Genomic DNA, 69,783 nt, shown 5'->3' with positions numbered 1-69,783 from the left:
ATAGTGTGGCAGTGGTTCCTGGATGTCCGACATGCTTTACCGTGGCGTGCTATACAGGACCGTGGGAATACCACAATATGCCACAGTAATTGTTTCTGAGTCATGTTGTCAATAGTACACCATGGTTTACTCGTGATCCAGCAGAGCTTCAGGCATGTTGGACCCCCAGGAAAACCACATGCAACACTATGGCACAACCACAATAAAACCATGATAAAAGTGCAATAGACATATGGTAAATGACCCAGATAAGCATACATAAGAGCAGGCTCTCGGTGTGTGCTTGCTTTCAATACGAGAACTGAAGTAATGCATTGCAGCTCTGGGGCCGGATGGTCTTAGTGCGCAGAACTGTTCACAGAGACCGAGACAGACATCCCCAGAAATGTCTGAGGTCCGAGACACGCTCGACTGCTGTGGAAGACGCTTTACTCACTAGCAATTAGCACGAGGATGGCATCTCTCCAGCTGGAACGAAGACATTAACAGTGGGCATCAGGCGAGACGGATGTGGATAAAGACATGGGACACTCATATATTTATCATACATGTTTAAATATGTATAGTGTGTTATAAATATATTACACACAAATGACAAACATATCTTGTAAATAGACTGTATCTATTATGTGCAGAAGACCTGAAAGGTTGGCTAACTGCAATTTACACTGTTGGGGGGCAGTATTTTTTTTTGTTTTAATTGTATTTTCATGTTTTATTTTTTATTTTATTTTAGAAAACACACAGAGCTGAGGCAGCTGTTACGTACAGCAGTAAAAGCCCAGTAAAGTGTAGTATGTCCTGGAGAAAATCATGGTGAGATTATGGTAAAGCCCAGAGCAGCATGGGAAAATATGACACACATGTTGGGGCACCGTGGCTTAGCGGAGGAACTGCCTGGTATGAGCAGAATAAAGCCGTGGTTAACTTGAATTACAGCCCTGGAACAAACTAGTAAACCGTCTTGGTCTCGGCCACCTCATCCTGGTCCTTCGAGAGACAGACTTTACAAGCTTTCAGTGGCCAGACTGGGCAGAGAGACTGAATGGACCTATTCTTCTCACCATTTCGTTGTGTTTTTACGCTTTGTTGTTTCTATTGGAAAAGCATTTAGGAATTCATTGGCGTCTATTCTGCTGTTGGCGAAAGCACTCTGGGAGGCTTCGAGGTGAAGGAAGCAGTTGTACAAAGTAGTCGAACACCACTGTATTATTTTCGTGCCAGATACTGCTAGAATCAAGAATAACTGAATACGTCCTTGTTATTAAATTATCTTAGGGTAGCAGCAAACCTGGCCTTCTTCCAGTCGGTGTCAAACTCTGCTATACAAAATCCTTGTAGTTTAAACTGTTTGCCTAGAGTGAAAATGAAACCTAACTGAAGTAGTTCCTCTTACTGTTTTATCAAAAGATTTATTTTTATTTTTGTTTTCTGCTGGTTGTTTTGCGCCTCTCAGGCTGCAATACTGAGAAACAGAGTGATATAAAAGGCACACATTGTTTGTCTTGAAATCACCGAAAATTCCTGTTAAAGAAGGGAATTTCTCTGCCCTTTGTATCTCAGCATCAATAGTACTTAAACAGTGTTGGCAGGGATACACCAATATCATTTCGATCTGTAAAGGGAACGACAAAACTCCTCAGAAACGACAGAATTCAGACTTTATAATTACAATGTTATTACTTAAGACTGTAATTATAACGCAGTTGCATGTTTCTTACACAATTTGTAATCAAAGGTAGATATAAATGTCCCTGACAATAGTCTTTCTCGACACACTGGTATTGAGTGACAGCATTTCCTTATCCTACTGACTTTCTTCTCTCACTGATTTTTAAATGACAGTAGTTTATGCGTCCTATTCCAGCTATACCTTTTCTTTGTATTTAAAGGGTGTCGAGTATTTAAAAGCTGCTTTACTACATTGGCTAACCTCCGGAGAGTGAGTGGAGATCAGGGCTGTAGCCTGGAAGGGGATTCTCAGCGTGAGCTCATCCGTCCTGCGTCTCTGCGCTGCCCGGGCGGTGATGTCACTGCGAGGCTTCTTGGTCCTGTTCCCAGACCCATCCCGCTCGCTGTCCGAAAGACCAGACGAGGATAAAGGCCCTTTTTATGCGAGAGACTGGGCGCTGGGGACTCGCAGGCCGGGCTGGGCAGAGGGCGCTCGACGGGGGTTTGCAGCTGGACCCTGGCACCACAGACCCTGGCACTCACTGCCCTTGTTTGTTGATAAACCGAAGCCTTTCACTTTCCCAGCGCTGGCAGTCGGGCACATTTCACAAGAGTTCAATTCATCAGCTTGGCTCACCGGCCACCCCATCCCCGCACTGCCATACGTTCTCGTCCTCGGAGGCCGGGTGTGGCGCAGCCCCCCACGGGGAAGACCCCCAGGGAGCTCCACTTGCTCTCTCTCCTCCCGCCACCCTGGTCTCAGATTGAAATTGACAGAGCCACGACTTCAGGGAGCTGTGTGTGTGCGTGTGTGTGCGTGTGTGTGTATGAGTGTGAGTGTGTGTGTGTGTGTGTGTGTGCATGTGTGTGCGTGCGTGTGTGTGCGTGTGTGTGCGTGTGTGTGCGTGTGTGTGTGTATGTGTGTGTGCGTGTGTGTGCGTGTGTGTGTGTATGTGTGTGTGCGTGTGCGTGTACGTGTGAAAAATAGAGCTCCACAAAGGCGGCACAACTCACAACCTTTATTTGTACAGCGCGGCCGGCTGCTTCTCTAAATGTTTAGCTGTCTGAGATTTTCCTCCCTTTTTTCCTATCTCTTTCTCTCTCTCTCGGGGACTCACTCTGTTATTGTTTGCGAAGTGTGGTCTGTGGGACGTTAACACCGAACAGATGTGGGTGAACTGCTCTTGCCCAGCAGCCGAAATCCGACTTGGAAGCTCAGCGATGGACACGGGGGGCGAAGAGCGATGCTCGCTTGACGTTCTTCCCTGAAAAGAAACAGAGCGCCCAGGGGCCAGAGAGCTTTGGGGGGGGGGGGTGAGAATAGCGTTGGATAGCAATGAGCAGCAGATGTTTCCATCCAAACAGAGGAGTCCCCTGCTCCCCACCCAGCCGAACCCCCACCCAGAACTCGGAGTCAAATCGGCTACGAACAACCGCGAGAAACTGCTGACGCGGAAGATTTGTGTACATTTTAACTAACTTCCACGTGCCGTCGTCCCCGCAGAGCAGCAGGTCTGGCTGTGGTTCTTGCTGAAACGTTTGAGCCGCTGGGTGGAGGCTGCCAGGGGTGTCCTGGTAAGACAAGGGCGCGTGGGACTGCCTCTGATTCGACACCGTTTTGTCGTGTTGCAGTTGGACTGCAATTAAGGGGACAATCCTATTAATTGTGCACACTATTCAGACACACCGGGGGCGTTCATAATCCTGATTAATAACATTTCGGGAAAGTTGAGCTCACAGGTGTGCTCGAACCGCAGGGTTCAGGCCCAGCTGGTCTTCGTTTGCCGAATGATGCCAGAAGAAAGGCTTGGCAACATCAGTGTAATGATCAGCTGTGAGGCAGTGTGAACTGGACGCGTCCTGGGGATGTATTTATATATATATAAAGGGAGAAAATCTCTAATACAGAACTCACCACAGATGCTTGGCACTGTTGGCACTGTACAACAACACTAGTAGACTAGTAGCAATTTTACCCCAACAAGAAAGTAAAAAGATTTGAAGATTAATCCTTATCCACTTTTTAGTTTGATCCACAGTCCCTTATTAAAGTTTCCTCTCCCTCTCTCTCCCTCTCTCTCTCTCTCTCTCTCTCTCTCGGGGAGAAAGCGACATTTCAATGAAACCGGAAAAACTGATAGAAATGCGACTCATCTGAACCAAACTCACCGCTAATCAAAACACAAGGCAGGACTCCCACTGAGCTGCAGCAGGAGCAGGATTCCTGGTGGCCACAGTCATCTTCTGTAAACGTGTCATCATAGTGGAGGGCAGACAAGGAGAGACAGGGCCCCTGGGGAGAGAAGGGCCCCTGGGGAGAGACGGGGCCACTGGGGAAAGACAGGGCCATTGGGGAGAGATGGGTCACTGCGGAGAGACAGGGCCCCTGGGGACAGACGGGCCCCTGTGGAAAGAGACGGGCAGTGGCAGAGAAAAGACCCAGGGCAGAGGCGTGCCCCTGCAGTCAGAAATGATATACTCAGTCTATTCCAGAGTATAACCATTTTATTTTCTTCACCAGGGAAAATCTTCCCCTGTAGTTTCCCAGCCCGGCCGCAGTTCCTGTGCAACCCACTGTTTATCTTGGTGGGACTGGAGGGATTCATTAAAGCCAATCGTCCACCAGGTGTCAAATTTTGAATAGCACAAGACAAGATCCCGGCCCAGCCTTCCCGAGAAAGTCCGTCGGGCTGATATTCTCAGCGGGGCGGCATTCAAACCCCAAACTCTCCCTTTAATCGCTTTGATCTGCAGAAAAGGAGAAGTTGGTGGATATTTGATAGAAATAAAACGAAAAAGAAAACTGAACAGGAAACAGCTGGAGTGGGGGGGTGTTGCGGGTGTAAAGAGTCTTCAGTGACTGAACCGGAACAAGGATAGTATTGCAGGAAGAACAGCTTGTACAGAACCCATATGGAAATCAGATTTACCGTATCTCTGCAAACGGACAATCAAGGCATGTTTTTTACACCGGTAGGAATGACATTTACCTCCATTTGTCGAAACAGTGGCTGATTTCAAACGTCACATTAACAAAACAGAGCAGTCCCGGGGGATTCGTCACACTTGACAAGCATACGGCTCCCATGAGAGATGGATAGTGAGCACGACTAATCTGACCATCGTTCGGAGGAGAACAGCTTTTCCCTGCAGTGTGGGTGGCCCTGAAGCTGCGATTGCGTGATGAATTCATTCAAAGTGTCACAAAATCTGTCCATTTGAGGTCAGACACTCAGAGCCAGGTCTCCACACAAAACACAGGACACATGTATGAGTGAATCAATAACACTGTAGAAGTCTCTTAAGCCTGGAACACTAACACAGTATGGTATTATGAGACTAATGAACCGGCCAGTAGCATTTTCTATGTTCATGATTTATACTTCGCTCTTAAAAAAGGCAAAACCAAAATATAATCTGTGAAGTATTAGTAAATATAAAATGACGTGTTAATAGCTTAGTTATGCTACATTTATAACATTACACCCTGTAACCTAAAGTTTTATACACATGAAGAAAAACATTACGGATATATGTCTGTGAAATATGTTTCACAAAACGCAGCAGAGGTTTTTGTAAAATCAATAATAATAGAACAGCTTCAGTTTTACCCAGAGGCCGGTGGGACTTTCCCTGAGAGATGTGCTTTTAAACGAGCCCCAGCAGAGTGGCGGGCTGGACTCAGTCCACAACTTGATGTGTTTTTTTTATAAGTGATAAGGGAACTGGGAATCCAGAGTGTGGTTATAAAAATACAGCCTAAGTGCGAGGAGAGGAGAGATACTTTAGCAGGGTTTGGATTGACAGTAGGCTTGGGATTTTCTATCTTCATATTCTTTCTGGGTAGCTTTGCAAAACTCAATTGAGTTACTTTACGTGTTTGTGAAATCTGACTCTCAAAAGAACACAACAAAAAAACACACAAATCATCCAGACAGGACGTAGGTCGGGACGTGATCTCAGTCGCACAGATAGGGACACGCCGTCAAGCCCACACCGAGGGTCACGTGGGCGGCGATGTGTTCTGGTGCTTCCGCTGGGGGGCTGCCGGGACGTGGGACGCTTCTTGAACATCATGTTCTTCACCAGGGCCCTCTCGATGGGCCACCCACCTCCAAGGGGGTTGTGAACTTCCCTTCGGTGAAGACTCTCTCTGCAGTGGGGGGATCTATCACAAGGTCATGTATCCGCCGACGTCTGGGCCGGGGTGTCACTGTTACTGTTACTTGAGAACAGCTGGCGGGCGGGGGAGGCATTAAAGATCAACTCTGTCTTTCTTTTTGAAATCGGCAGAGCTCTGTAAAAGACACACATCAGAATCAGTGATGGAAGTTCGTCTTTCAACAGTCTAGAGATGTCAGTTACTTTTCTCTCTGCTCTTGCTGTTCTTGTATCTTTGTCCCAGAACACACGAGGGGCACACGGTCACATGTCCCCCCCACAGCACGGCACCGCGAGATCTGAGGCCTCTGGGTCAGGCCAGCAGCCTCTTCTCTTTTTTTGAATGCTCTAATTATTTTCGCTGAGTTACTACAGAGGAAGGGAAAATAACCGAAATCTCTCCAACAACACAAACCCGTGCCCTTGCAACAATACATGCTGAAGGATTGGGGTCATCAGGAGGTTTGTTTCTGGAGATCAAAGCATCAGTTTGGACTGAATCCCATCCCCAACTTGCTGTCTTTTTTCTTTTCTTTTTTAACACACCAGCAAAACTGAGGGTGTCGATCCAAGTGACCTGCTTTCATCTGCTCTCCACTGTGTCATGCGAATTAAGGAGACTGGAAGATACCAGAGATACAAACGCCCCTTTCTTTAGGTACCGCACCATGTTTCTTTAATATTTGCGACTACAGTGACCTCACAAATTAGGCTCTGACAGCACAGTCTCCTGTAAGATGGGCAGTCAATAAATACAGTGATGTTAAAAAAGTATTGGTATTAAAACTGAGCAGTTAATCCCAGTGAAACACAGAACAATGGAGGTGCGTCTCAAATCACACACAGCCAGGTACTGGAGGGAAATATTGCGTTGTTTATTTCTGATCAGTTTTTGTTTTTAAATCCAGGACTCACTGCACAGTTATGTAAACGCAGAACAGCAATAGTATCATAGTGATAATCGAATCGTATTGATACCAATCCGTTATTTTAATTCTTCATTTTGGCCCTGTATGAATATATGTGTGATCGATACAGTATTTCCTTGACATTCAGTAACCCAAGGGAGAAAACGAACAGGAGCACAGGGACAATACTGCACCTGAATCCTACAATGTCTGCTCTTACGGCTTTCCTCTAAGACAAAAAAGCAAAGTACAGCAAACACAGGATGACTCCCTCGCTGTCCTCGCTCCTCCACAGTGGAGAGGCAGTGAAGATAGCTTTACTACACCAGAGCGTTTCACTGCGTCCTCCCTCTCTGTTATTCACACGTCTGTGTTGCCCACAGATCTCGTCTGGCTCAACCACGGAGTCGCCCACGGGAGAGCGTGGGTGGCGTTGTGACATCAGTCGAGTGGAATCCCTCGGCCTGTGATGTCACAAGCACAGCTGACCCCCCGGGGGAGGCTGGTGTGTGTAATCGAGAGAGAGAGAGAGAGAGAGAGAGAAAGAGAGAGAGTGCGGGTGTCTGTAGCGTCGCTGAGCCCCGAGTCTGTCACTGACGTCTGCGCTCGCCTCCTCTCACTCTGTCTTTTTCTTTCCTCCCCCCCCCTCTCTCTCTCTCTCGCTCTCTTTCTTTCTTGTGCATCACTGTCGGTCTTGATGTGTTTCTCTGACCCACACAACAACTTTCAGTCTGAAAGCAAACGGAGAAATAAGTAACGCACAAGTCTTTCCCCTGAGAAAATCCTTCGCCACAAAATACACAAACAACAAATAAGATGCCGCATATCAGCGAATGAAGAACAGAACAATATTGTGTGGATTTTAAAAGTGGAAGATCGAACTATTGTGACAAGAGCAGAAGTCTTTCAAGATGTGTTTACCTTTACAGTTTATCACCGGATTCTTCCAGCACTGACATTAACAGATAGCAGTTTCCTTCGAGCTTGATATGATTGTGGTTAATAACAAATAAATACATTTCAGGGAGGTCTATAGCGATCAGTCAATCTCTAACTGCTCCTGGAATGAATGGACACTTGTATATCTGTTGTATATGCTCTTTTATATCTATAACTTCCCATCTCGATAGACAACTGCTATAGATGCCGATTGGAGATGCAGACACACATATTTCTCGGCTTCGGTCAGCGTCAATCAATTCTCACCATCGCACACAGGAACTCGACGGCGGTGGGGTCAGAGTCACACATACATGACCGACTGCGTTCTTGGCTCCAATTTCAATCAGCAGACGCCGCTTTTTGGACAATTCCTGTTTGAGTGAGACGAGGACGGAGGCGTCATCATTCAAGTTCAGTCTTGTCACCTCCAGGGTGCTCCCCACACACCACGTCACCGACAGCACATAGTGGGAGGGACACTGTCTTATCTCTGATACCCCCGCCTGATATTTATGATCAAATATCAACACCGTAGATAACTCCGAGTGGGGTCAATCACATTTCCGCCCAGTCCTGTATACATACCCCGTCCACATCACCCTGTTGATGCCAGACGGTCCTGCCCTCAGTCAAGCAGGTGAAACCAAACCTCGATACAATTAACCCCTCATAACCAGCACACAATCAGGGTTGTACACCACTGAACGACACACAGTATCAGAAGATTCCAGTCTTGTTTAATGACAGAACCATAATGTGGAAGGATCTACCTTGCATACACAATCTTGTATACCTGTTGTAGAGATTTTATTTTAGACATCTAGTCAACCACACACACACACACACATAGCAGTTTATGAGCTGCTTCCTGTGACTGCACTTCAAATTCAGGCTCTGACCATATTTCCAGCGTGGTTAATGTCGAGTGACACATTGAGCATCACTTTACTCTCACCTACACTGACCGCTGCATGAGAACAAAACCTTTGTCTCAACTCCCAATGTACAGGACAGCTTCATTTGTACATGTGAGGCAGTATGTGTCATCTTTTGTTTATATTGAGCTGGTCGGGATATTCGATTTCTGAATTAGAACATATACTGGTGAGAAGCTGCAGAGCAAGAAAGATCTAGATCTCTCTCTCACACACAAAAACATTTGTAAAGACTCTCGAAAGTGCTGTGGTAGTGCAGCCTTCTCTTAAAGGGCCAGAATAGGGAATTCCTTACAGTTATCCTTTATCAACGCATGCATGCATGTAGGATGTCCCTAGCAGAAGTTTGAAGCTGTCTAACAGGAAATGAAAGTTATGGATGCAAATGAGAAAAAGAAAATTCTCAGTTAAAAAATAAAATAATTCCTGTCAGTCTCTGCCAGTGTAAGACACGATGAACCAAAGCACACAATTACATAATTTAAACTTCAAAGTTAGAAGGAATTTTGCATACAGCCATCAGGGGCTTTCCTTCACTTGGACTTACAGTAACTTCCTGTTTCTGGAGGAGTTTCATGGTATATAGATTGATGGCCACAAATGCCTCAGGTGTGAGCTAAGAAAACTCCTCACGAAAAAAAAATAAAACCCACCACCCCTGCATGAGAAACATGCATTTCAGAGAGATCAGTAACTGGGTCCTGTGAGCCCACACTGACACTTCTGCACACAGAGCCATGTTTGGTAAAACACTTTAAAAAATATGTTTTTATCAGATACTGAATTACACATCGCTGACACACGGTGGGAAATTCAGAAAGCCAGTAACTCACAGTTGTTTGGAAGTCAAGGTATAGAAAAATAGAGAAGTTGAAATGCCAAAAATAAAACAATTCAGATTGTAAGACAGTCTAGACTTCACTTCGAATTTAAAGGCAGTTACCCTTTGATATTTGGATACTTTACAGACAAAAATATCACATTTTAAAGCAAATGTATCAATTATTGTCAATGTCAAGTAATTAGATAACACACAAATACATCATGTATATTTAGGTCTATATATATACAGACGGGTGACAAATTAAAGGAAAAACTTGAATAAATGAGTGGAGGAACATAACGAATGCAGATGCCTCCAAAGAGGTGTACGGCATGATACAATTAAGCAATTAACATCGTATACAAATGCTGAGCAGGCCCAGTTGACCTCGATTTTGGATCAAGATGGCAAGAGGAAAGGATCTAAGTGACTGTGAAAGAGGGGTCATTATTGGGGCTCGAATGGCAGGAGCTTCAGTCACAATGACGCTCAATTTGCTAGTGTTTCAATAGGAACAGTGACTAAAGTGACATCCGCATTTGGATCTATGGGAAAGACAGCAGTAAACAGGGTTGGAAATTGTGGTCAAAGCGCACATTCGATGACCGTGATGCTTGTGCATTACTGCAATGTGTAAGGACAAACAGAAGAGCGACTCTTTCCCAGTATCAGAGACGAATGGGGTGCACAAAGCGCTTCACCTCCACATGTTTTCACTCCGGGCCTCACAGACCACGCAGCACCGAGACACCGGCCACTCCGGCACTTTTCTCAGATCTCGGAGTCGGATCACAACAGCCCAATTCAGTTTGCTTTAAATTAGAAAATGAATGAAAAGAAAAAGTCGTATTTCGGTCCTTTATTCACTGTTTCCCCTCGAAGGCCTCAGATTTCAGTTGACCGACCAGAAGGAAGTGGCCATTTTGTGTTTGGTGTGGTTTAGATTTACATGCTCAGCCCGAAGGTTTTCGCGTCAGACTGCGCAGAAGGAGCCCGGCTGACAGCTTAATTCACACAACCTGAAACAACAAATACAGCAGCCCAGCGGGGTTACAGAGCAGCACAAAAGATGGCGACGTGTCACGAGGGAACGCTGTACCGGAGCTGCGCAATTCCCAGGTGAAACCCCAACAAAAATAAACCATCTCTTGTCCTCCCCACCACCACAAAAAGAGTTATAACTGCTCAGAGACGACTGGCGACGAGTAAACAAACCCACTGCAGGATTGAATGGTGTGAGATGTGAAGGTCAGTAAGGGGGAAATGAACAGCTTCAGTCACAGAAAAAACTTATGAAAGGGATTGATGGAGGTTAAGACCAGCCAGTGCTTTACGACACACAACGATCACAGGAATTCCTGAATCCGACACAGAAGGGATCCAGGAATGGGGAAGACAGCAACCACACAGTGATGTTTCTTTTGACCGGTCTCTCTATACACCAATCAGCCATAACATTATGACCACCTGTCTAATATTGTGTAGGTCCCCCTTTTGCTGTCAAAACAGCTCTGACCCGTCGAGGCATGGACTCCACTAGACCTCTGAAGGTGTGCTGTGGTATCTGGCACCAAGACGTTAGCAGCAGATCCTTTAAGTCCTGTAAGTTGGAGGTGGGGCCTCCATGGATCGGACTTGTTTGTCCAGCACATCCCACAGATGCTCGATTGGATTGAGATCTGGGGAATTTGGAGGCCAAGTCAACACCTTGAACTCGTGATTCATCAGACCAGGCGTCGCTCCACGTGCATCAATGAGTCTTGGCCGCCCATGACCCTGTCGCCGGTTCACCGCTTTTCCTTCCTTGGACACTTTTGATAGATACTGACCACTGCAGACCGGGAACACCCCACAAGAGCTGCAGTTTTGGAGATGCTCTGACCCAGTCGTCTATCCATCACAATTTGGCCCTTGTCAAAGTCGCTCAGATCCTTACGCTGCCCATTTTTCCTGCTTCTAACACATCAACTTTGAGGACAAAATGTTCACTTGCTGCCTAATATATCCCACCCACTGACGGGTGCCATGATAACGAGATTATCAGTGTTATTTACTTCACCTGTCAGTGGGCAGAATGTTATGGCTGATCGGTGTATAGCATCATCAGCAACAGCAGCAGCAGTCTAACTTGATCCACTGTTGGATGATGGTTCCCCAGTATGTTTCCACTTGCTTCAATCCATAGATTCCCTTTTTCACGTCTCGCCTGCAAAGTGTATGATTTCATCTTCCCAGATTTATGTTGTCTTCTAGGTCTTTTTTCATCTCTTGGGATCCATTCAGTAGCTTCCTTGGTCCATCTTTTGGTCTGTTCTTCTTTGAATGTGTCCGCCCTATTGCCATTTTAACAGTTTCACTCATTCAGTGATGGCACATATTTTGGTTTGTTCTTGAATCCATTCATTTATTTTTCTGTCTCTTCTCATTATTCCAAGCAGACATCTTTCCATGCTGTTTTGTCCACCGTTTCTGTATCATTTATGCATTTAGTGACCAGGTTTCACAGCTACAAGTGAGCACTCTTGGTATGCATTGATCAAATACTTTCCTCTTCAGGCAAGTGGGTAGATTTCCTCTCAACAGCATTTCTTCCAAACGCATTGCATCCCATTTTCACTCTTCTTTTGACTTCTTCCATAATATCACCATCTGTGGTGATCTGTTCTCCAAGGCAGACATAACTTGCCTTCTTCAAGTATATAACAGATGTATGGTGATATTTAGTCAAAACTACAAAGACCTATCGAAACTAAAGCAATCCTTCCATGTCCCTATAATCTAAAACTGTTTGGAAGGTTTCTCAAGTGCACTAGGGTCAGAAACCTAGTTGGGATTTTAAGACATGTTTTCAGGGTGATTATGTAATTTAATGACTTATTTCAATTTTTTTTATGATCATTTGACTGTTATCTGTCACTTTTTTGCATATCCTCTTTGAACGTTCCCCTTCTAGATTCTAGGCTGCCGTTTTTGTCGTTTTTGTGTTATTATTTGCCATGCTAATGAATTCTTCCGGTAAGAAAATATAAAATTAATACAATTTTTCAGATGTTTGTATTTATTTTTACTCTTTTTGTGAAATCACCGAGCCAGAACGAGAGGGGAAGCTTCTGGGGAAGTCTGCCTGCATCGTCCGTGCCCGAGTGCACAGCACCACCGCTGTGGGCAACGGCGACACGCAGCCCGGACGCCCAGCTTCCCCCTCAGGGCTTCTCAGCAGTCAGCTGGGAGACACGCAGCCACAGGTTTGAGTCACAGTTTTGGCACGATCAGACAGCTGAGGATGTGGCCGAACATGTTAATGACAGTGTCCGACACGATCATATCCACAGTAACGCTCATCGTGTTGTCAGAGATTCCCGTTCGCCCGTTCTCTTCAGTGCGACTGATGTTCGGTTACAAAGACCAGGATGGTATTATATGTAATAAATATTGTGCTCTGACATAATTCTGCAGCCATTCCTCACTGTCACATGGAGTGTCACTGCAAGGAAAACCACAGAGACTTGCTGGTGGTGAAGAAAGACACCGAAAACAAAACTGGAGTCCTGTCAAATGTGAGTTCACACCTTTCAAAGAGGTTATTAGGAAGGACACGTACTAGAGCTTCAACAGCAGTGCAAAGCGTTTCGCACAGTAATGACTCCGCGGCACTGTTTTCAGAAATGTCAGCTCTTCTCTTCGTCAGTTCATTGGGATCCTAGCCCACATTCACAGGCAATGTTCTCTATCCAGTCCCAAAAATCAATCAGTCAATTAACCAATCAATCAATAATAACACAAAGCAAAGAAAAACAAGTATTAAAACTGAGTTAATCTATCATCTAACAATGATTTGAGATGATCGAATCCAGGATCATACAAGCAGGAGCTGGAAGGTCTTTATACCTACTGATCGAGTCTGAGATATAATTACAAGGCACGCAGAGCCCTGTTACAGTAAAATGCAAATGTGCGACTAAGCTTCTCGGACGACAAACTGACCTCAGCGTTCCAGAAAATCACAATCCCCAGGGAGAGAGTTTACAGCTTCGGTGATGATCCTTGTTTTAAGAGCATTAGAGAAGTGAGTCATGGATGTGATTTACGCTCAGGAGAAATGTGCCCAGTGCTTTGTTTATTTCTCTCATGAAATATCAGGGAGATCGTTTATAAGACATCGGCTGTGCATTTTAAATAAACAGTTTTTAAATGCATACATATTTGCAGCCAAATGTTCTTTGTTATCTGTGATTATGTGTATTTTATTGATTGGGCTGCTGTACAGCATTTAAATGTCTTTGTGGAGATGCAGAGCAGAGCAAAATAAAATCCAAGGGCTGCCATGTGGGCTGACGCACAGACTCACAAAAGTAATACAAGTATGAGCTGAGCGCTTGGATGTATCCATCTGGTTTGGTGACTATTGCACCTTATATAGTGCAGTAACTCAGAGTGCTTCGAACCCAAACACCTCTGCAGTACTTGGCTAATGGTGCACTGAGTATGTTGAATTCTGGTGACCCAGTCCGTAATGACACCGACAAAGTCTGGGCTTTTGGGGCTCAAAGTGTGCTCAATGGTGGTCCTGATGAGAAGATGAACTCTAGAGACATGATGAACTGACATCACACACTTTCATTAAAAAAAAGTATATATATTGTTTGTTATCATGGAATAATATGAAATCTACATTCTTTCTTTCTCTTTTGCATTTGGAAAGTGAATCCTCCATCTTGCCATCTTGCAATGGCCAGTTCCAGCAAAACGAGCAAAACTTCTGAAGTCCTGTTACGGCTCAAGTGATTTAAATCTGCTCGAGGCAGCGCAAATCAAAATTAGACCAACCACAGGGCAGAAATAGACTCCCCTTTCCTCCCGAAAAACAGAAACTGTGATCGAGTGAGAATATCCTCTGTGTGTGTGTGTGTGTGTGTGTGTGTGTGTGTGTGCATGTGTGTGTGTGGTTTGACTGGTTTGTCAAAGAAGCAATCTGAATAACGACAACGACTACAACATGAAACTTGTCTTTGGCACCTGTCAGTATCGACCTGAGCAAACACTCTGTGTCAAAGAAGAAACAAAGAAACACAGGCCTTGCGGTCACCATTCCTGGATAATTCCTCCAGAGGATGCACAGATCTAGATGTTAAATATTGATAATATCCTCGGCCTAGAGAGCCCCAAACCTGTGTGTGTCTCAGGTCACCCAAGATCACCAGTTTCTGTGAAGAATTAAAGGAGCATACAATGGTCTCCTTCTTTAAAATGCTCTGAGAGTTGAACACAATTGTACTACAATAACTGAGCACTGTGGTTGTGTACAAAACAGAGGATTGTGTATAGGCAGCCATACATGACCATGCTGTTCATCGGCCGAGGGGGTTCCTTGGTCACGGAAAGCTCAAAACGAACTCCCTCTTTTATGCTCTGTGTCCCTCCTGGCACGCACTCGTCTGTTGTGATTCAACCCACATATCGTTACTAAAGAAAAGAGGGTGGAAACACACATACACACAAACAGACACACACAGACACCGTGAACTGGCACTCACAACCTGGAAAATATTTCCTCATGAGAAATTCTTCACTGGAAACTGCACTACAGATATAGCTAGTGCGGCACCACAACATGTTGGTTGATGCTGCAGCTCAACAAGCTTTTTCCACCAGAGGAATCCAGTCAACAACGCAGCTCTCCAGTAAAGCAGCCCAGAATGTCCCCAGCCCAGGAATGTCAAGGTAGCGCGTTCGGCGGAGGAATGTGTGACGCCCGGGCCTTCGAGCTCACTTTTCCGCAGTAAACAAGTGTAAACAAGCGTAAACATTGTGACCACCAGACATCACGTACTGTATAATACCAATGTGGACAGTCAGATGCGGAGACGAGCTTCGAACGAGTGTCGTGTTGACATCGGAAGCACGTTTGTTTGCCGAATGACGCCCCAGGCGCTCGTTGGCCGCGCTGTTCTCCGCTGGCAGCTGACGGCGTCGGGATGCACCTGCGCCACTCGGATCACTCTGTGCTCAGCACTTCAAACGCAGGGGCTGCTCTCGGACGAACAGGATGCGGGGGCCGTCGGGACACACTCGAAGCACATTGCCCTCCAAGATTAAACAAACAGGTTCTCACATTGAATGCATTTATTTATGGATTAAGTGTTAATTCAGATTATTTCCCACCTCCAGTGCAGTGTGCTACACTCTCCGCCATTCTGAAGAGCCAATATACATACAATTCATATGTACACAAATACAAGCATGTTGTTCTCCCTGCAGGACATTGAAGACTTCTCCTTCTATCTTGTTTGTAAGAGATTAAGACCGTACCAGGTGTCTGCTCGCCCTGTGAATTTGGAAAATGTCAAGGTTTGTTTTCTCCCACTCCCTCCCTCTCTCTCTCTCTCTTTCTTCCTTGTCTTTCTTTCTCCCCTGATGCTCCACTCCCACTGTTCGCTCACTCCCCTGCGGTCTGCTGCCCATCAAGAAAACACTCCCCGTCTCAATATACTTTCACATATCAATAATTCACGGTACAGAGCATTTGTTTTAAGATATATGACCTGTATGGTAGACGACAGCAGCAAACACGCAATTTTATCAACATTAAAATTAAATGTATTTCCAGTTTAGCTATGTAAAATGTGTTACATTTAAATGGGTGATATACTGGAAGGAAAAGCCTTGATGGACACATTTCCTGGTGTCTGGGGGGGAGGTTTTTCTTTCATCTGGGCCAGGGTAGGTAAGAGCCGCTGTGGCCAAGTTAGGCAAATCACATCTGCACAAATTAACGCCACTGAAGTCTAAAAGTCTTGCACTTGACATTGGTTGGTGTTTTGGGTTAAGCTGGGATCATAAAACCTCAACAAAAACAGCCGAGCCGCAGCTGCGAGTTCTGTTCTTATTAAGTTTGTTTTAAACACATTGCACCTGCACCATGAATCTTTAAGTATACAAAGCTAAGGTTCACAAAAAATATGCATGGGGAAAAAATGACGGTCAAAGATCAGTATCCAGTTAATTTTGAGACATAAGCAAACATAACATAAACAAATACATACATGCACCGTTATTTGGAAAATAATAATTTAACATTTTTAAAAGTTTCTTATATGATGGACTCGATCTGTGGTCTGTATCTCATTTAGACACCAGAACAACACAAAGAGACACACCGCAATTCTAGCAATGGCCACAGTTTGGCTTCAAGACGGTTGTTCAAGGCGAAGGCGTGAATGAAGGGCGCGTGGATGAAGATTGTGGGTTTGGGTCAAACTGAACACACGTATAAATATCTGGGGGCAGCAGGTTACACAGCAACTAAGAGAAGCTGAGATCCTCATGTCAAAAAGGTGTGAAAAGGGAGGTGCTGCGTTCAGGAAATGCTTTCTGAGATAAACTAATAAATACATTAAAAACACATTTTACAAGCTGGGCTTTACCCCTCACCCACACTGATGGTGTTAGTGTGGTTGTCCCCATCCAGATCCAGACCTTTTATTCCTTCCTAAAAAAGCTAGAAGAAGACACCAACTAAAGGCAGACTGGTTTCATTTTCAAGCTCGACAAACAGCAACAGTGCTGCTTGGAAGCTGCAGGAGCGAGAGAGAGAGACAGAGAGAGAGAGAGAGAGAGAGAGAGACAGAGAGAGAGAGACAGAGAGAGAGAGAGAGAGAGAGAGAGAGAGAGAGAGAGAGGGGGGTGGAGAGATCCCTCCACAAACACAGCTCAGAGGATAATCTCACTCGGACACTGACCTCGGACAGCAGAGAGCACGCACACACACCTCCCCCCGGACTCCCACACAAACAGCCTGTAATCAGGGCCGGAGTGAGGCACAGGCCTGGCAGACCCTCAGGAAAGTCCCGGCAGCTGTTTATTGAAAAGCAACACGTCCACTCACACCCACGGTCCTGGGGTGGGCGGCCTGATACGGAGGGAGAGAGAGAGAGAGAGAGAGAGAGAGAGGGAGAGAAAGAGAGAGAGAGAGAGGGAAAGTGAAAGAAACAGAGAGAGAAACAGAAAGAGTGAGAGAGAGAGAGAGAGAGAGAGAAAGAAGGTGAATGAGAGACCAAGAGAGGTTAGAGTGAGACCGAGAGAAAGGCGCGAGAAAGAGAGAGAGCGAGAGAGACGTAGAAGGTGAGAAAGAGAGAGAGAGACACAGAGGCCGAGATGCAGGCAGGGTTTCGTGTTAACAAACGAATCTGCACAGAGATTGTCGTGGTCAATTCGTTCAATCACTGATGCTTTATTTCCCCTTCGGAGCTGGACTTCTCTTCTCATATAACAAAATATATGTCTGGCTGTGCAAAAAGCTCGTAATAGTAATATGTCAGTGACAGGTTAGGAGAGTTAGCAGAGGCGTGTAAAGGTAGAATATCAAAGTTTATGCACATAAAACACATAAAAACTATTATTGATTCTATATTGCCTTTGAAGTCTGTCTGTGTGTAAGGGCGTGTATACATGATACATTTGACCTCTGAGAGAAGTATATTAAGTCGCCCGGATGACGGTTTAGAATTGACTTTACAGCCAATATTTAAAAAGAATAACAACCTGTCCTGAACTGAAATGCACCGCTCAGCCTACAGGGAAACTCAGGCACTCTCAGTATTATTGTATATGAAATATATGGGTCATATGTTTGAGGAAGGTTTCATAATAACTGCAGTATCACTCCTGTTTTCAACGTATTACGCGTATTTATACGTCAGTCACCAAAGAAAAACAACCTCCTTCAGTCTGTCAGCAATTACTGGAAAGCTGCACGAGAAAAAGACAATCTGAGACAGGTTTTACATTTCTCTTTCTCCAACTTCTCCACTTCTCAATTCACTCTGTATTTCTTGAATTACAGTGAACAATGTGAAAAGTACGTTAGAGTGAAGTAATACATTTCTGACATATTTCTAGAATATGTTTTTCACTTGGAAGTTGTGGGGTAGGATGTGTAGATATATTAAATATATACAGTATTTATAATTAGTCACATGACACATTTTCCTCCTATATCCTATAGCTATATAGCCATCATGTCATCAGTTCTGCAGCTATTGCCCCGCATGAGGTTAGATCAATATTAAAGCATTCAGACAGTGAAAAGGGAATCTGTTAATGCATTCATTTACTGACACTGCAACTGTATTTATCTGAACGCAACCGCTGTTTGACATGCACTGTGAGTTTATAATAAGGATGAAGAAAACCGTCTGTGAAAAGGAAGAGAGCTCAGGTGCCGCTCAGCGTCTTCCACCTGCAGGAGTCTGAGACAAGTGTGAAAGAGGAGAGCACTCTCTCGGCTCTGTCTGCATCTGCCGAGTGGTTTGTCACCTCGGTAGCTGTGAATCAGAGACAGAGGATGAGAAGTGGACACGCTATGCTGTATTTGACTGACACATATGCAGTATATTTATTGACCTATGTACTCTTGTTTGTGAGAATAAGTCTCACTCCTGTACCAAGACACAGGCTGCGGGCATGTCCCGTGCCAGTGTTCGACACCTAGCGCTGTCCCTCCGTCCCGGGGGGCTCCACAGCTGACAGCGTGTGTGTAACATGCCGAGAGAGGGGCTATAGGGTATCTGCGTTTCCAAGTTCATTCCCAGGAGACAAAGAGAGCATTGAACAGGCGGGAGTGTCGAGGCTCGGGGCCGTGGAGTGACAGCGGAACGTTCCTGTCTGGAATGTTAGTGGAAGGTGCGACATAGTTCCAAATATTTGTTGTTTTGTCTCCAAGGAAACGCCAGTGGGTTCGATAGTGAAACGCAGCGGGCAGCAGCAGGCGGGGCGCCACTGGACGCTCTGTCTGCAGCCTGGCTTTGTGTTATTGTTTTCTTCTGTTTCATTGTTGACTCTGGACTGTGGAATCGCATTGTTACACAACTGGCTGTGGAGAAATAAAACTGAAAACATGTGTCAGGTTTCCTGCAGGATGAAACGGGAGTGAGGAATTCAAAGCAGTAAATTGTTCAATTCCTTTCAGTTTTTATTCTCAACCTTGTAAGCCTTGTCAAGTTAAATACAGACTCGTCCCCCCGACAGACAAAATTACTCCAGATATTCAGAACAGCATCTTTTAAGTACAGGGACATCTCAGCGAGGATCGGCGCTCCGAGGCTCGGGTTCGACACGTGGAACTGGATTGCAGGTCGGTGCCGCCGGGTCGAGGCCCCTTTTGATCAGCGATGGGCTCTGAGCCCCCAGATCAGACCAGTAATCCACTCTGAGGCGGCCGCCCACCCTGGGAAGAGGACGGCATGCGAGTTATGACACAAAATATGTCAGCCATTCATTTCAACAACCCGGGAGAGTGAGACGGATTATTATATTAGATACTTTTCTTCTTTTTCTTTCTTTCTTTCTTTCTTTCTTTCTCTTAGACCTCAAATAGTTATTTATTGGATTCTGTGGTTGTGTATTACTATAGATACTACTACTAATAATAATATTACTACAGTTACTATTACTGCAACAACTATTACTACTACTACTATTACTACTACAAATACTACAAATACTACTACTACAACTACAACTGCTAAGATTATTAGTAGTAATACGAGCCATGGGAAAATAACTGGATTATATTCTACCTGTTTCAACACCTTTATTAGAGGGGATTTTATTGGCCGTGTCAGTGAGCATCACTATAGCTAGCCTTCTCTTCTTTCCTTCGGTCCTCCTCTCGTGTGTCTCTGCCTCCGACTGAACGACTGAAACTCAACACAAACACACGGCTCCTCTGCAGGCGGGGGGGCGGCCTGTCAGCGTCCAGAGGCAATGATGTGGAACAGGTTCTCATTGCGAGGCGCGTTGTCCTGCACCTGTGCAAACAGGCGCCACATCTGTGCCCAGCGGTGAGGCACACTTAATAGCGATCGATCATTCCTCCCTGGCACACTTGGGTCCTTGTTAGGGGCTGACAGAGGCTGCCGAAAACCCAAACAAGCCCACGGTGGGGGAGGGGGGAATGAAAGGAGGGCCCTCGGTGGAGACCTGTCATGTTGTGTAATGACGGCACCCAGGCTTTTTCCAGGGCCTCCCAGCTGCTGTGGAGGGCTCGAGACTCTCTCCAGCGCCAGCCGCCAGGGAGCCATTGAGGCCTGTGCAAGGCGTCCACTTCACCTGTAGTGTGAAGACATTATCATGCGCCTGTGATCGAGCCCCCACCCCCGTCCTCAGTGCCCTCTCTCTCCCTCTCTCTGCCCCGCACAAAAGCCCCACAGTGTGCCGGAGTGAATCCCCGAGAGGCCGTCTGCAGAGCGGGACTTCCAAACCGTTGCACAGAACAGAGCGCCAGTTTCAAATCAGTCCCACTGCAAAATGCAAAAGTAATATCGTTATTTTCCTAGGGTCTGGTGTCACTGGGGGGTAACTTTACTTCAACACACTCCAGATCTGCAGAGTAAAACCCAGCTGTACATTTCGACAGACCTGTGGTGAATCTCAAAGACACCGTTGTACATTTATTTTTATTTCAACTAAAAGAAGACAAAGCAGAAATGTAAAATTACCGTTCTCTGATATACTGATATGCCCTGGCACCACAAGTGCCATTTCAGCACAGAAGGAGTCTTTATTTACCCTGCACAATATCCCTGACTCCGCACAATGCCACTGTCTCCCCCTCCTCCGCTGGCAGGCGTGTGAGAGCGCCGTCTCATCTGTGTCAACGCAGGTGGTCCTTCACCGCTTTGATTATGTTGGAGGAGAAAGTAGGACTCGTCCCAGCCCTGCCCAGACACGCCGCTGCTCTTTCCCAGGAGCGCGAGCCAGCGAAGGCCAGTCTGAAGCGCTTTCATTTTCGTACAGCTTGCAGGGTGTTCTTCTGCGCCTGTGAAATGTGCAGGGCGATGGCTGGGCACTACATGCTGCTTCATTCGTATCGGTCCTCGGACACTAACCCTCCTTTCCACAAGAAAGTCCTGGTCTGCACAAGCAAAGCATCTCTTTGGGCTCAAATGGGTCTCCCTGCAAGGTGGGTTGAATGCTCTTCAGCTTACAGATGAGAGGAACGACCAGAGGGGTGTTGTAAAGGTGTCACAACAGGTCTTCTTGGGTTTTCTTCTGCCACGGAGAGCTGAAGACCTGTGAAAATGTTGGAGTGCTTAGAGTTCAGTTTGTGACCCCGTACGTGACAACCCACAGCCACACCTTCCAGGTTATCTGTGGAGATCAAAAGACACACATCAGACAGACACGTTCTCCTCTCTGAGGCTCCGCACAAAATCCCCGTGTCCAGACTTTCACAAAGACAGTTTGTCTGAACGTGTAGAGCGGACTTCACCCGTTGAATTTTTTAACATTTTGATCTGCAAACATTTTGAACACGTTGTTTATATATAATTTAGTTTGTTTATTTCCATTATAGAAATTAAAGGAAAAGCACTAAAGATACACTTGGACCCAGCTGCAAATTCCAAACATGTCACTCGATGGGAGATAATCTCTCTTTGCCAGAGGCTTCTTGCGTTGGTCCAATGAGAAGCCAGAGTCTGGAAGCTGAGATTGTGCATTGACAGTTTTGATCTAATCTGTATCATAATTACAGAAAGGGCTTGTCAGCATTATCAGCCAGCTTCTAAGAGGATACAACTTAAAAGAACCAACTCCTGGTCACCTGATGAGAAGTAGCATATTTCAGTTTCTCAATAGTCCACTGAAAATCAAATGTTACACCGAGCCAACATAAAGGAAAGGTCTGTTTGAAAACCTTTACAGTAACGTAATCTATTCTTTATATATTAGATTTCTCAGCAACGTTGAGAGTTTATAAATGTCGGGAAATTGAATAGGACGTCAGAATAAAGGCCAGGTGTCCTTTGAAGACAAGCCAGGATCTGCAGTGCATCGAGTTTCTCTCCTCAGTCGGAACGGCCAAGACCAGCCGTGATACAATGAAATCATAATTTTAAATCACCGTCTCTGATGTCATCAGAATATTAATCATCCTGCAAATTGGAAGATGGATTTGGTTGTCGGCTCATCTTCACCCATTTTTCTGCAGAGCTGCGCATAAAATGTCGTAAATTAAAAAGGTATTGATTGTTAATTCTAAAGTATCTGCCATTACTCCACAGAATGAGTCTTAATTGTTTTGATCAGAGTGCCATGCATATAAGTGGTGCAGATGTGCCATTACTGCTGCTAATGGGAGATGGTATTATCACAGCTTTAACTGGTGAAATCCGTATTTCTGCTGCGTTGATGATTCAGGGCAAATACACATGCTTGTGGCCTGCAGACCCCAGATGAAATCCACTTCTTTCTCTCCCACTTACACGTGAATCAGCTGGTTCTTGTTTTCCAGATCCCTAAGAGTGCATCTGTAGGAGTATTCTTCAGCGCAGAAAGCTGGCATGTCTAATAAAAAACAACACACAAGATGACTGTTTAAGACACAGTGAGAGCACTGTTTGTACAGCCGAGAAGATCTCTGTTTCAATACGGTTGGAAAGTGATGCCTTCTTGACTATGTAAGCCACTGTCCTGTTATCTGTCAATTCGAGAATGCTACCCAAAGGGCGATGGGACCATGCACACGAGATGCATGACCGTCCGCTGCTGGGAGTGTGTTTTCATCCATCAGAAAAGCACAGGGCACATAAAATCATATACATGCTGTTTAACATGCGGAAGTGTGTCTGTTTATTTGACATGTGGAAAGGTGTCAGCAATTTGCTGCACAAAGACATCCAAACCTATGTTCCTTCTCAGAGTGTCAGCATGCAAAAGCGCAAGATGGTCTTCTAGCGGGGCAGTTGACAGCTACTTATCAATGTGATTTTTTTATTTTTTAATCCTTTCCTCAAGGCACGTTTCCTGTACTCCGATGCAGGCCAGAGCTCCGCGCCAGTTCTGTAGGCATCTCAGCTTTCACTTGTGACACCGTTGTGCTAACATGTCATCCTTCATTATCAGAAGCATTTCATTTTGTATTCATTTCTTTTGATTTGTAATTATTTTGGCTGGCACTTCCCCTTGAGCTTTATCTGCTGAAAGAGAGAAGAACTGCTGAAAACAGGATCTTGCTTGGACCACTATTCTCCAAAAACAGGTTGCTTGAGCTGCCAAAACTGCAAAACAGTCTTTGGTCGTTGGCTGTAGTAAACGAGAAATGCTTTTTAACTCTTTAAATATGTATCAATTGGAGTTCTTTGGTTTATGTTTGTTTCAGTTTCCTCTACGTTCCAGTGGTCAGTTATTAAGTCACCCAGGACATTAATAATTAATGGCTGTTGTTTTGGGAATCATGTTGCCTAAAGTAAACAAGACTCCAGGTGTGTTTTCAAGAAATGACTGTATCGAGACAATTCTGTATTGCATTGATTTTATTAGAATTAGGCAACTGCAACAATTAAAACTAACACCGAACTCTGGCTGAGGGGTTATCACACTGACACAGTGGTGTTATTCTTCTTGTGAATCAGCACCAACAAAGCAGCCGGAAAATGTCACCCCAGTCCTAAGAGCGACAATAACACAAAATGATGTAAAGAAAACATTCTGCGCTCTACAGCTGGATTAATCAGACGGGCTGATCAAAAACACATGAAACAAATACAGAGGGATGGATAAATACATGTTAAATTCAGAATGATAACATCCTGCTAAGGGACATATGAAATGGAAGAGCTCCAACCAGTGTCAAGTGTATTTAGAGTATCTAAACACAGCCGTCACTGTGGAGGTCCCTTAAAAACCTCCCCGCGTCTCTTTTCTTCCTTAATTTGTGTCTTTTCCCCTCACTGTCCTAATGAACATGCTTAATGATTTTCATCTTTATCAAAGAGTGGGCAGCAGGGGCACGGCGTCTCAAAACAATATCTGTCGGAACAAAGCTGGTTTAGCAAACAATTTACAAAAGGGCTTTTTTTCTTCCCTCAACAGCTGAAACAACATCTGTGCATGGGGGTTGGCCTTTGTGTAACTGGCAAAAAGTTTGACACCCGGCCAACAAAAAGAAACTCAGCGCTCAGTTAAGAAGGTTGTAATAAACAGACAATTATACAAACCTTTACATTCACAATTTATCCCCGAGGCACCGTTTGGTGATCCGAAAGAGGAACGGCATTTTCTCTGCAACACGATGAATGAGTCGTCGTTGTTTCTTTAATTGCTTCATTTATTTATTTTATGTGTTCTTGTTTTGTTTTGTTTTCTTATTAATGTGGCGCACTTTTCCTCCGCTTGCAAACATGCGCAAACAGTCATTCACACTGTCAGAAAAATACAATCCACATTAGATGACATTTAAAAAGGGGGGCGACCGCACAAAGACAAAACAGACAAGAACAAATTGCTCTGCTCTTCAAAGGAACTGACAACGCTTGGGAAAAAGCTGTACATTTTTTTATCCATGGAAAAGGAAAGGACTGCAGATAATGACTGAACTTGAATAAGTACCAGATTATCTCAGTCTTCTTATACGGCACAGTGGTGCAATTCAACACATATACTTTATGTATCTTTTGTCTTTGCATCCACTACAGGAATAATAACTCTTTCAATTAAGATAATAATAGGAACTCCCAGAATAACAGACACCCAGAGAAGTAACATGTTAACTGATCACATTTATTTGGTATATTACATTATTTTCTTTGTGTTAAATTAATGCACTTTATAAAACATGTACATGGGCATTTGAAATGGGACTAGTTGCACAGTATTCGGTCCAGTGTCAGTTTATTCTCTGTGATTCTTCACAAAGAAGAGCAACAACAGAAGCTAATATGAAAAATTGCTCTTTCACACTCACACACACACACAAACTGTGTACAGTCTCAAAAGAACCACAGGAATGCAACAGCGAGTTTATTATTTATAATTTTGCATGTTCAGCAATTTCCAGAAACATTTACAGCACAGCTTTAAAAACACAAAAAAAGAAGAAGAAGAATTTAACCCTTTGTGCAGGATTGCTCCAGATGTTTTGGGGGCCGTCTGGACCCTTAAAAACATCTGTCTTGTGCAGATGCTACCAATCTGCTGCATGCATTAGGTGTAGCTGTGGGAATTATGGTCTGGTGAGCATTATCCTGGTTCCATTCGGAAGCACTTGTCCCATTGTTTGTGTTCTAGTTGCACACGTCTGTTTTTTATGTATCCATATAATTTGTGGTGAATGTGAACGCTGATGTACTGACAACCATAGTAAACCTGCAGGGTAAGGTAACGCCCCTTCCCTCGACATGTTTACTATACTTGAGGTTGTGTTTCTGAGATTGTGTTGTTTCCCGTGTTGTTGCCGTGTTTCCCTGTCTGCTTCAGCCCAGGTCACGACTGCATCACGGCTGTGGCGAGTTTCTGCAGTGCAGCCGTGTGTGTCTCTCCCGTGGTGGTGGCCTATGTATCCAACGTGTTTAGTGAATGTTTGGTCAAACAGAAAACTGGAGTCACCACAGGAAGACTCACAATCTCATCACGTGTGCTGCGAATCTCTGTAAAAGAAATACGAAAACAATAGAAAGCAGCTCAGGGGCCGTGTTTTGAATGGAGCGGATTTCCTGCCTGTTGTGGTGGAGAACAGCTTCGCATTAAAAGCCGCGAGTGGCTGGCAGGGGGAGCGGGCCAGGCCAGGAGAATGTGTGCAGGATGTGCCGCACACTACATCTCGACAGGAAAACAGCTGAAGCCCAAACAAGCGAAGAGGCTGGAGCACAACACTGCGCAGGAAGGGAGAGAGGGAGAAAGTTTGACTCGGTGCTCGAGTATCGAGTGTTCCTGTGCTGTGACGAACACAGAGGTGGGAACCCCAGCTATGGTCCTGACAAGTATTTAGTCTATTTTGTCACCTAGAATAACGCAGCTCTGGACAAAGTGTTCATTTATTTATATCCAACATATTCTGATCAGGTTGAAAGAAACCTCTGAAATATTAAACTGTAGAGGATCGCTAACCATTCCTTCTTCTTTTTCTTATTATTAGGGAATTCATCTTCCAGTTCTACCTTTTTCTTAATATATAAAAGCTTTCCTTTACAATGTGAGTGGCTCTATCCAGAGGCTAAAAATACCCTCAGTAAAATGCATGGCTGGATATCAAATGAAAAAGCAAGGGATTCATCCAGAGATTCGGATGGACTACTTCCAAACCAGAAGAAATATTGCCCTGGGTTTCACAACAAACGTAGACTATGAGTGTTCACCGTCTTGCTTTTGTGGGGGAGTAACGTGTGACAGCATACTACACGCCAGTCACACACGCCAGCAGTTATTTGCAATGCAGTTGTAGCCAAAAGTGTGAAACAATGTCCTTCTGTGATTTACTTTTTAATAAATGGTGCTCCACACTTCAAGAAAGATATCGCTGCTCTAGAGGCAGTTCAGAGGAGAGCAACCAGACTTATTCCAGGTCTGAAGGGAAAGTCCTACTGAGAGACTGAGGAACTGAACCACAGATGCTGGATATGCCCAGAGGATGAGCGCAGTACCCACAGCAAAGATACTACTAGAGAGCGAGAAACAGGAAGAAAAAACAAGTCCAGAAGTGAGACTTCTCAGAAATATCAAATATCCCACTGATAATCTTTCCAACAATGCAGGTGTCTACAAAGGAATGCTTGTCATCTGAACTGCAACTCCACTTTAGTGCATAATATTCAAAATTCTATTTGAAGCCATTTACAAAACATTTCCAGAAATGTCACCGTACTGGAGTGTGAAATTACCAGGCGAAACTCCGGTTTGGACAGTGTGAGAGTGAGAGCGTTTTGACGGTGAGAGAGATGCGATTCACACAATTGTGTCTGGCCCTCTGCCCACATATACAGAGGAATTCTCAATCCAATTACTCTCAATTACTCAGTCAATCTGTGCAAAAGCCATCAGTTTCAGGCCCCAGGCCACTGAACTCCATTTGAGATAAGAATCGTTTTTTGTGAAATTTGATTATGATTAAATGATATGATGGTTACGATGATAACCTAGCAAACAGGTGATGAAGTTGTTCTTTTTTGTTACAGGGTTACAGATGTAAAATAAGTCTCCGTTCAGTCTTTCAGTCCTGGACACACAGTCCCAAACATCTGTGTGCGTGTGTGTGTGTGTCTCTCTCTTCTTCCTTCCCTTGGTTTTGCTGCTCTTGTTTTCTAGATACCAAAACCTGCTTCTGTGCGAATTCCAGTTCCCCTGTCCGCCCAAGGTGTCCCACGGCTGGCTTTAAATACATTTAAGGCAGAAACATAGCCTTGGCTATCAAAACTCACCAAACCCTTGGGACATGACCGACAAAACACAGAGCACAAGACAGAGCACACACAACCCAGCAGCTCGGGGTCCATGGGGCCTTGTGTATTGAGCAGGGTCTAATGTATTTGCCGCAAATACAATAATAATAATAATAATAATAATAATAATAATAATAATAATAATAGGGGTCCATTTTGACCAATTGTGGCCCACAAGTAACATAAGGATCACACATCTCTACCATTTTTATTACAGATATATGCTTGTTCCACACTGGTCTCCGCGGACACTTCCACTGCCCTGCCTTCCCATGAGTCATTCTCCGAGTGCAGCCCACAGCCGGCCGCTGCGCTCCGTGACACTGCCAATTATTGATTTACAGCATCTCTCAGAGCCCATGGAAAAACAAGCACTTAGCAAGCTGAGAAATTAAAAAACATTCATGGTGAAGGTCCTTGAAAACACACACACACACACACACACACACACACACACACACAGACACACACAGGCTCACATAAAGATAACAAAATGTCTGGAAGGGAGAACAAATCCCTGCACAGCTGACCTCCACGAGAATGTTTTTATTATTATTATTATATTCAGTCTTTCAAACTGTGTGACTCAAACTTTATTGTTTGTTTGTTTTTCTCTGTTCTTTTCGCTCCCTTTCTTTTGTGGCGGAGCCGACATGCACAACACAGGATGAAAACAATTATATTTGATTATATTTCATAACTGTTTCCTGCACTTTATTATTGGGACACATTTATTATATTTATTATGTATAGGGTTACAGCTACAGAAGTTGGTGAGAGAACGGTTTGCTGTGTTCTTTCCAAATCAAAGCACGGCATTTTTGTTCAGACCAAAAGCATCTGCAGATTCACAGTTGTCAATAAGATCAATTAGTAACTTGCTTGAAAATAATCTACCTTTCCCCATGTCAGAACTGTCTAAATGCAGGATTTACAGCACCAACCATTCAATTCAATGCTGGAGTACAGTGCACATCATACAATTACAAATCTGCAGTTACCTTCCAGTCTAGGAGACTTTTACTCAACGAATCAATGCTGGTTGGATCAAAACCATGGAACCAATTTTTTTAAATAAGTTTCAGGATATCAAATTCCACACGTCTCTGAATCGCGGCTAGCAAACCGGTCAGTCTGCCAGCGAGATGCATATGGAAAACAGAAGACTGTGGACTCGGTATGGAAGGACGCCACAGCATTCCTGCGACTGTCGAGACGCCGCAGACGAACCAAATACTCCAGAGAGAAAGATCCTTTGGGGCTTCGTTTCATTATAAACCTTAATTTCCATCCTGAATCGCCACACGGAAACGAAGAGACTGTGATCAAACAATGGAGGGAATCTCTTTTCCTGGCTAATGTTGACCACTTAAACGGTGCAAACTACAAAGAAAACAGCTGGTATTTCCTTCAGATGATACTAAAGTTGAATTTCTTATCATTTTTCTTCAGTGTGGAGGATTGTTTGACTATCAATGTTATGTTTAGTTGTTTTTTTTATCATCTATCAGCACAGTTGTCCATTGTGCGGTCCTGCTGTTGTCATTTGAAATGCATACCTATTGTCCTAAAGTTATAAATAGAGCTAATTTAGCTTCCCTGTCTTCCATCACAACGTACAGGATTTCCACAGCTGGCCCGTACAGAGATGTTAAACAGGTTTGGGTTTCAGGATTTAGACGCAATGCACCACAAGGGGTAAAACAGAGAGTCTTTCCCAGGGACTGTCTGTCCAGCTGTTGACGCTGGTGAATTTATTAACAGACTCCACTGCTTCGCAAACGTAGGGCCTTCATTTTAAATGCTAAACGCAGACATAAATCAATAGGAAGTCAAGGGGCTTTCGGTTACACAAGCTCATCCCTAACGCACGTCATACTTCAAAGTCACAACAAAGTATCTGCAAAGAAGTCATTTCATCACCTTATAAACAGCTGCCACCAGTAGCGCAACAGGCTCCGTCTCGGTGACCTCTGTGCCTGAACACATCACCAGCAGGTTTCTCTCATTTGTTGTCCCACACGGTCGTGACACGAGGGCATTTCAATCCCCAACTTTATTCGCTGTGGTTTCGCCGTCTAGTGCCTGCGTTGTGCTTGACTGGATAAACTGCCGTCTCCCTGCACGTGTGCTGCACTTGTTGTGAAACCACTGTGCATTGTCTGGGGTCGCTTCATTCACGTCCCCAGTGCGCTGCTAAGACAACTGTCTCTGAACGTGAGTCGGCTCCGATAAAAGCTTCGGCCAGATGAGGTTATAAATAATGCAAAAGATGCATGGCGGGATTAAATGTGCGACTGATAAAAGCATTAGCAGGGACAGCCTGAGCGCTGGAGGCCGGCCATGTCAGCTGTCTGATGTTTGCCCGTGAAGCACAGCACTCTGTCGGGGCAGCCGATCTGTTTTCTTAGTCTCTGGTACAGCGGTTCGATAAATACTCTCACTGCCATCTCTGCTCTGGAGGGAACATTTTTCGAACCGCTGCTTACCATATGTCTGACCTGAAAGCAATACATCTGGCTGCTAAAATCCCAAACCCTCCCCCCAAATTATTATTTTCTCTTCCTTCTTAAAAAACAAGGAATAAAAGGGGCAGACATGGTTGAGACATTGAAGCAGCCCCGCTTTGGACTCCATGGTTTAGATTTCAGGGCTGTATTATGTGGATACGAAGCCGTAGAACTGATGTGACCAAAAGGACCAACTTTCTAACTTCATTTCTCATTCCTGGACGGTTCTGTTTGATACTAGACGCACTGTGATCTATTTCTTCCTTTATTCACGCTGAAATGCCCCCTAAAGACCTATACTTTGCCTTAGTTTTCTGCTCTGTTAACGTCTGGCATCTTAATTACACCTCCATCCAAATTTTCCCATGATTCTTGCATGATTTAATTTAGGGGACAAAAAGATAGTGAATGGATTGAGCAAGGAAATTAATTTTTAAATGGTTACGGTAAAGGGAACAAACACAGAGCATACAAGGAGTTCAAGGTTCATCCCTGGAGCCTCCGTGAAGAACAGAAGTGAATGGATGAACCCGAGAACAAGACTGATTCATAAATCGGGGGATTGAATTCCCACTCTTGATTGGTCAATGACCCGTCAGGATTCATGGGTGATTTTAAAGCACTGACCAATCAGCATGTGGGAAATGTGTTCAGAATAGCCTGTGAATACGCACATTAGGTATCAAACAGACCAGGTTACAGAAAAGACACAAGGACCTCCAAAGCTCTCCAGGACTGAAGTTGTTTACCTCCTACCAGAGTGCTAAAAATATATATATCTGAAGTGAACGCACTCTCGACAAAGACTACCTCTCCAACCACTGCTCTCTGCCAGCGAAGGAGGCATCTGGTCGCAGCTTGTGCAAGATAACAGGGTGAACCTCCAGCGCCCGGCATAACTCTGCCAGAAACACGCTGCTCTGCATACTAATTAGCCTGTAAGTCATAATAACTTCATAAAAGAGCACCAGCGCGGCTTCAGATAGGAGGATAACATTGTTTTACAGCAAGGTCAAATACCCGAGACACGTCTCCTCCTTCAGCCACCGCCTTCAGGCAGATTTACACATCAAAGGTTTGAGAAAGTTATGAGGAAAAGAAGAGAGAAGTCAGTCTGACCCAGACCATAAAGTGAAGCAGAACAGGGCAGGATTAGTCATTGTCAGTTATTCCCCCCATTAAAGCCAAAGCCATTTTTTGATGATGATATCCAGGCCTATAAACTACCCCAGTCATTACTGTCAATTTTACAAGACCCAGGAAGGCCACAGAAATACAACAAAGTCCAAAACTGCTACAGTATATATAGATATTTTATAGAGTTATTCTGCACAAATTAACAGACTACACTCAACCCCTAATTGATGGGACTTTGTGTCGACTGAAGCGCCTCCAGCATCACGGCCTCCATAGCGGGAGAAAACAATCTGATGAAGGAACACAAAGCCCAAGTCAAGAATACTTTTCTAATGTTTAATTGATGCTACTTTTTATGAGGCAAAAATCTTCAATCATCACTTTATTATAATTGGATATAATTCACCAGTACAGCACTGGGGTTACTGTGACACAATGCTCAAGTCAAAAACACAAGCGTGTGCGTGTGTGTGTGCGTGTGTGTGCGTCAGTAGTGCTGCTGCCTCCAGTCTCTCTGTGGAATTGTAACCCTCCTCTAGGGCTCCCCCCACCCCCCCACCACCTTCCCTATACCTCCAACGATCTCTATCCCAAACACACAAAAGCCACTGCCTTTGTACAAATCCACAGCACAAGGTTGTGGTATGGAGTATAAGTTCCCTTTTTCTCTAAAGCCATGTATGTATTAGAGCCTCGGTACATTGTGTACTTAAATACACAGCCTTTGCACCGGACCTACCACAGGCAGACCACCGCGGAGATAATTCCATCTTCTCCGAGGCAATCTTTATCTGGGGACAACTGGGCTGTTCCAGCTGAGATGAAAAACTAAGGGAAACTACACAGAAGATGTAGTATGTGATTGCAAAGAAAAAAAAACACATTTATTTCTTCTTTTCCTCCCACAACATATCTCAGGTTGTTGGTGGCCTCATATGACCAATCTAGCTCTACTGAATGCAAGAGCCTAGGCTAGGTGGCTAGGTGGCACAAAAATGGGCATGGTGAGAGGCTGCTCTAGAGGCAGTTCAGAGGAGAGAAACCAGACTTATTCCAGGTCTGAAGGGAAAGTCCTACTGAGAGACTGAGGAACTGAACCTTTTCACCCTGGAACAGAGGAGACTACGTGGGGACTTGATCCAAGTCTTCAAAATCATGAAGGGCATCGACCACATCAAACCAGAGGAGCTTTTCCAGATCAGCAGGGACACACGCACCCGGGACACAAATGGAAATTGGGCTTCAAGGCATTCGAGACAGAAAACAGGAGACACTTCTTCACACAGAGAGGCGTCACAATCTGAACAAACTCCCCAGCGATGAGGCTGAAGAGACAATTTGGGAACATTCAAAAACAGACTGGATAGGATCCTTGATCACTCAGTTATTAATGGACACCAAACGAGTAGGATGGGGCGAACGGGCTCCTCTCAACTGGACACTGTCCTATGTTCTCATGATCTGTCCCAGGGTTGTCCCGGGATGCTGTTTCACTTTTCATTCTCCCAATGAAGATATTTTGTGCTTTCCCTTCCGTGGTGAGGTCCTACCAGTTCCTAACTTTGTCCACACAAACAGCAGAGAAGAGTGCAGAGTCAGAGTCAGCAGTTGCCGACTTTGTACATGTGGATGAGAAGAAGGGCGGTGGGGGAGACACAGACACAGTGTTTACCTTTAGGAACCAAAACTACAAAACCGAAAGTTAAACCCTGGACAGTTAAACCCCGGAGTAGAAAGCCCCAGTTCCTCAGCTCCTGGGTTTGCCCCTGGTTTCCATTCCACCTCTGACAGTTATTACATTCAGTGGACAGGAAATCAACTCGGCCTTCTGTCCGTGCCCGAGTCATCTTGTCAATTGAACGCTGCCCTTAAAACCTACAGAAACACCATTGATTATGCGCTCAGAAGTGTATCCACAACCAAATGGATCATCTCTGCGTAAATCGACGGTTGTGCACATAGGGTTAACCCCCACACCGATCCCAAGAGCTGCCCTGGTGACAATCCGCCCTACAACACAATGGATCTGATTTTTCTTATCGACTCATCTAAAAATACATTCAGACACATACAGACACGTTCCTCTGAGTACTATTATTATCTCCTGAGCTGATGAAAACATATTGCCTCGCCCCGGGGCCCTGGATGCTTCATCACTCATCGGAGGCAGCGGATTGACACCTGTTTATTCACCAACTACCTCTGGCAGACATGGCAGCATTGTTTTGGTTTTTCTGTTTCTTTTTCAAAGAGAACTGCCACCATGCCCCTGGAAGCAATATCCTGAGGATACTGGAGTACTGGTAGAACACCAGGTTACCTATTGACTCCCCTCACACAGCCATTGATTATGTGAGGAACCCTGGTAAATGTATAAACTTATAAAATGATTTACTGCAGTTTTACCATAGTTTACCTCTCTCTGAAATGTATACATCATAATAAATGAATTCTGGGGATAATCTGTACAGAAACCAGCAACAAGAGACAGTTTGTGTATATATACCATTAAATGGAAAGAGATGTATTTTACTTGCTATCTTTATCTGTAGCGAAAAGAGTCTACAAATCCAGCAACTGCAAAACATGTATAATTAAATGCATATCTATAATTAAGTGCCGTCAAAGTAGCTGTCCAAACTTCAAGAGTCATCTAAATAAGGCATGAGAGCCTCGCATTATCTAAATGCCAGCAGAGACAATGCAGGCTCCAGTAACATAAATAAAATAAATAGATACAATAGGTTAATATTTCGTTAGAGGGGCACAAAGCTATGCAACAAGGTTTTGTGTGTGTGCAATCCTTCAGTATCTACCTCCTCGGCCATGTTGCCTGCATTATTGAATGAACTGCACTTCCCACAGACCTCTAATCACATTCTGCAGGGTAAGATTTCACCGTCTTCTCCGACTTCTAGGAATCGAGCGGTTTCTGAGAACAGAGGTCTGGTCAAAGGCTGCTCACCCTCCTGAGCCTGAATATAAGAAACACTCTCAGGTGAGCCCACAGACCAGCCCAGAGTCTTTCAACTCAAATCTGCACCTTACCTAGTACTAGCAAAGTTTAAGTGGTGCCACAATTATCTTGTTTTGTGAACCAACAAGGGTGACACTGACAAAATAAACTCAAATACAAATTATACATGTTCACTATCAGAGTCATTGTTACTTTACTGTACAATGAAAAGGCTGCTGTTTAAAACCATCCTTTACTTATCATTCGCGAGGCTCTTGCAGCAGAAAAATCTAATAAATATTTAGCTGTACTCGGGTGCAAAATACACGTCCCACAAAAACACTGCGCCGGCCAACTTGGCATTAATGTAACAAGTCACAGGAGACGTCAACAGAGACATCAAGAGTGGATCCAACAAGCCCGCATACATCAGGAGAACCCTGCTCAGTTAATGCTACCTGATATGCATTGTAGTGGGCTAAAAGTGTGTGAAATTGCTAATATTTTATTCATGTAATAGCTTTCTCAGTCAGGCCTATTAGTTTGATAAATATAGATAAATACTAGACACACAGCACAGACGATGCGTGTCCCTCTGAAGGCTTTAGTGGCTGCAGCGGCTTTCTGTGGGTCCAGGTACTGACATGACTGGCGAAATGAAAAGGCTCATGATCGCTGCAGGAAGATGCGCTTAACACGGCTCACCTTACCAGCAAGACAGACTCGAGGCAGCGCAATATTCTGTGTCTTGTTTAATGTCTTTCTGTATCGATTAGTCTTGATATGCATGTACCGTCAGGGTTTAAAACTGAATTTGAGATCCAAGAAATGAAAAATAAAAAGGCAGTGAAGGAAAGCAGCCCTGCTGCCGTGTAGCCGGGGTCCAGCCCCGATCGGCTCCAGCAGATACAGATGTTTTACCCCCAGCAGTTTCGGTCCCGGAGGCATTACTTTAGCACTGTAATACTTAGCGAAGTTTCTCAGGCGGTATTACAGTAACACTTCCAAAGAACAACTGAACGACATGTGTGCCTTTTCATCATCGCCGGGGCTGTTGTAATCGCACTGCAATACAGTGGCGAGAGGGACCGGCTGTGCCCGGCTCTGCCCCTCTCTGCCCGGCTCTGCCCCGCTCTGTCCCCCTCTGCCTGGCTCTGCCGACTCTGCCCCCTTCTGCCCCCTTCTGCCCCGCTGTGCCCCTCTCTGACCGGCTCTCTGTCCCTCTCTGCCCGGCTCTGCCCCGCTGTGCCCCTCTCTGCCCGGCTCTGCCCCGCTGTGCCCCTCTCTGCCCGGCTCTGCCCCGCTGTGCCCCTCTCTGACCGGCTCTCTGTCTGGCTCTGCCCCGCTGTGCCCCCTCTGCCCGACTCTCTGTCCCTCTCTGCCTGGCTCTGCCCCGCTGTGCACCCCTCTGCCCGGCTCTCTGTCCCTCTCTGCCCGGCTCTGCCCCGCTGTGCCCCTCTCTGCCCGGCTCTGCCCCGCTGTGCCCCTCTCTGCCCGGCTCTCTGCCCGGCTCTGCCCCGCTGTGCCCCCCTCTGACCGGCTCTCTGCCCCTCTCTGCCCGGCTCTGCCCCGCTGTGCCCCCTCTGCCCGACTCTCTGTCCCTCTCTGCCTGGCTCTGCCCCGCTGTGCACCCCTCTGCCCGGCTCTCTGTCCCTCTCTGCCCGGCTCTGCCCCGCTGTGCCCCTCTCTGCCCGGCTCTGCCCCGCTGTGCACCCCTCTGCCCGGCTCTCTGTCCCTCTCTGCCCGGCTCTGCCCCGCTGTGCCCCTCTCTGCCCGGCTCTCTGCCCGGCTCTGCCCCACTGTGCCCCCCTCTGACCGGCTCTCTGCCCCTCTCTGCCCCGCTGTGCACCCCTCTGCCCGGCTCTCTGTCCCTCTCTGCCCGGCTCTGCCCCGCTGTGCCCCTCTCTGCCCGGCTCTCTGCCCGGCTCTGCCCCACTGTGCCCCCCTCTGACCGGCTCTCTGCCCCTCTCTGCCCCGCTGTGCCCCCCTCTGCCCGGCTCTCTGCCCAGCTCTGCCCCGCTGTGCCCCCCTCTGCCCGGCTCTGCCCCACTGTGCCCCCCTCTGACCGGCTCTCTGCCCCTCTCTGCCCGGCTCTGCCCCGCTGTGCCCCCCTCTGCCCGGCTCTGCCCCCCTCTGCCCCGCTGTGCCCGGGCTGGTGCAACACTGTGAAACTGCTGAGGGAGCGTCGCCAAAGCACCGTCCAGAAGGACAGCGAGAGAAGCGCCGCATCTTCACATCGCCGGACTGGTGGTTGCGCTTGGACTGTTAATAGGAGGCAGAGAGGAAAGGCGTTTGTGTCGCTGGACCCTGTCCGTACATCTCTCTGGATTTTGCACGTTGCGGTCAGTGTCTGTGTGCGTTAGTCGTCTCCTCCAGCGAAACAAGTCCGTTGCGCGGCGCTATAGTGGGGGTTCAAATATAATGTTTCAGTCTGTGGAGTTGGACAATAATGTAACACAAACTCCCACATGCATGTTCTATATCGAGTACAGAAAACGAAAGAAAGAAAAAGAAGGACAGAAGATACGCTTTTCCAGCTGTTTTGTATCGTCTACTCAGTCATGGAGAAACAGGCGCAGTTACACTTCCACAGCATCCTGAGCTCCGTCCAGTTCGGGAAAGAGTTCATAAAGCATTACAACATTATGTTTCAAATATGGAAGTCAATTAATTCAATGACTAATTAAGCTTACACATATAGAGATAACACTTTAAATGAATGGGTCCAATAATGATATGCATGTATATGTGGCTGGGGGGGGGGTTCTCAGGTGACCCTTGTCACACTGTAACACGCCGTAAACCCGCCCCCTGCCTCCCCTCTGATTGGTGGAAACCCGCCCAGGCCACTGGCCGCTGGGCACGTCAGTCTCACCGCAGTCTTAACAAGCCATGATCACAGTGACAGACATGCTGCTTCATATTTCATTATTATTATGCATTAATTTTGTTTACACAGCAAGGTAGAAAAATGACCTTATTTAGAACACAAATAGAATCTAAATAAGATCCAAGTAGTTCTACATTATTACGTCACTGACTTGTGTTGATACGTTACTAAACCTGCACAAGTGCATGTGATTCAACAGCGGGGGAAACGGTCGTCCGGAGCTGCATGCACGCCTCTCCCCTGGCGTGTTCGGTGTCTATTGAGCAGCACTGCCGCTCCGCCGCTGCATCCCGCCGCTGGGTTTGACGGCTAAGCGGGTAACCAGATATTCAAAAACAATACGTCATCCCACAATGCACCGCTCCCTGCGCCCTCCAGCATTACCTCATCCCGGCGGCCACCGCGGCCGGCAGAATCTTCTCGGGGGTCGTCTAGGCAACGCGCCTTATCTGCGCGCCGGCCCCGCCCCCTCGGCGCCCGCAGCCAATGGGAGGCCTCGGCTATGACATCATGGCTATTTTTAGAGGCCGGGGCCGCAGATAAGCTTTGCCTCCACGCTGGAGCGGCGCACAGTACACAGCCGCAACTCCGCACTTACACAGCCCTGAGCGCAGCGCTGCGGAGCCGCAACAAGTGTCACGGCGAGGGAGGGAGGGAGAGAGAGAGCGAGGAAAAAGTTTTCCACCTTTTCTGTCCCTCCGCATTGGGGGGCTTGTTGTGCCACCGACCCGGGCTGAGTGGATCACTTGTGCAGAAAGCAGCAGCAACAGCAGCTCCACTACTACAGCACCGCTACTACTACTACAGCAGCTCCACTACTACAGCCCCGCTACTACTACTACAGCAGCTCCACTACTACAGCCCCGCTGAGAGCCGGACTCGCTCCATTGGAAGCTCTGCGCGCTGCTGAAGACTGAAGACGGGCTCCAGAGGACCCGCCGCACACAGGGGCCACACAGCGGGGCCACACAGCGGTCCTGCGAGAGGGACACATCCCAGCCGCGTCCTGGTCTCCCTTCTATGTCCGGCAAGATGGAAACTACCTTCTACGACGACTCCCTGAGCGCCGCCTTCTCCCCGCACGGAGAGCCGGCCGGCTATGGATACAACCCCAAGGCGCTGAAGCAGACCATGACGCTGAACCTGTCCGACCCGGCCGGCTCCCTGAAGCCCCACCTGCGGGCCAAGGCCAGCGACATCCTCACCTCCCCGGACGTGGGGCTGCTCAAGCTGGCCTCCCCGGAGCTGGAGCGCCTCATCATCCAGTCCAGCAACGGGCTGATCACCACCACGCCGACCCCCACGCAGTTCCTGTGCCCCAAGAATGTCACCGACGAGCAGGAGGGCTTCGCCGAGGGCTTCGTCCGGGCGCTGGCCGAGCTGCACCACCAGAACATGCCCGGGGTGCCCCCCAGCGTGGCGGCCGCACCGCAGACCAGCGGCGGCGGCAGCAGCAGCACCCTGGCGCCGGTGCCCTCCCTGGCGGTCAACACGGTGTTCAACTCCAGCCTGCGGCCCGACCCTCCGGTGTACGCCGACCTGAACACCTTCAATCCCCCCCCGGCGCCCGGCTACAGCAGCGCCACTCCGGCCATGAACTACCCGGCTCCCCCGCCCCCCCAGCCGCAGCCTCAGCACCCGATGAACCCGCTGGCGGTGCAGCACCCGCGGCTGCAGGCTCTGAAAGAGGAGCCCCAGACGGTGCCCGAGATGCCCGGCGACACCCCGCCCCTCTCCCCCATCGACATGGAGAGCCAGGAGCGCATCAAGGCCGAGAGGAAGCGCATGAGGAACCGGATCGCCGCCTCCAAGTGCCGGAAGAGGAAGCTGGAGCGCATCTCCCGGCTGGAGGACAAGGTGAAGAACCTGAAGTCGCAGAACTCCGAGCTGGCCTCCACCGCCAACCTGCTGCGGGAGCAGGTGGCCCAGCTGAAGCAGAAAGTCATGAACCACGTCAACAGCGGCTGCCAGCTCATGCTGACCCAGCAGCTGCAGACCTTCTGAGGAGGGCAGGCCGGGGCCGGAGAGAGAGACTAACTAGACCAGAGATCCTAATTCAAGACTTGATGGCTGTACGAGCTGGAGCAGCGGTCAGCTGGTGTGCAGCAGAGACCGAGGGAGAGACTAGACCGGACTGTATGGAGAGCCTGACCGCCTGGGCCGCACAGGAGACCCGCCGCCTGGAAGGGAAAACTTTAAAAGTGAAGTTAAAAACTTGAGCTTGCCGGCGGCGGGAGGACAAGCGGAAAACCGCACAGCTCCTCCATGTCCTGTTTCGTGCTTTTGTCCTGAGAGAGAGAGAGGGAGAGAGACGCGGAGAGACTGGACTTTGTTACCGTTGACCAAGTGTTTGCATGGACCTGCGCTTCGAAGATCATTCAGTATTAAGAGTTAATCGAGTTTAATGGAGTTTAATCGAGTTTAATCAAGCACCACTGCGACAGACAGCAGCTGCCTGCGTTGAAGCGCCCAGGAGAGACTTGTACTGTGAAAGCAGGCTGATAACTTTTGGAAAAAGCTGCCTGGCTTTTGAGTTGTGTACATAATGTTTGTCCCCCTTTTTGTTTTTTAATCCTATGTGCTTTCAATACGAGAGAGAGAGAGAGAGAGAGTGTCCTCAAAAGCCTTTGTAAGTTTGTCTGTCTGTGTTTTTTATGTTGCTTAATGGGGTTTAACCCATTGTTATTTGTAAATAAGATGAACTTAAGTTTACCATTTGTAATAAATATATAATTTTTTATGTTGGTTTTCTGAACATTTCGGAAACGAATCGACTCTATTTAAGAAATGTATAAATAAAGGATCTAAAACGAATTTCCACTTGCCTGTGTTTTATTCGCCCTGGTCTGCCATCATTGTCAGTGTGTGGTTTTATCTGTACAATTAGACGGACACCATGCCAATCTCACACGTCCTTACAACACATCGCCCGGCCCGGGGTTCGTAGGACTTTTAAAGCGACATTTTAAAGTTGTTGGTTTGATCTCCAGTAAATCCCAGAGCACTTAAAATGTTTCTATTTGAGATGTAATAATGCACAGAATGGTACAGTACGGCCTTTGGCATAAACTGGGTATACCTTCAGGAGATTATGACACCGTGAGATATAAAAGATGCAACATGACTGCCGGCTTTTAAAAATACATTATTAATAAAGAAAAACACGCCCGAAAACTCTCTGAAGTTATGGACTGTAAAACCATCTCCACAAAGTCCTGAAAACAGGTGTGTCTAGAGGGGCTCGGATCTTAACTGCCAGTGACCGACTGTGAGTAGCCTATACTTTATAAAGTGCTGTAGTATACTGAAGTACTGGCTACTCCTAGTGTACTCAAAGTGCGTCTCTTCATGAGGGCTGTCAAAGCCTCTAAAATCCGAGGCAGATAGTAATCGATATTTATCAAGGTTACACACACATCCTCCCAAACGCATTTACAGACTGAGCATTACACCTGTACTTAATATGATCTTAATTTGAATCATTATAACAATGAGAAGAGCCTGTGTCATTAGTGGCAGAAGAAGAAGAAGAAGAAGAACTTGGTATTAATAATAGTGGTAGGAGCGGAAACGACGGAGCTAGTAGTTCTGCGAAATAAACTACTACTAAGAAGTCCTTTCATAAATAAATACACGCTGTTTGATCAAATACATCACCCAGGTGAAATAATAATACCAATAATAATAAGTCTGTGTAATAATAAAAGACAACAAAACGTGCATTGATGTTTAGTCCCCTTAATTACAACGATGTATTATTATTATTATGCATTGTTCAGTGAAAAGGAGAAGGTCTCTACTAGCAATGAGAAGCCCTTCCCACCTGGGGGCGCCATTGCTCTGTATATCGCCTTTAAACCGACCCATCAACGCCTGGAGGGGAAAATACAGAAATAAATAACAAAGTAAACTTGAAGCGGCTGTGTGCGGCACTGCAGTCACAGAAGAGGCTTTTTAATATTGAATGACACATATCAGTCACACCCAGGGCACTGATCACAGCATTATAATTGTCTCCGTTAACGCTTCTTGGATATTAGTCCCATAACATCGTGAGAACAACATAAATATGGAGCAGTTTTGCTTCTGTTGAACTTAGGACTGATGTGTAGTATTATGTTTTTACTTGTATTATATTTCTTAGCAGACACCCTTATCCAGAGCACCTGACAATACAAGTTGTTACAATGTATGACATTATTGTGACGTGCAATGGACACGGAGGATTCTGGGTGAAGTGCCCTGGTGAGGGGAACAGCAGTGGCACTGAACCCACCGCCCTGGTGCAGATGTGGAGTGCTATCCTAATGCTGCAGCCCATACGCACAGTGTTGAGACGGAGACATTCACACAAAACACACGACTGCATCCCGGGGACTGGACATCTGCCCGTGCATATCAGGCCAGAGAAGCGTCATCCCGAGAGACCAATGGGAAGAGAGAGAGAGAGAGAAGATGTGTGTGCATGTGTGTATAGAGTGAAGTATACAGCTCTCTAAACTGTGAAAGTGTGCACAAACAGGACTGGTGTGACACAAGCGGGTCTGGAATTGTATCTCTGGTTCCTTTAACTAATAGCAGCACAAGGGGTCAACAGTTTAGGCATTTGAAGTCGTTGTGCATCACTGAAAACTGTAGATGTGTATAAAACACTTGAGTGTGAGGATGTGGCTCCATACATTTTAATTTATATTCCTTAGTGACCCGTCTAGAACTAAACTTAAAGCGAGTACAAGGACATGTATTCAGTATTATCTAACTCTTTAGTTAGTAGTGGACGTTGTGAATCTGTTGGACAAATCAAACTGCATCTTGTTCAAAGTATCTCAAAGTAACTAAACATCAGACCTGATTTGAACACAATACACTCCAGTTCTCTAGCTGCCTGACCATGTCTTTGCTTAAGAAGTGAAACATAGTTGTGTTGAGGTGTTGTTTAATTGTTGCACAAAATGAAAACAAAAAATGAAAAATAATGGTACATCTCAGACTGTGATTGATATTATTATTATTATAAGTGTCTAATTAAACTCTTATAGAAAAGGGCACCAGACAATGAAACACAACGTGAAACTATTTGAGTATTTTAATGATTAATATACAAAACAAATATGTAAACGTTTTATAAGAAACGTACAGGATGTAGTGAATGGATCGTAGAGAAGCCGACTTGGGGTACAGTTTTCAGGGTGCCGACAGACACGCATCTATAGGTGGAGAAGGATGGTGAGACGTCCGTCTGTCTCGAAGGCTGATATAGATGTCTGTAGTCCGTTAAATGGGACAGTGTGTATTCTCTTTTAAATACCCACACATTTAATTCTTCCCATATGAACAGGATTGCAATTGTGGTTGCGTTTCCACACTCAGACACAAATAAAACTGAGCCGAGTGATTCACTGGTCCGTTTCCTGGTAAGATCTGATAGGTTCCCGTTACATTCCACATTCCTCTGGACATTCCTGGAATACCCGGGCCGGCCAGGGGACATGTTGTGTGTGTGTGTCTGGAGCAGCACTATAGTTAGATCCGGGGTTCCAGAGGTTGCAGGAGTGCGGACGTGTGTATGTATGTGTGTGTGTGTGTAATATGGGATGTGGAACACCATGCCGTCTGCTGGTTGTGTAGGGAGACACTTGTCTAAATATAGCGTGGCCCTTTGCATGTGTGTCCCGAGGAGCGCGGTGTTACCAAATAAAAACACGACTCTCCCACCGCCCTCGAAAGACGAGAAGGCCAGGTCCTCACTCGTGGAAAAGTACCCTGCTGGCTGGTGTACAGCCGGGAGCGAAAGCACGGCACACAGACACACACACACACACGCGCACACACACACACAAGCAGAGCCTCTCTTGCTGTAGATGGTACGACAAAAAGCAACACCCAAACTGACCCAAAAGCATCATATCTCCCACTTTCTGGACGTTGATTCCCACCCCAGTGAAGTCATCTTTGCCGTTGTGACAGTTTCACCTGAGGGCTGGTGTCAGGTGAAGTGAAAGTGTTGCGTCCATCTCACTTCTTACGCTGCTTCAGGAGGGAAGGAGGCAGGAAGAGGAGGAAACAGTGTTAAAAGGTGAACTCCAGGCTAACTGTAACACGCAGCTCTGTATTTTCATGTTTTAAATACATTTTTATACATTCCAATGACTTGATTGGAGTTATGCTAGAACATGCGTGTGTGTGTTCCTACCTCAGAGGTACAGCGCTGAACACTGGACATGGCACGGGCCCAGGATAGTCCACACCCCTGCATTTGTTTGTTGTCGGACGGCACGGTCAACTTTAAAACACACAATCATGGCAACAGTAGCCAGGCTGCAAATCATGTCCTTTGTCACCTTAGATCCTTCTACCGTCGAAGAATAAATACCTGGGAGCGGGGCTGTATTTACCTTTCCGAACTCCAGGGGGTTTTGTTAAATAAATACAACAAAACTAGAAATAATAATCACAATAATAAAGATCTTACGATGTTTGTTTTGGTTTTCAAAGCTCAGCAAGTACTCTCGATGTGTTGATTCGGGAGAGGATTAGAGCTTCACCTGCCTCTGTATGCGCCTGGTTGCCCTGGGAATATCAGATTAGAGTATGTCTGGCAGTGTCGAGATTCGTCTCACAGCAGATTGTTTTAATGAGCTGCCTCTTCTGAGAGTTTCAGACTTTTAATATAGTTTATAACTTTCTTTTATTGTCACAGTTTTACAGTCATGCTGTCCACCAGCCTGTTCAACAATCCCTACGCCATTGAAGTCCTTCAGACCAAAAAGAAGGACTTGGTGGAAGGCATTTCCAACACAGAACACCTGCTGAACCTCCTCATCGACAAGGGCATCTTGCCGCCAGAGAAGAAGGTCATCATGGCAAACTACCGGTCTCGGGAGGAGAAGAACTCCCGCGTCCTGGACATCCTGGTCTCCCAAGGCGAGCGGGCTTGCCGCCTGTTCTTCTACCCCTGCCTGAAGCTCGCAGAGCCTGACTTGTACGAAAGCATCAAAGAGTACGTGGGGGATGTGAACGAGAACATCAGAGATGCCCGGAGGCAGCTGATAGGGTACCTTCTGGAGAGGGATCACGGGGGTCCCGTCAAAATAAAGCAGAATCAAACCCCAAAAGCCCTTAAAGCCCCCGAGAAGCCCAAGCGTGCGGTGGTTCCACAAAAGAGGGAAAAGCTCCGATTCAGTGAGCCGGAGAAGACCGTCCCATTGGTGAAGAGAACAGAGGAGCCTAAAGCAGTGCCTCCAAAGCCAGGGGGGGTTTTCGACGCCGCTGCGGCGGGAGACCTCTCCCTCCTGGAGGAGCTTCTTAAGGGCTGCGACGTCAACGCGGTCGACTCCTCCAAGGAGACGCTGTTGCACATGGCCGCGGCACATGGCCGGGTCCCCGTCATCGAGTTCCTGCTCAGCAAAGGGGCCAAGCTGGACGTGAGGGACAGCAAGGGCAGGACCCCGCTGCACAGAGCCGCGGAGAAAGGTCACGTTCAGGCTGTGAAGTTCCTTGTGCAGGCGGGGGCGGACATCTACACCCTGGACAGTGACTCCAAGACTCCAGCTCACTTGGCAGCCCAGAACAAGCACCTCAGCACGGTCAGGGCCCTGGTGGAGGAAGAGACCCGGAGCTTCCGAAATCACAGGGCGTTTTTGCACATGGCGGCCCTCAAGGATGATTCCAGTCTGGCCCAGGTCCTCCTCCAGAGTGGAGCTCCTGTGGACGCAAAGGACAACAAGCAGAGGACCGCACTCTTTCACGCAGTGAATAATGGATTCGAGAGGACGGCCAGGGTCCTTCTGGAAGCCGGAGCCCAGGTAGACTCCGGCATCATCGACGCCGCGTTCAATCACAACAGCCAGTCCATGTACGGCCTCCTCCTGCAGTACAGCAAGGGTTTGTCTCCCGACACCATGCTGTCCGCGCTTTTCAAAGCCGTGCAGAGGAATTTGCAGGGGATCGTGGCGGCGCTGATAGACCGGGGCACCGACATCAACGGGCGCAACGAGATGCAGTACACGCCTGTACTCCTGGCGGTAGAGCTGGGCCACCTCGAAACGGCCAAGGTCCTGGTTGCCAAAAAGGCCCGTCTGGAGGAGAGGTTGCCCAACCAGAACTCCGCGCTGCACCTGGCTGCTCAGAGTGGGAGTCTCGGGGTCACCCAGCTGCTGCTGGAGGCGGGCATGGATGCCAACGTGGCCGGTCCCGGGGACATGGCCCCCCTGCACGTGGCCGCCTTCCACAACAAGCCGGTGCTGGTAGAGGTGCTGGTGAGGGCTGGGGCCCAGGTCAACGCCCCAACCCGAGAGTCTCTCACCGCCCTGCACATTGCCAGTCAGTGCGGCCACGACGACGTCGTTTCCCAGCTGCTCAGGAGCAAGGCGGATGTCCATGCCAAAGACCGGCAGTCGTGGACAGCTCTGCACTACGCCGGTGCACGTGCAGGGGCCGCCACGGTACAGCAGCTACTGGAAAACAGCGCGGACCCCAACGTCGCAGACAAGGAGAAAAAGACACCCTTGCACCTGGCCGCCCTGGATGGAAACTCAGAGGCCGTGTCCGCCCTTCTGCTCGGCAAGGCCAGGGCTGGAGCCAAAGACATGGACGGCTGCACCCCTCTGCACTACGCTGCAGCCAAAGGTCACGTGAGGGTCGCCGAGGCTCTCCTGGCCTCCGGGAAAAACAATGACGACAAAAACGTGTGGCGGAAGACCCCCCTACACATGGCAGCCGAGCACGGGCAGGACGCCGTGGTGGACCTCCTGCTGCCCAGTGGCGCCAAGATCAACGCCCTGGACAACAACCGGGACACCCCTCTGCACTGCGCCTGTCGGGCCGGGCACCTGGGCACCGTGCGGAGCCTGCTGGGCTGGACGCAGGGGGAGAAGGCCAACCTGCAGGCGACCAACAGCGTGAAGAAGACCCCTCTGCAGGTGGCCGAGTCTGGGCAGGGGGAAGGCCACGGGCAGATCGTCACCCTGCTGAAGAAGAAGATGCTGCTGATCAAGTAATAGACACTGGTCTGGGCTCTGGAGCGCTGCAGCAGCCAAACAGATCGTCTCCTGGAGAACAGAAGCTCGCAGATGTGACGTTGTTAACTTTGTGTGTCCAAAGTTTGGGGGGTTCCAATGACTTGTATACTAATGTGCTTGCACAATTGATTCGGTTTATATCAAAGTATTCTCTGAAATCCGTGTTGGGTTCCAACCGAAGAACATATAAGAACATCAGCAACTTGTCACACAAAGACCACAACCACTGTGTCAATAACAATGCTGCTGCAAAAATACTATAGTAATGTACAGTAATTGTCTGAAACTGTAAGTACTGAAAAGTGTCCCTGTTGTTAATCCTACAGTAAAAACAATAGTAAGAGCTGCTGTAAATACATAAACTTGGTGTTTTAGTTTTGTATTTTGTATACATTGTGTGTTGTAATCAGGGTGTTAATGCTCAAAGGTTGCAGTGGACTTTTGGAATAATGGAGTCTTTCGTTAGAAATGTAAAACATATTTATGACCGATCGCACTTGAGAAAGAAGGCTGTGGACTTAAACCAGTGATTTGTGTTGTGATGCAATTGTTATTAAAATCATTACTTGTACATGCTGTTGTATATCTTTGATTATTATTTTGTAGTTAGTTAGTGGTGCACAGAAATAAAATTACTTGGGAGCCACAATGAGCAGCGAACAGAGACTTCATCTGCACAGAGCTGTGTAGCCGACTGCGCCATCTAGGGGAATATTTGTAAAACTGCATAATTATTTTCAATTTAAAATGAAGGCTTCTGGTTTGTTTAGTCATTCTTATTCAATATTGAAATTACATAATAATACTACTACTACTACTACTACTACTACTACTACTACTACTACTAATAATAATAATAATACAGAATTTAAAGTATTTGAAGATACTTAAGCATACAACTAAATTAGACACACAATGTTACAGTTTTGAAACATTATTAAACTGTAACAGAATACCACAAAAATGGGTTACATCAAAGTGGATCCATATGAATGGGGTCCAATACATTATACCAGAACTGTTTCTATTAGTATTAGTTAACATGAATTAACATTAATAATATACTGAATAATAATATTAATAATAATAATACTGCAGAAAAGTACTCAATACTAATAAGAATTGGAACAAACCTGCAATATATTCGTGTTTTGTTATTAATACTGCGACATTAGTATATTCTATACAAACCACTTAATTAAGGCTAGTTGAAATGGGTCGGGCGACTCCTGTCACATGACACGGGACACCTCCTCGCTGCGCTTCCGGGTTCCGCACACGTCACCCGCTGCTGACGTCCGGCGCAGAGGCCGCGCAGCCGACATGGCCCGCAACGAGGAGAAGCAGCTGGGGAAGCTCAACCGGCTGTGGCTGCAGAGAGAGAGAGACGGTAAACGGTGGCTAAAGCGGCGGGGAGTCACTGGAGGGACAGACAGACCCACCTCTGCGCTCTGGAGGACGGAGCTCACGCCAGAGGATCTCAGGACATAGAGTTCACAGTACACTAGAGCCAACCTAGCCCTGGAGGACCACCCTGCTGGCTTGTGTTCCAGCCGAGCTCTCAATTATTAATTGACCCTTAATTGAAGTAACAATCTGCTTACAGTTGACTTCTCAGATTTAAAATAGTTGGTTCTTTAATAAGTTCTTTATACATTCTATACTTAATTTAACCCCCTCTGATTGAGGCTCTGATTCAGGAAATTATCAGTTCAATTAAGTAATTGAGACTTTGGTTGGACCAGGACCAGGATTGGGAACCTCTGCACTAGAGCAACATGAAGGATTTAGATTATTATTATTATTAGTAGTAGTGGTTGTAGTAAATCTGCAAATGATTGGGGTCTGGGGTTATTCAGTTCTGTTTCAATTCCCTGTATTTTAATGTGTCTTCTTCTACAGAGGGCCGAATCAAAAACATCCATGAAGGCAGACCCAGACTGGTAACTTGGACTGCATTGAACTTTTATTTAATGTCAGAGTTCAGTTCTTGGCCAAAACATAATAATAAAACTCATCTTTCTGTTGTAGTCGTGTTTGAATTCAGCCCCAGCGGTGAAGAAGTGGATTCCCAGCATCAAGAACGAGATCGAGTACTATTTACAGGTACTGCGCTTTTCTGTGTAGGTGAATCAGCATGTTATACCAAGAGTTGGCCCCTTAATTGGCCTAATTAAACAATTAACTGGATGCCGATGAATTTAGCCCTTCTCTCCAGACTCTGGAATGTTGTGTGGGTTTGAAGGGATCAGATATAAGATTATAGTTTTAGATGAGCCCCTCTCTCTTGTTAACGGTGCCCCCCCGTCTCCGCGCAGCAGTCCCAGCTGTCTCACTACCCCGAGCGCAAGATCGCCGAGTTCCAGCGGCACGTCGAGGACCTGGGCCAGGAGTACAAGCGGTTCCTGCGCAAACTCCGGGCCCTGGACCCGTCCTGCAGGCACCAGCCCTGGACCCTGCGCGGCTACAGCAAGAGGCGGCGGCTCACGGACGGGTCGGGGTGTCGGAGCCAGACGGGTATCGGTGTGGGCAGCTGCTCCGGGCTGCCTCTTGTGTTTTTAATGTTGTGTAGTATGTTTTGTTGACGGGATTGTGTTTGTATTCATACCGTATCAAACGTGTTCATGATGAAAACTACACACCTGAAGTGAAAAGCTGTCAGTCGAGACCTTCTTTCCCAGAGTTTAAACACAGCTCTGTGATAATAACACACAGGGCCTTTAATACTTGTTTACTTTTCCTTTTTTAAGCTAGGCCTCACACATCAATGTTTTTTTTTCCCCCTCTCTCTCTCTCCTCCACAGAGTGCGAAGGCGTAAAGACGCTCCTCACTCCCATCCTGTCCGAGTCTGCGGAGCCGGCGGGTGAAGAGTCCGACAGCGAGACGGACCTGGACGGCACCGTGGCCGGGGACCCGCCTCCAGAGGTCTCTCCGGCCCGGCCCGGCCCGGACCCGGCCCCGGATCTGCCCGGCCAGGACCGGCCCCTGTCCTTCGATCTCCGCAAGATGCCGCTGAAATTCACGGGGCGCCCGGCCGGGCCTGGGGAGGAGAACGCGGACAGCCTGGCCAGGGTCCTGTTTCTGGGGCTCCCGAACCTGCGCGGCTCCTCTGCGGCCCGGGCGGTCGAAACGCACAACGCCCCGCCCGGAGAGAAGGAAGGATCTGATCCGAGCGCCGCCAGACCCCCGACAGAACCCAGGCCACACGTGCTGGGTCTGGACTGCTACTCCTCCTCAGAAGACGACGCATAAGCTGCTCTCGCACGGGACGGTGGAACCCGGGGCGAAAATGGAGATAGTGTCGTGTGAAAACGGCTGTATTGTGCTGCTGTGGGGGGGGCGGGGATTTATTGGTGGTCTGTACGTATTAGTTGAGCACGGCTTCACATACACTTCGCTTTACTTCTTGTGGAAGCAGTTTTATGGGTGATTTGATAGTTTTTTGTAGAACTTGTCGTTGCCCTCCTTATGCCTGGATTCCCATCCCACTGGGGTCACCCCTGGGGATAGACTGGGGTTCGGGGGTGGCAGCCAGATCAGACTGGTCTAGAGGGATGTTTCTCCCCCGTGTTGTTCTGGGATGTGACTCTTGGGAGAACCTGTATCCTATTCTAGTCTTGTATCCGGTCCCTCTTTTGGTTGTAGACAGATGACAATAAAACGCTCTGGTAGTCTACTTTGTGCGGTGGTTCATTTTAAGAAGTTGAAATACTATTCTGGATGGCTTATTCTGTAAAAATAGAGATAAATGACAGACTGGGAGATAATCCACTTGTACAATTATTCAGGTGATTACAGAGTCAGTTACTGGTAAATATAACTCTGTGATATTTATACCGAAGCTGAGGTTCGCTCTGCTTGTAATATCCACGTCTTTTTTAAAGGAATTGTTTATAATTATATCTGTACAGAAAATAAGCATTTTCTTTAAGAGAAAGATGTTGAAATGTCTTTGTTGTTGAGACCTGGTGTCCACGTGGCTGTAATTGCTAAAACAGAAACAGTCTGTGCTGTGGATTGTTGTCGGTTGTAGGAAAGGAAAGCTGTCCTTTACGAGGCTGTCCTGAAGCAGCCGGGTCTCTTATCAGGATTTTTTTAGTGGCAAAGGGCCTCCCGTTGTCTGACTGGCACTGTGTTCACTATGCTGTACACAACTATTTAATTTCAATTTACTCTCCTGTAGGATAACACTTTACAATGTTTTATCATGCTTCTTGTGTTAATTGTACTCGTATTATTTTGATTTCCCCTTTGCTCCCTTTCCCGTAGCCCTTGACTGTGACCTAACATCTTACTATCCAGGATGTAAGACCTCATTTATTGTATACACTTGTGTAAATTGGAATGTGTACAATGTATTATGCTTTGAATTGCACTGTATTTTGAAAATCTGAATTTGTAATGTTTGATGCCTTGTACTGAACTGTATTTTTGCACTTTGCATTGCGCTTATGTTTGGTAAGTCGCCCTGGATAAGGGTGTCTGCCAAGAAATAAATAATAATAATAATAATAATAATAATGTGTGCTATGTTTACAAAACATTACAATTTACACTATAAATTGTAACGAGCATGAGGCAGAACCTGACCCACATATTCCTGGCATTTAATGCGTTTTAAACTTCAATAGACTCTTCCAGAGCACAAAACAAAGCATTTAATTTTTTTTCACATGTTTCAAAATTCAGAATTATCCCCAGGGTTGTCCTGTAATTGAAAAATGGGCGGCTTTTAAGTGCCAGAAATGTGAAATACGACACTCCTACTGTTACAAAAAATGTACTCCCCTTTCCAGGATAAATAAACAGCACTTATCCAGGACAGCGTCAAGGTCAAGAGCAAACCGACTGTCTTTCTGTGTGTTTTTTTATTTCACTATGAGAGACTGGGTCCATAACAGCAACTGTATGAATCGCAAACTTGATAGGAAATCCACAATTGCATTGAACCCTTTGATAATTAAACAAGTTACATTCTAACACCAGTCCACCTTACATTCTCTACGTGCACTGGGTTATAAACCTCTAATTTTCCACAATAGACATGAACCTTGGGATGGTGATCGATGTGGTTTTGTGCACTGACTCCCAATCTGTGAAAATATGAAATATCCAATAAAAAAGCGACCCGCTCACACTGGTGTTTGCCCTCCAGGCCGACGGGGGGCGCTGTGTCCGAGCACACGGGTGAGTCTGGCCTCCGGGCCGGCAGGGGGCGCTGCGGGATCCTCGGCCGTCTGACTGCAGGTCCTGTCGGCTGTGCCAGGCTGTGTGACGAGCAACATGGCGGAGGAGGTGGATGTTGTTGATATTGAGGGAGATGAGTCGGAGTTCAGTGTGAGGTAGGAGGCTGCGGGCTGCGGGCCGCCCGGGGTCGGTGCGTCGGGACGGGCAGGACGGCGCCGGGGTGGCCGGGGACGCCTCCGGTTTGAAACCGGTTCATATGAACGGCAGTGCCAGATGATCAGCATCCCCCAACATGTGTCCTTAAAAATACGAGTCTCACACTTGTTATGATGATTTTTGCAGTAGGACGCAGTTACTGACACACAATACCGCAGATCTGCAGTAAAGCGCCGCGGTCACAGCAGGGCACAGTTTAAGTGCGTTATTATTATTTAAAGATGTGGAAAGAGCTGGCGACCTGATCATTGAGGTTCAAGATAATCACGTGATTCGCGTCATTCATTTGGAAACATCTGCCAACACGTGACACATTCATTTGAACATCTGTAGAAAAAGATCATTAAGCCAGTTAATAAACACCATTCAAAACTGAACTGGTTATAATACTGAATGGGTGAGAGTGAGGTTCAGTGCCGCTCGCCTTGTTTTTATACTAAATCAAAAAGTGTGTGTGTGTGTGTGTCAGTGTGTCAGTGAGAGAGTGAGAGTGTGTGTGTGTGTGTGTCAGTGAGAGAGTGAGAGTGTGTGTGTGTGTCAGTGAGAGAGAGAGAGTGTGTGTGTGTGTCAGTGAGAGAGAGAGAGTGTGTGTCAGTGTGTCAGTGAGAGAGAGAGTGTGTGTGTGTGTGTGTCAGTGTGTCAGTGAGAGAGTGAGAGTGTGTGTGTGTGTGTGTGTCAGTGAGAGAGAGAGAGTGTGTGTGTGTCAGTGAGAGAGAGAGTGTGTGTGTGTGTGTGTCAGTGTGTCAGTGAGAGAGTGAGAGTGTGTGTGTGTGTGTGTGTCAGTGAGAGAGAGAGTGTGTGTGTGTGTCAGTGAGAGAGAGAGAATGTGTGTCAGTGTGTCAGTGAGAGAGAGAGTGTGTCAGTGTGTCAGTGAGAGAGTGAGAGTGTGTGTCAGTGTGTCAGTGAGAGAGAGTGTGTGTGTGTGTCAGTGAGAGAGAGTGTGTGTCAGTGTGTCAGTGAGAGAGAGTGTGTGTGTGTCAGTGAGAGAGAGTGTGTGTCAGTGTGTCAGTGAGAGAGAGTGTGTGTGTGTGTCAGTGAGAGAGAGTGTGTGTGTGTCAGTGAGAGAGAGAGTGTGTGTGTGTGTGTCAGTGTGTCAGTGAGAGAGTGAGAGTGTGTGTGTGTGTGTGTGTCAGTGAGAGAGTGAGAGTGTGTGTGTGTGTGTGTGTGTCAGTGAGAGAGAGAGAGTGTGTGTCAGTGTGTCAGTGAGAGAGAGAGTGTGTGTCAGTGTGTCAGTGAGAGAGTGAGAGTGTGTGTGTGTGTGTCAGTGAGAGAGAGAGAGTGTGTGTGTGTGTCAGTGAGAGAGAGAGAGTGTGTGTGTGTGTCAGTGAGAGAGAGAGAGTGTGTGTGTGTGTCAGTGAGAGAGAGAGAGTGTGTGTGTGTCAGTGTGTCAGTGAGAGAGAGTGTGTGTGTGTGTCAGTGAGAGAGACTGTGTGTGTGTGTCAGTGAGAGAGTGAGAGTGTGTATGTGTGTGTGTCAGTGAGAGAGTGAGAGTGTGTGTGTGTGTGTGTGTCAGTGAGAGAGTGAGAGTGTGTGTGTGTGTGTCAGTGAGAGAGTGAGAGTGTGTGTGTGTGTGTCAGTGAGAGAGTGTGTGTGTGTGTGTGTATCTGAGAGAGAGAGAGAGTGTGTGTGTGTGTGTGTCAGTGAGAGAGTGAGAGTGTGTATGTGTGTGTGTCAGTGAGAGAGTGAGAGTGTGTGTGTGTGTGTGTGTGTCAGTGAGAGAGTGAGAGTGTGTGTGTGTGTGTCAGTGAGAGAGTGAGAGTGTGTGTGTGTGTCAGTGAGAGAGTGTGTGTGTGTGTGTGTATCTGAGAGAGAGAGAGAGAGTGTGTGTGTGTGTGTCAGTGAGAGAGTGAGAGTGTCAGTGAGAGAGTGAGAGTGTCAGTGAGAGAGTGAGAGTGTGTGTGTGTATCTGAGAGAGAGAGAGAGTGTGTGTGTCAGTGAGAGAGAGTGTGTGTGTCAGTGAGAGAGTGAGAGTGTGTGTGTGTGTATCTGAGAGAGAGAGAGAGTGTGTGTGTGTGTGTCAGTGAGAGAGAGAGTGTGTGTGTGTGTTAATGTAAAAGTGCAGGGCAGCGCAACGTTACTTGGGAGTTGGAATATAAGTTAAAACCGTCGAGATACTATATCGATTGACAGGACCTTCATTGTGTCTCAGGGATCAGGACGGTCCGGCACCGGGGTTCCTTCCGGACCAGTACCTGCAGTCGGCCTGGAAGAGCAACAGCGAGATCGTGGTGAGTCTGCAGTGTGCTTTAAAGCACACCACTGTCCAACTGCATGGAACAGTGGAGCACTTTCATTTGAATTCCTCTTTTATATGATTATTATGACTTGATATGGACTGTATTGCCATTTCCCCACCAGCCCTGGACCCTGGACAGCTCCATCAGCGAGGAGAACCGGGCCGTGATCGAGAACATGCTGCTGGAGGAGCAGTATCCTTTAGAGACGGGAACCCCGCTGGGAAGCTCTTCTCTGAAGGCCTGTGCTGTGGTTGGGGTTGGGTCACTGTGGTTGGGTTTCGGTCACTGATGCTAGGGCTCACGATGGCGTAGGTGCCACACAGTGCTGGACAGGGCTGTTTTTCACAAGGTGCTGCTGGGAATTTCCTTAACCAGGCGTGAGGTATTATCTCACCGGGAAGGAGCTGCCCAAGAGCATCTGGCCTGGGGAGAAGCAGAGGCCGGACAAAGTGAAGAAGTGAGTGTTTAAGGGTGGTTGTCTTTGTGTGGCTCAGGCCACCGCAGAGGGGATCTCTGAGGGGAGGTTTAGCTTCTGTATCTTGTGGTTCAGGACGGCGTGAATTGATAATTGCCATACAGGTCTATTTCAATCCACCTGCAGTCATCAGAGGCCTTTTGGTATCACTTTGACTCAGGAGTGGGGAGTTTGAACACAAATTTTGACTCACGATGTTTTGCCCTGGGGTTTTGTTGGACCGTGTCTCCCAGGTCTCCAGTGAAAGCTGCTCACCAGCCGGCCCGGTGGGGGCAGGAGGAGAAGGACCTCTTCGAGAAAGGCCTGGTAAGCCATCGACTGTACGAATTTCATTGGCTAGTGCAGTATACAGCGCAGGGGAATAGGCACAGCGCACAGGAGCGACCGTTTCCTTTCACGTCCTCGTTGTTCTTCTGTGCTCATGCGGGGGGTGTAAATCAGTGTCAGTGCACGGCTCACTGCAGTGACTCTGCCAACACTCACCGTCTCTGCTGCTTCAGGCGCAGTTCGGCCGAAGGTGGACCAAGATAGCGAAGCTTATCGGCAGCCGGACGGTCCTGCAGGTGAAGAGCTACGCACGGCAGTACTTCAAAAACAAGGTGAGGAGGAAATGCAGAGCCCTTCTGGTCACCTGCACCACAGGGCCGCTCAGGAACGAGTGGAGTCGCCCCCTCGGTGTGTCTGAGTGGACAGCAGTGATCGCGCATCACTCTGAGCTCACCTGCTGCCTAATTCCTCTACAGGCCAAGACCGAGGGCATCCTGGTGGACCCCCCGGGAGCCCCTTTCCAGGGACCGTCCAACGGGGAGGTGCTGGGGGGCGGCGGCGGCACCTCCCGGCCAGTGTGGTCGGTGGAGAGCCCGGCCAGCAGCCTGTCCAACGCCGTCCGCATCCAGCGGCTGTCGGACGACGAGGACGTGGACATCACGGATGACACGGACGAGGACGCCGCGCCGCGGGGGGCTGAGGAGGGGCCCGGCAACGAGGACCCAGACGGCCCCCGGGAGGCAGAGACGAGCCCTGGCTCTTCCCCCTCGTGTCGGGACCCGAAGCCGACGCCCGCCTGCTCGTTGGACCAGCACGCCTCGCTCCCCACTCTGGGGGCCAGCGCCGGGCTCGGCCCGGTGAGTGAGCTGCTGGGCGGCTGTGGTCCGCTGCAATGCGAGGCGGGGGCCAACCAGGAGGCTGGAGACAAGGCCAACCCCCCGGAGCTATGGCCGGGGGGCCCGGAGGAGAGCGGACCGGGAGCGGGCCCCGGAGAGACGCTGCCTGAGAGTGAAGACCCCGAGGAAGCAGGTAGAGAATTTGAATGTGTGAATGTGTGTTCGAAGCGGAGACCCTTGACCTCTGGTGTGGAGCTGTGTTTGGGTTGTGTCTGTTTGAACTGATTGAACTCTGAGGCTGTTGGCTCTCGTTGTTACTCTTAAGCTCCAGGGCTGGAGGAGGAAGAGGAGGAGGAGGAGGAGGAGGATGAAGAGGAGGAGCTGAAAGCCCCCGAGCAGGAGGTGCAGCTGGACGTGGACGCCATCACGGAGGACGAGAAGCAGGCCATCCCCGAGTTCTTCGAGGGCCGTCCGTCCAAGACCCCCGAGCGCTACCTCAAGATCAGGAACTACATCTTGGACCAGTGGTGAGGGCGGCTGGGTGGGACTTCTGTCTGGAGCAGCATCTCAGATGCCTTTTGTGTGTGTGTGTGTGTGTGTGTGTGTTTGCTTCAGTGCGCTGGTCGTGGTCTGTGTGATGTGCGTACACTGAGGCCTGTCTGTGCGGTTGTGTGCGTTGTGTGCACGGTTGTGCGTGTTGTGTGTGATTGTGCGTGTTGTTTTTACAGTTGTGCATGTTGTGTATGCGGTTGTGGATGTTGTATGCTTTTTTGCGTGTTGTGTGTGCAGTTGTGCGTGTTGTGTGTGCAGTTGTGCGTGTTGTGTTTGCAATTGTGCGTGTTGTGTGCGGTTCTGCGTGTTGTGTGCATGTTGTTTCGACGGTTGTGCATGTTGTGAGTGTTGTGTTCTGTTGTGCGTGTTGTGTGTGCGGTACGCTGAGTGTCTGAGGAGACTAATGCCTGGCTGTCCCTGCCTTCGTCTTGCGAAGGGTGAGATCCAAACCCAGGTACCTGAACAAGACCTCCGTGAGGCCGGGCCTGAAGAACTGCGGGGACGTGAACTGCATTGGCCGGATCCACACCTACCTGGAGCTGATCGGGGCGATCAACTTCAACTGTGGTAACGCCGGCCCCCGGGAGCCTCCGATTACTGCGGTGTTCACTTGCCCGACGAAGCACAAACCGCTGGTCTCTCTGTGTGTCGTTTCAGAGCAGGCGATCTACCACCGGCCCAGGATCGTGGACAAGTCTCGCCTGAAGGAGGGACGGGACGCCGTGGAGGCCTACCAGCTGGCGCAGAGGCTGCAGTCCATGGTAACGGACAACATGCGTGATGGCGGCCGTGCGATCGAGCCGGCAGGGATACAAATACCCACAGTGCAATGGGGATTGACTGTTTGTGTATTTATCGATGAAAGGACGAGCCAGCGTTGTTGTTAAGTGTGTTCGGAGTTTTATAAAGATGTTAGTATGTTCTGTTAAAGTTGTGTGGCTCACGTCTCCTCTAAGTGTTGATTTCTCCCCTGCAGCGCACACGGAAACGCCGAGTACGGGACACGTGGGGCAACTGGTGCGACGCCAAGGACCTGGAAGGACAGACGTTCGAGGTACTGCGCTCTGACCTTCACCTGTGTCTCGCTTTGAGATCGCTCTCTGTCCTGAATGTGTCCAAACCTGGGGCTACAAGTCCTACAGAGACATGCAGTCCTGTACGACTCCCGCTCTTCGTCACAACGGCGGTGCTGCTGTGGCTGCGCCTCTAATGACTGGAATTAATTTAAACACTTCCTGTCTGTCCCCTGATGGAGCACGAGCGCCTGTCCGAGTGTTCGCGGACGCGCGCCACCGATTCTCACGTCCTCCCCTGTGTGTTTCAGCACCTGAGCGCCGAGGAGCTGGCCAGGAGGAGGGAGGAGCACAGGAGACGGGTCCCCAGGCCCAGCAAGGTCCCCCGACAGGGCAAAGAGTGAGCTGCTCTCTTACAAATCCTCCCCGCCAGGAACCAGGCCCCTCCATGCTCGTGTCTCAGTTGTCCCGTTTCACTGTCCGTCTTTTGCTTCTCCCCTCAGTTCGTTGGACCCCTTCCAGTTGATCCCTTGCAAGTCGTTCGGGGAGGACAAGCAGGTGAGAGTCGTCCTGTTTTCTAGGAGAAGACTGAAATACCTCGGTTTACCCCCCAAGTGTCCACATTAATAACGCTCTACCCCACCCCTCCAGGAGCCGTTCCGAGTGGTGGTGTCCGCGGCAGCGATGGTGGTCATGGACATGGTGAGAGAATGCGGAGTGAGCCTCTGTACGGGGGTTTAAATTAAGTGACGGCTGGGTAGATTTCCCTCAACCGTATTTGAGTTTTGCCTTAAAGGACACTTTGAAAGACAGACGTCCTCCTGGTGAGATATCGCTGTGGTCCACTCATTGGCCTGTCCTCTAGAAGTGTCCAATAAGTGCGTCAGTTTTGTCAGACTCCAGGGTCCTGGCACGGCCCGCCAGGCGAGACGAGCTAGTGTCTCTCGGCCGGGGGGTTACTGATCGTCTCCGTCTCTGTCTGTGTGTATGCAGCACGCGCACGTCTCCATGGCCGAGGTCATCGGACTGCTGGGAGGAGGATACGCCGAGGGGGACAAGGTCCTGAAGGTGAGAACAGCCGCCGCCGACACGCGTGTGTGTGGAGGGGTCCGTCGATACACACGATTCACTCTCTAGACCTGTCTCTGTCCCCCGTGCGGACCCCTGTCTCTGTCCCCCATGCGGATCCCCGTCCCTGTGTGCCGTGCGGACCCCTGTCTCTGTCCCCGTGCGGATCCCCGTCCCTGTGCGCCATGCTGACCCCTGTCTCTGTCCCCCGCGCAGATCTGCGCCGCCGAGCCCTGCAACAGCCTGAGCACGGGCCTGCAGTGCGAGATGGACCCCGTGTCCCAGACGCAGGCCTCCGAGGCGCTGGCGGGCCGCGGCTACAGCGTGGTGGGCTGGTACCACTCCCACCCGGCCTTCGACCCCAACCCCTCCGTCCGGGACATCGACACGCAGGCTAAGTTCCAGGTGAGATGCTTTGGCCTGACGGCGGATTTTATTACTACGATTGTGTTGCTTCAGTTGTTTTAACTGTGTGATCATTAGTGTAACGGGGGGACAACCGCTTTTGTTTTACTTCCCGTTTCATCGTCCCTTTCTTTCTTCTGCCCAGAGTTACTTCTCTCGGGGGGGCGCCCAGTTCATCGGCATCATCGTCAGCCCCTACAACCCCTCCAACGCCGCGCCGCAGTCCCAGGTCACCTGCCTGGCCGTGAGTGAGGAGTCCAGCGCCGGCGGCCCACGCAGTACGTGCCTCTCTCTCTCCCCGCTCCGGTTCAGTCTTAACTCTGAGATCATTAGTCGCTGAGGCTTGTCCCCCGTGCACGATGATGAGACACATCGGTTTAGGATCTTTCCTCTCCTTTCGTCGGCACAGGGCTGCCTTTCAAGTTCGAGATGCACCCGTCGCCGGAGGAGCCGGACTGGCCGCAGGTGCTGAGGAAGGCCCGGTGGGTCATCGACAAGTACCGGCTCTCACACGGGTAAGCGAGGGCCGCCGCGTGTTTTTAAAGAGGGGTCTGATCTAGCGAGCGCCGCGGCCTCCTTCTCGTCCAAGGCTCTTCCGCGTGGCTGGACGGCGTCCCAGGACGGAGAGTAACCATTGGTTCTTGTCGCTGCAGGAGCGTGCCGATGGACCGACTCTTCCACAGAGACTCGGACCTCACCTGCTTAGAGAAGGTCAGTGCGTCCCGAGCTTTGGACAGACGCTGCCATCGTGAAAGCTACGTAATAGCCGTGTCCTTCAGGGATGCCGAGGGACACTTGCGAGTCCCTGACGTGTGTGCGTTCTCTAAAAGGCACTGCTGTCCCGTCTCCTCCACAGATGCTGGCGTCCATGAGGTCGTCCCTGGACTTCCTGCAGGAGGACGCGGTGACGGGCTTCCTGGCTCAGGTCGAGACCCTCTTCCTGTCCTGGTTCGTGGCCGAAAGCAGGAGCGGCTACACGGAGGGAGGAGACGCGGCGAGTCCTGGCGAGTGCCCGTCTGGCTCCGAGGAGATGTGACCCTCGTGCCGCTCTGGGAGCCCTGCGTCGTTTCATGAAGCTTCCCCGCAATCCAGCGTCTTCTGTTCGACCCGGGCTTCAGCTCTGTCCCGCAGTCCCCGTCATCAGTGTACATACGTACAAAACCATAAAGGTCTGGAGGTCTACTGCAGCCGTGGGACGCTGAAAAGGAACAATGTCCTCTGTCTGTTAGAACATGAACTTTAGAAACCCTCTCCTCCCGTCCACAAACTCAAACAAGCCAGCGGGGGCAAATGTGTCTTCAGGTCTCCAGCACTGGGATGTGGCCATGTGTGTAGAATTTGCGTATTTAAAGTGTTTGTGTTGTTGTTTCATGTCCCCAGTAAGACAGATCAAATATATCACCTCTGGAGGAGAAGCCGAGAGGCACTCGGGCTCGGCTGTGTGCGGCCGCTGGGTTTTACGAGAAAAGCCCCGTCCACAGTGAGGACGGCTCGAATGTAAACCGTGCTTCAGTATTACAAGGACCCCATATGTATCTGTTGTACATAAAGCAGAACAATAAAACGTTGATAACCAAGCCTGTCACGTCCGATTTTTGGTGTCCAGATCACTGTAGAAATGAAGCCCCTCAGGGACGAAGGAAGGCAAATGGGGGAGGAAGCACTGAAGTTTGGTATGTGTCGAGCTGTGTGTAGTGAAGTGGAATAATAATGATAATAATACTAATAAAGATCTCTCAAGAGAACAGTAGTCAGTGTTCCCACACATGCGCAGTAACAAGTGGATTTGAATAACTCAGCCATTTTTATCAGCCCATAGCGCGGCTAGTCGGACAATAATAATCAACCCACACTATTTGAACAGCTTCTTATCGGAGCCAAGATACTGCGGATGATTAGTACCTCCCCCCAAAAGATCAATCAATATGTAGAGAACGAAATTAAGAAATCGAATTATACTTATGTATGTCGTTATTAAGTTATTATTCGTGCATTTCTCGTTATGAATGTACAGTTCGCACCGCTGCTCTCGGGCGCTTTGGTTCCGGGCGGCGGACGGTGTTCGGTGTTGCACACCCGCTCAGGCAGGCCGCGGTCGTGTTGCGCAGATGTCCGCAGCTCTGCGCAGATCGGCACAATCCCAGCTATCCCATTGGTGGAGCTGCGCAGACACGCAGAATTATCGAGATCTGCGCTAAACATATACCTTCCTGAAGTGTGAGAGGCAGTTACAGCAGGACAACCCAGAGAGAGAGAGAGAGAGAGAGAGGGGGGGATGGCAGGACAGACGAGTAGAAACGGCTGACAAGCCTCATGAGGAGGGACAGGTGCGACCCGGACACCCAGGAAGCGACCTCGCCCGCCGGCCGGTGGGACAAAGTGTCCGGACGCTCAGCGGGTGAGTCTGCGCAGGAGGAGCCACTTTGACCTCTGCTTTGGTTGTTGCAACGTGTCTTTGCGCTGTAAAGTGCATTTCCAACTCTTTCCAAACTCCGTTTCAGTGCAAACTTGCATTTTATGAATAAATACATTCATTAAATACGTGTCTTTGTTTTCGTCTCCCCAAGGAAACGACAACAAAAACACAAGACCAAACCACTGTCAAAATAAGGACAATGTAGACTATACTGTGTCTGTTTATCTGTCTTTGTCTATAGTATCATTCTATCAGTCTGTCTATCTTACATTATTATTATTAATAATAAAAATACAAATATATTGTGCTTCAGCTAATGACATGTAACACATTCCAGTAATTCATGACAGATGTCTGATGTCTGACACACGTTTGTTCTCCCTTCCAGGCTACACTTCTCAGGAAAATGGATTTTATCTGCACCCGCCTCCTGAGGAAGGCACCTCTGTGCTGCCTGTGGACCAGCACTAGGGGTTGGCCATGTGGCTCTCGGACGTTTCTCACCCAGCAGGGGCCACACGGCTTCAGGAGCCGCTGCACGCCGTTCCCCGCGCCACTGAGCCGAGGCCAGCTGGTCTCCCGTGCAAGCGGGTCCTTTCGGGGCATCCAGCCACGGCTCTCCCGTGCCGTGGGGTCCAGGCTCTTCGGCGTCCCCCCGAGGACGTCAGGCACGGGTTTCCGCCTCGTCTCAACTCTCCCCATGGGGACCGTCCGGCTCCAGAGTCGTCCCTTCCACACCTCGGGACCCCGCGGAGCCCTGCCCGCACCCCTCATATGGATGGTGCTCAAACCGCTCCAGAAGCTGCTGGCCGTCATACTGGGCAGGTAGTGAGCTGCGCCGGCTGGCAATGGGCCTCCAAGTCGGCTCGCAAATTAGCTAAGGGTCAAGGGTCAGGCAAATACTGCAGATAGTTTTATTTATGAAGGGTCTGGGTAGCCTACGATACCGGATTCAAAACTCTTGCCTGCTTGTTCGCTTTCTTTATTGTGTTGCCAAACCGGCTTGGAGGGCAGTGTGTTGAACCCTGCAGTGTGTACACAACAGCGCACACGGGAACACAGTCCGAAGCGAGACCGACGTTAGAGATCGCTCTGCGGCTTTATTACTGCCAGAGGAACGAGTGAGCGGCGCTGACACACAGAGGACGACTCCACAGACCTGAGACCCACAGGGCGAGGCTCCCCCCGGTGTCTGGGGTGATCACGTCCTCCATCAGCCGGCGGCGGCGCCTCCCAGGTTCCCAGAGTCCGGTTGGACTCGATCAGTACGGCGGTCTGTTACAGGACTGAGCACGAGACAGATATTTGTATCTCTGTGTCACGCGCCTCCCTGTGCGGTTCACCCTTCTTGTCCTACTGAGAGAGGAGGCAGTCAGTCTTGTCTTGGGTTTCATTATGATGTTAACGTGTCCTTAAGCTTATTGTTCCTGTATTTATTGGTCTTGGTTATACCGTGCCTTTGCTTTGCATTGTCTGTGCTTTTCCCTGGTTGGCATTATGGTTTTACTGCACCTGTCCGTGCTCTTCAATGGTTTCACTCTGCGTTCCTGCCCTTGTACTGGGGCTTTACCACGGTATGTCAGTGTCTCTCTGAAGAGGCTCCCACAGGGATTCCTGCCACCTTTAAATCATCACCTGGAAAGAAAGGTATTCAGTCTGGTCCAGAGGAACAAATCGCTTCCTCAGAGTGGATAGTTCTGGACTCGGGTGGCACAAGATGCAGAACTGAGCTGACGCCCTGTGGGGACACAGAGACCGCTGGGGGACATGGGCACTAAGAGTCAATGCGTCTGTCCCCGGGAGGCCTCCTCAGTTCAGTCTCCTCTCCGCTTGTCTTTCCCCCCGCAGGAGCATCAGGAAGTGGTGGGCCGCGCTGCCCCCCAACCGCCGGGAGCTCCTGCGGGCGGCGCTGTGGAGGCGGCGCGGGCAGCTGGCGGCGGGAGCGGCGGCTCTGGGCGTGGTGCTGGCCCTCTTCCTGTTCACCCACCTAGATGAGTCGCCTGTCACCGGCCGCACGCGCCTGCTGGTCTTCGGCGGCGACAATTTCATGGAGCTGGCACGACTGACCTCCGAGGCGGTGAGAGGAGAGCGCGGTGGGGACAGGGCGGCTGCGTCTGTTTCGTTGCTGCTGCGGTTGCCCTTCCCAAATCCTTGACAGCGCTGCCGTTTGCTTTTCACAGTACCTGGAGGAGTTCAAGGACACCCTGGTCCCCCGGGAGGATCCTCGGCACCAAGTGGTGGAGACGGTGGTCGGCTACCTAGTCCAGAGGAACCAGGACATCCCCGAGGTGTCCACCGTCCCCTGGAAGGTCCATGTTGTGGACGACCCCACTATCAACGCTTTCGTCCTGCCGGTGAGACAGACCGAGCCTTTTTCTTTGGGCTTGGAAGTTGTCACCCGACTCTTGCCGGCGCTGAGAAAGCTATAATTTACTCACACAAGAAATGTCTCCTGGGTTTCCACAGAACGGACAGGTGTTCATGTTCACCGGGATGCTGGCTGCGGTCGCCGACATCCACCAGCTGACCTTCGTCCTGGGGCATGAGATGGCACACGCCGTGATCGGCCATTCGGTACGTACAGGCGCTTCCATTGCACTCTGGTGTGTGAGTGTGTGTGTGTGTGTCGTTCCCCGGGTCTGTACATGTGCAGCGGAGCAGACGAATCTCTAAAGGTCTCCTCTGGGATCACTTGTAGAGCTCGTGTAATAGGCAGATGACCTTTCCGCAGAGAGAGCTATTTACATGTCAATGATCTCGAATCTCTCTCTCATCCTCTGTGTTGAGACGGGAAATCCGAGCACCACAACACGCCGTCTCCCGTGTGACACGTATGATGGATAAATGTTTATTTGGCGTAATGGAATTGAGGTCCGTTTGAGAAACCCGTATGCGGGAAGATCCCTAGAGACTTCACAGAGCCGGCTGGAGAGCCGCTCGTTTCTTGTGCAGATCTCGGTTCGAGAGCCGAGCGGGAGTTGACTGCGTCTCTGTGCTGCGAGGGAGAAGAGGAGGCGAGATTAAATCGGTGACGGGTTCCTTTATTAACGGCAGGTCTCCGAGTGTGATGGGTGTGTTGTTTGCCCCGGCCTCATCTTCTCTCTCCCTCTTCTGTCCTCTTCCCATCTCTCTTACTCCCCCACCCCCTCGCTCTCTCTGTCTCCCCAGGCAGAACAGGCCAGCTTGTCTCACTTGGTCGACTTCCTGTCCCTCGTCTTCCTCACGGCGATCTGGGCCATCTGCCCCCGGGATAGCCTGGCAGTCTTGGGACACTGGATCCAGAGCAGGCTGGTACAGGTGAGCATTGTAACCCGGCGCAGTGGTATGCACGGGGACGCGTTTCATCTCGAGGCACAGCATTGGGGTCGTCCAGCCAGCCAGCCAGCTGTAGAAACCGTTATTCGGACCCCCGTACTGGCTTTTTGATTGTGATATATATTGTCATAAGTGTGTCTGGGTTTCTCTCATGGTCCTTATTTACTCAGTCCTTCTGTGTCTTTTAATTACGCTTATTTTTTTTTACGAAAATGCTGGCCACCTTGTGGATTTAGTTCTCCATTTGCTTGAATAGCTACATAGAAGGTTTGAATGGGATTTGATTTACAAAACCCACTCCACGCATTCGATGTGGGACAAAATGGATGTGTGCAAAGAAAATCGATTAAAAATAAAAACCTGTAAAGTCTTCATTATGTGAGTATTCACCCCCTATGCTGTGCCTCTCCCCAGCTCGGGTGCCGCCGCTCGCCTTCAGAATTCAAATGATCCATCTGTGTGCAATAAAAGCGGTTCACCTGGTTTCAGATTGAATACACCCGTCTGTGGAAGGTCCCGCAGCTGGGTAGTGCATCCAAAGCAACAGATTTCAAAACAGCCCTGGGATCGAGCTGTACAGAAGGCACAGATCAGGGGAGGGGTATAAAAAGATTATTGAATGTCCCCTGGAGCACAGTCCAGTCGATCACGGAGAAGTGGGAGTTATATCTCCTCCCAGAATCTGCTCGGAGACTCGGACAGCTAGTGGCCTAGCAGGGTAACCTGGTCTGACCCAAACCTTCACCTCCCGGTGTGTCGCTCTTACTCCCTCCCTCTCTCTCTCTCGCTCTCCCTGCAGTTCTTGTTCGAGCGACCATACAGCCGGAAGCTGGAGGCAGAGGCCGACCGAGTGGGACTCCAGCTGGCGGCCAAGGTACCCCCCCGCCCCCCAGCTGTGCGGCTGGTTTTCGGCTCCCTGTGTCGCTTCACGTTGTCTCACATTGTTCATCCCAGGACACAGGTCATCCTCCTCTCCTCCTCTCTCCTCTTCTCTCCTCTGCTCCTCTCCTCCTCCAGGCTTGTGCCGATGTCCGCTGCGCCCCGGTCTTCTGGCAGCAGATGGAGGTCTCAGACCGGCTGCAGGGGGAGATCAGCCTGCCCGAGTGGCTGTCCACACACCCCTCCCACCAGAACCGCACCGTCCAGCTGGAGCGCCTCATCCCCAAGGTGGGCAGTGGGACATGGGGGCTGAAGAGCGCTTTCCATAGTGGCAGGGGGGTGTAGATCGTTTGCAGAAGCTCGGTGTGAACAAACCTTTTAAATGTGCTGCTTTGTGTTACGAGTGAAGGGGCTTATAGATGACAAGCACTGCGCGATGCACCTCCCTTAAATTAGCGTCGTATCATCATAAAACACCGTCTGATACGGAGGGATGGATCAATGGCCTTTAATATGGGGAAAATATTCTTTGAAAATAACTTGCGGACGGATATTTCAAAGTACAGAGAGTCATCCCGGCTCTTGAAAGGCATCGGAGAAGCTCCCGAGCCGCCTGAAATGTTTGAATTGTAAATCCTCCCCGTTTGCATTTTGCTATCGCACCGCATAGATAAAGCCACGGAAATTGCAAAGCGCTTCTCTGCCATGCGAGGATACATTATTTATGGCTTCTTTTATATATGTATGTATTTAGTTTTGAAGAAGTGTATTTCAGATGACGATTCCTCCCCCATTATTGTGCAGTCGCAGGCTCTCGGCAGCGCTGGACGGGTCTGACTATCTCCGCAGCACTTCCACTTCAAAGGCTGTGAAAGTTTAACAGTTTGGAGATAAGGTTAAACCCGGGAATCCCTCCGCAGCCCAGTCCGGGTGTTTAAAGTTCAATTTGTCTGCTTTAATTGGATTTTAATTGTGAGGACTGATGATGTTGTGATTGGGTCTCGGCCGGGGTCAAAGGTGAAGGATGCAGTGGAAGCTATTGGCCGCTTTTTCTCTCGCTGTGAATTTCTACAGTTGTAACCAGTTATAAGAGCTCAAAGCTTCAAACCTCAGCAGGCCTTCACTTCTCCAGCAGCGTTTCCCGCAGATTATAGCATTGTTGACATTTCATGTTTCTAAAGCGCCCACAGCAGGTCAGGATGGGTAAATTGGAGCTGAATTAAAACCACGAGGCTTTCTCTACGACAAAGCGCTTCACGGGAAGAGCAGCCGCGGAGACCCGATGGCCGACCGAGCCGCTCGCAGCGTGACAATTGTTTTTTTTTTTCGCCCCTGGTTTTCATTATTATGATTGTTAGTCTATCATCTTACATCCTGCGTAGGTCGTCTTGAAAATGTCCTTGCTTTTACAGACGGAGTCGTCTTGTTACAGTGAACACAATCTCTCTCTCTCTTTTTATTCTCTCCATTTATTTGGAGACACGCAGAGTGCTGAGTCACGGAGCTGCAGTGTTTTAACATATTAGTCTGAGACAGGAGGCGTTCTTCTCTCCCACACTGTGTTTTTCATCGAATCTGAATGTTCAGACCCCGTCCTACAGCCTACAGACCCCCCAGGTCCCTGTCTGACGTGCCGCTCGTGTGTGCGCTGTGGAGAGACGCAGGAATACTAAAAAAATAAAGGGTTAACCTTTAGAGAAATAGGGACCACATGATCACAAAACCTTTTACAACGTCCACAGATTCTACAGAATCTTTTAATACCAACAACGACACGGAAGAGAAGACTCTCCGACGCCGAGCGACCCTTGAGTGAACCTCGTTGCAGACTTGTGCGACACTTTTACAGCTTTGTCTTGTCATTTCGTGATTGGGAAGATAAGCGCTCCATGCCTGTGGCCCTCGGAGCAGCAATCCTGCAGAAAGCGCGGTCCCTCTGCTGCAGGGCGATGCTCCCAAACGTGTTTGTGTTTAGATTGGAGGTTTTTAGGGGCTCATTGGTGTTCTTGTTTTTTAAGGCCCTGGAGTTGAGGGAGAGCTGCAGCTGCCCCGCCCTGCCGGCCCAGGACCCCCGTGCCGTCTTCCTGAAGAGCGTGCAGCAGCTGGTGGCGAGCCTGAAGGACGAGGGCCACAGTCGGGACCCAGATGAGGGCCAGCTGGAGACCCGGCCCCACTCCCACCCGCTCTCCTCCGCCACGGCTCTGCCACGGCTCCTCACACAGACCCAGCCCCTGTCCCAGCTCCTCCCAGCGTCCCCATGTCGGGAAGGTGAGCAGAGGCTCCCAGGGGCCCACGGAGCAGGGGCCCAGCTTCCCTCAGAAGCCCCTCCTGCTGTCCCGCAGAATTGAGGGGATCGCCAAGCTGGGTCAGGGTACCAAGCCTGCTATCCTGTCGGCCCCTCATTCGTGTCAGGATAACAGAGAGTGTGAATGTACTGTGACTGCTGTGCTAATATTGTGATATATATATATATTTTATTCAGTGAAAAGGCCTCTTTTGTTGCAATTTTTTTAATAAAGCCTTTTTTATTGTATCTTTTGGACGTTGTCTTTCATGTTATTCATCAGCCTCCAGGAGACACAATGCCAAAGCAAAGTGTTGGAACGCTAGCCCTGCTGTCTTGGCGTGGTCCAGATGTTTAATATAATCGTGATTATTATTGTGTTGTTGTTGTTGCTCTTATTTATGCAGGGAAGGCCTTGTAGCTAAAAATATTCCTCTTACTTTCTCGCATTCGTTGTAACCGTCTCTGTGCTGTGCTCGTCCCCCGGGACGCCCGGAGAAGCGGCTCATTACAAACCATCAGATTGCATAAGAAATATTGCTAATCAGCAGAAGAACGCAGGCCTGCAGGAGTCTGTGTTTTATTTCCCCGAGCCCAATTAAAAGAGGAGGGAAAGCAAAGGAAAACAACTAAGCCGGGCCGTCGGACAGGGTCTTGTATACAGAGATGGAGGTGCGGAGCGGAGCCAGCGGCCGGGGGGACTTCTCCACTTCCTCGCGCTTCCAGCAGCCCCCCAAGAGCACCGGCAGCCACCCCGTCCGAGTGAGGACCTGCTCGCCGCGAAGAAGAGTCTTTAAAATCTCACTGGACTCAAAATGATTTTCCCGGGTCAGGTGAATGTAAACCGTCTGCGCTTCACTGGGTAGAGACAGATTGGCCCCTGCCCCGCGAGTGCGAGCCACTGGGGCTCAACACCTCCACAACTCGGCCCTGCGCTCCAGTGTGCGGTTTTATTTCACTGCAAATGCTTCCCCTCCCCTCCCCCGTCCTTACTGGCTGTTAAACCTATAGGGGTGTCAGACTGGTCCTGGGGGTCCGCAGTGTCTGCTGGGTTTCATTCCAGCCCAGCTCTTGACTCCTTAATTGGTCTAATTAATCAATTAACTGGATGGATCGAATGCTTCTCTCCAGACTCTGGAATGTTCTGTGGATTCAGTGTTTTGAGTCAAACAAATTGTAAGGGATCGGCAATAAAATGTATATATTAAAGTCTTAGATGAGCCCACCTGAGTCAATAATGACATTCATTGAGTAATTAAACAAAAACCAGCTGACACTGCGGCGCCCCAGGACTGGAGCCAGACAGCCCTGCTCTAGGGGTTTGTGTTGGGCTGATGTTACTGTATTTCTGTCTTTGCCGCTCTTGTGTCTTTTGACGTGAATCGTGGCACGTCCTTTGGCACCGGGACGGTAACGCAAACCCTGCAGCGAGATAACTTGCCCCGAATAATTCCTGGGGCTGCCAGGGGATGGGAGTGCCATGTCTCTGATACTGGGAGGGACAGCGGGCACTGACCGGCACCACAAAGGACAACACGAGCATCGGAAGCGGTCTGCGTTTTAATTCGGTGAGCGATCAAACGAAGGCAAGCTGGAGTGGGGGCCCAAAACAACGCCGCTGTTGTGTGAGCAGCCAGTGGATTTGCTTAAAGATGTCCCTTAATCCTCCGTAACCCGGGACCCAATCCTACACAACACCGGGGTCATATCTCGGCACACAGTCCCCGGCGCACCAAAGGGAGGTGACGGACACACAAAAAGACTCGGTTCTGACAAATCCCCTCTGCCGCCCCCCGTGTGTGTGGATTAGAGGACACACAACGCAGGACAGAGGTCGTTGCAAGGTCAGGAGACGGATAAATACTCAAGCCGGAGAGCCGTTCCGTGTTGTGCGGAAACGATAATATTCCCACCCTGCTTAGACGGAGCCTGATTGACTGATACCCTGAACACACACAGAGAGAGAGAGAGAGAGAGAGAGAGAGAGGGAACTAAACAGTGAAGGCCAGTAGAGAGAGAGAGAGAGAGAGAGAGAGAGAGAGAGAAACACACACACAAGTCTTAGAGGGGGCAAACGCAGAGGCTTTGACATTATCGTCCTCCTTTCTTAACAGTCCTCCAAACATAGAAACCTACTTAAGCATCTGTTGTGCAGTAAGAAAAGAGAGATTTACTTCAGCTCCCGTCCTGACAGGTCCCATTATTTCTGGAAACGCAAGACAGGTCCTCAACAGAGCCACAGATTCTCCCTCTGTCTTTCTATTTTAATCCGATTTGCTGCAGTCAAACCCCGGGACGGCAGCGAGCGCGGGAGGAATTGTTTAGAGCATCTGTTTGTGCTACCTGGGCAATTAAATCTGTTGCTCTTAGCCCCCGGGGCAGCACGCTGACCCAGTTAGTAAAAATAGAACAATTGATCCCTGCAGTACGGAAGATTATTCTTTATTGCTGGGGGTGGAATTCA

General features: G+C 48.5%; 5 protein-coding genes across 7 annotated transcripts; all 5 read left to right on the top strand.

Annotated features, from left to right (window-relative positions):
• Positions 1-37,706: 37,706 nt before the first annotated feature.
• Positions 37,707-39,962, top strand: jun (Jun proto-oncogene, AP-1 transcription factor subunit). Its single transcript, XM_066692129.1, has one exon. It carries the CDS (start codon positions 38,169-38,171, stop codon positions 39,150-39,152), a length of 984 nt encoding a protein of 327 aa, XP_066548226.1. The 5' UTR covers positions 37,707-38,168; the 3' UTR covers positions 39,153-39,962.
• A 3,815-nt stretch (positions 39,963-43,777) lies between these two features.
• On the top strand, positions 43,778-46,732 carry caiap (CARD- and ANK-containing Inflammasome Adaptor Protein). Its single transcript, XM_066692448.1, has one exon. The coding sequence runs from the start codon at positions 43,859-43,861 to the stop codon at positions 46,145-46,147; it is 2,289 nt and encodes a 762-aa protein (XP_066548545.1). The 5' UTR covers positions 43,778-43,858; the 3' UTR covers positions 46,148-46,732.
• A 704-nt stretch (positions 46,733-47,436) lies between these two features.
• LOC136714630 (uncharacterized) lies at positions 47,437-50,690 on the top strand. Its single transcript, XM_066692229.1, has 5 exons — positions 47,437-47,558; positions 48,071-48,111; positions 48,200-48,274; positions 48,487-48,685; positions 48,973-50,690. The coding sequence occupies exons 1-5, from the start codon at positions 47,492-47,494 to the stop codon at positions 49,419-49,421; spliced, it is 831 nt and encodes a 276-aa protein (XP_066548326.1). The 5' UTR covers positions 47,437-47,491; the 3' UTR covers positions 49,422-50,690.
• A 733-nt stretch (positions 50,691-51,423) lies between these two features.
• Positions 51,424-60,002, top strand: mysm1 (Myb-like, SWIRM and MPN domains 1). Of its 2 annotated transcripts, XM_066692167.1 has the most exons (20): positions 51,424-51,511; positions 53,722-53,800; positions 53,931-54,001; positions 54,192-54,266; positions 54,518-54,590; positions 54,785-54,883; positions 55,028-55,580; positions 55,713-55,914; positions 56,376-56,506; positions 56,597-56,700; positions 56,916-56,993; positions 57,264-57,352; positions 57,456-57,510; positions 57,604-57,654; positions 57,946-58,020; positions 58,237-58,425; positions 58,571-58,703; positions 58,835-58,940; positions 59,079-59,136; positions 59,282-60,002. In XM_066692167.1, the coding sequence occupies exons 1-20, from the start codon at positions 51,453-51,455 to the stop codon at positions 59,459-59,461; spliced, it is 2,460 nt and encodes an 819-aa protein (XP_066548264.1). In that variant the 5' UTR covers positions 51,424-51,452; the 3' UTR covers positions 59,462-60,002. The 2 variants fall into 2 exon arrangements, with proteins under 2 accessions (XP_066548264.1, XP_066548263.1); XM_066692166.1 differs by having other exon boundaries at positions 56,376-56,700.
• A 625-nt stretch (positions 60,003-60,627) lies between these two features.
• oma1 (OMA1 zinc metallopeptidase) lies at positions 60,628-67,568 on the top strand. 2 transcript variants are annotated; one of them, XM_066692209.1, is made up of 9 exons: positions 60,628-60,823; positions 61,230-61,666; positions 62,690-62,918; positions 63,022-63,195; positions 63,308-63,415; positions 64,010-64,138; positions 64,956-65,030; positions 65,174-65,323; positions 67,054-67,568. In XM_066692209.1, the coding sequence occupies exons 2-9, from the start codon at positions 61,248-61,250 to the stop codon at positions 67,381-67,383; spliced, it is 1,614 nt and encodes a 537-aa protein (XP_066548306.1). In that variant the 5' UTR covers positions 60,628-60,823; positions 61,230-61,247; the 3' UTR covers positions 67,384-67,568. The 2 variants fall into 2 exon arrangements, with proteins under 2 accessions (XP_066548306.1, XP_066548307.1); XM_066692210.1 differs by lacking the exon at positions 60,628-60,823 and adding an exon at positions 60,836-60,887.
• Positions 67,569-69,783: the final 2,215 nt, after the last annotated feature.

Source organism: Amia ocellicauda, chromosome 19 (genome assembly GCF_036373705.1).
Source record: "Amia ocellicauda isolate fAmiCal2 chromosome 19, fAmiCal2.hap1, whole genome shotgun sequence".
NCBI lineage: Eukaryota > Metazoa > Chordata > Actinopteri > Amiiformes > Amiidae > Amia > Amia ocellicauda.
Note: the sequence above shows the minus strand (reverse complement) of the source record. Positions and strands in the feature narration are given on the sequence as shown.

Coding starts and splice junctions, on each gene's coding strand:
- jun (XM_066692129.1), top strand. CDS start 38,169: ATGTCCGGCAAGATGGAAACTACCTTCTACGACGACTCCCTGAGCGCC.
- oma1 (XM_066692209.1), top strand. CDS start 61,248: ATGGATTTTATCTGCACCCGCCTCCTGAGGAAGGCACCTCTGTGCTGC. Junction 65,031..65,173: donor GACTCCAGCTGGCGGCCAAG/GTACCCCCCCGC, acceptor CTCCTCCTCCAG/GCTTGTGCCGATGTCCGCTG. Junction 65,324..67,053: donor TGGAGCGCCTCATCCCCAAG/GTGGGCAGTGGG, acceptor TTGTTTTTTAAG/GCCCTGGAGTTGAGGGAGAG.
- mysm1 (XM_066692166.1), top strand. CDS start 51,453: ATGGCGGAGGAGGTGGATGTTGTTGATATTGAGGGAGATGAGTCGGAG. Junction 51,512..53,721: donor GAGTCGGAGTTCAGTGTGAG/GTAGGAGGCTGC, acceptor ATTGTGTCTCAG/GGATCAGGACGGTCCGGCAC. Junction 54,591..54,784: donor ACCTCTTCGAGAAAGGCCTG/GTAAGCCATCGA, acceptor CTGCTGCTTCAG/GCGCAGTTCGGCCGAAGGTG.
- caiap (XM_066692448.1), top strand. CDS start 43,859: ATGCTGTCCACCAGCCTGTTCAACAATCCCTACGCCATTGAAGTCCTT.
- LOC136714630 (XM_066692229.1), top strand. CDS start 47,492: ATGGCCCGCAACGAGGAGAAGCAGCTGGGGAAGCTCAACCGGCTGTGG. Junction 48,275..48,486: donor AGATCGAGTACTATTTACAG/GTACTGCGCTTT, acceptor GTCTCCGCGCAG/CAGTCCCAGCTGTCTCACTA. Junction 48,686..48,972: donor GGGGTGTCGGAGCCAGACGG/GTATCGGTGTGG, acceptor TCTCCTCCACAG/AGTGCGAAGGCGTAAAGACG.